General features: G+C 39.5%; 1 protein-coding gene across 2 annotated transcripts; it reads left to right on the top strand.

Annotated features, from left to right (window-relative positions):
- The first annotated feature begins 2,838 nt into the window (after nucleotides 1–2,838).
- On the top strand, nucleotides 2,839–32,424 carry ANXA5 (annexin A5). 2 transcript variants are annotated; one of them, XM_070757654.1, is made up of 13 exons: nucleotides 2,839–3,197; nucleotides 3,602–3,649; nucleotides 12,335–12,419; nucleotides 16,826–16,920; nucleotides 17,976–18,089; nucleotides 22,262–22,352; nucleotides 22,610–22,689; nucleotides 23,310–23,366; nucleotides 24,250–24,343; nucleotides 24,593–24,688; nucleotides 26,801–26,859; nucleotides 29,528–29,650; nucleotides 31,594–32,424. In XM_070757654.1, the coding sequence occupies exons 2-13, from the start codon at nucleotides 3,641–3,643 to the stop codon at nucleotides 31,651–31,653; spliced, it is 963 nt and encodes a 320-aa protein (XP_070613755.1). In that variant the 5' UTR covers nucleotides 2,839–3,197; nucleotides 3,602–3,640; the 3' UTR covers nucleotides 31,654–32,424. The 2 variants fall into 2 exon arrangements, with proteins under 2 accessions (XP_070613755.1, XP_070613756.1); XM_070757655.1 differs by lacking the exon at nucleotides 2,839–3,197 and adding an exon at nucleotides 3,234–3,354.
- The last annotated feature ends 19,262 nt before the right edge of the window (nucleotides 32,425–51,686 follow it).

Raw genomic sequence — 51,686 nt, 5'->3', positions numbered from 1 at the left:
CTGTTTTTGTTTTTTTAAAAAAATATATTTTTATTGGTTTTATAAAATTTGATTACATGAAAACAAACATAGAAACAGTGCACAGTGCATGTGCCCATCACCTGACCGACAGAGAAACCCCCATCACCACCACCACCCATTACGAGGGGTTCTAAATTTGCTAGTTTATATATATATATTTCCTTGGCTCTACTTTGCATTTGTTATTACTACAAGAGTGATTGCAGTTTATTTTTCACATTTACATCACAGATTCTACTCAACATATAACCTTTCACCTTATTCCATCGTACCATCAGCTTCTCCAGTTTATTTTCGTCAAAGTTATTTAATCTTATTTCCATTATTTCAAAATATATGTGATCCACCATGTACCAGTACCAATTCTGTAGTGTCCACTTTATAGACTCTTTCCAACCCAATACCACTACTGCTTGAGCGCTTTCCACTGCCGCAGTTTTTATTTCTTTAAGATCTCCTAGTTCTCTTTGTTTAATTAAAATCGCTATTTCTTTTGTAATTGTCCAATCAATATTTAACATTTTATTAACTTCATTCTGCACTTCCTTCCAAAATTTCTGAATTTCTACACACTCCCAGAACAAATGCATAAAAATTCCTTTCTTTTGGCAACCGTGCCAACAGTTTCCTTTCTCTTTCCCCTGGAAGTGTGCAAGTTGTGCTGGTGTATAATACCATTACAGTAGAACCCCGACTTACGAGACTAATTGGTTCCGGAAGGAGGCTCGTAAGTTGGAACGCTCGTATGACGAAACATTGTTTCCCATAGGAAACAATGTAAAGTCAATTAATCCGTGCAACAACAACAAAAATCGCTGCCGCCGAACGCGGAAGTTAGCGTTCGGCTTCAGGAGACAGCTGCGAAGCGGCGCGCGTGTTTTAAAACGTGGCAGCCGGCCTGGGGGGTTCGGGGGCTTCCCCCCGAGCCCCCCAGGCCGGCTGCCACGTTTTAAAACACGCGCGCCGCTTCGCAGCTGTCTCCTGAAGCCGAACACGGAAGTTAGCGTTCGGCTTCAGGAGACAGCTCCTTGGCGCTCGTATCCCGAATGTGAGCTCGGGAGGCGAACAAAAATGTCGCTCCCCTCCCAGCTCTTATCTCGAGTAGCTCGTAAGTAGAGCTGCTCGTATGTCGAGGTTCCACTGTATTATTATTATAAAATCTATTTTTGTTATTTATGAATTTCTGAAATGGTGCAGAACAACTACACAATTCAAAGCACCTTTGGTCTTAAAGAGTAACTTCAAGAGGATGGAACAATTGGAGGCCATCCCTTGAAACAGTTTACATATTTTTGGAAATGATAAAGTTATTGTGATCCACCAGACTGAAAATTTAACTCCGCACAAACCTGGTGAAATTATAATTTTTAATTATTTATGATGAATAACGAATAGTCAAAATTCAATGCAATGGCCTCATTCTGTTCAAATAAAGTTTGTCCACGTCCTTTGGTTTATTTATACCAGATCTTTTTGGATCTTTCTCCTTTTATATCCATTTACTACAGTGGTTCTCAATTATTTTTTGTTACGCCCCCCCCAAGAAGTAAATGTCTTGCCCTCCCAACTCCCCGCTGAGATAACTGTTTGCAAAATTCAGCATGTTTTCACTGAAAAAAATCAAGTGGCTTATCAGCGTCATTGGGGTGTAATGTGTTTAAGTGACACCTTAATTTGCCCACTGCCAACATTTTTAGACACAGCAAACATACCAGTCTTACATACCGGTCTTTCCTTGTCTCCCACCATAGTCACAGTGAAGCCAAGTGCTACATACGCTTCGTCATATTTTTTCCACCTTAGCTTTCGGGAGACTTATGTTTGTCTCATTATCTCCATCTCTTTCCTTCTTTCTTTGCATTCCTGTTAAATATTTTTCCATGATGTCTCTTAAGGGTTTGTTATATGCACTTCATATCTCCTACTCTGTGCTGTGCAAAAAACCCCTACTCCCTGTGGCAAAAAAAGCACATTCCCTGGGGTCATGCACCCCCATTGCTCCTGCCTCCCCCAGGGAAGGCCACCCCACTAGTATTTTAGAAACACTGATTTAATAGGAAGTGCATCTCTTTTAATTCTAGCTTTGCCAATACAGTTTTCATTGTTTGTAATCTGAAAATATTGTGTGGAATATATCGAGTTGTCGAAGCGTGGAACTCATTACCGGACTCAGTAGTGTCAACCCATAATCCCCCAACATTTCCCCCTTAGATTATCCACGATTGACCTCTCCAGGTTCCTAAGAGGTCAGTAAGGGGCATACATAAGTGCACCAGTGTGCCTTTTGTCCCCTGTCCAATTGTGTCTCCTATATGTCATATATCTTTTCTTCCTTTCATATATTTTCTCCTCTATTTTTATATCTTTTCTTCTATCCTTTTCTTTATATATATATTACTACGTGTCTATTCTCTTCAATATGTATTGTGTATTGGACAAAAATAGATAGCTAGATAGCTAGATAGCTAGATAGCTAGATAGATAGATACATTGTGTGGATACAGCCAGATGTAAGTGTAGCCTAATGTGTGAGGATATGATTTTTACCACGATAAAACAGAAAGCCTGTTTGGGCTATTGAGGTCTCTAAATAGATACTTTTATCACAGGATGGTTACAACTACCCTACTACAACGTCCCTTTGATATTTTAATTGTTCCTCACTCGGTGCCTTCGGGTGGGTGTAAAACAACCGTTCTGCAGAGCAGTGTTTCCCAACCTTGGCAACTTGAAGATATTTGGACTTCAACTCCCAGAATTCCCCAGCCAGCGAACGCTGGCTGGGGAATTCTGGGAGTTGAAGTCCAAATATCTTCAAGTTGCCAAGATTGGGAAACACTGCTGCAGAGGGCCAATAAAGATCCAGAAAGCGCTTCCTCTCACGCATTATTCAGTCCCAGACTTTCGTAACAATTTAAGCCGGGAGGAAAAGGAAAGAGACACTCAACCGCACCCACAGGGCCCGCCGCGCAGAGGAGCAGCGGAGTAATCCGGGGTGGGGCCCCAGGCAGGAAGACCACGATTCACTCCCGACAGGGAACCGCAGGGAAAATCAGCGCTGGGTGTGGCAGGCCGCGAAACCGACGTAGACTTTCCCCGGCTCTCTCCATTCCCGTTGTTTCCAGAGACGCGATCGCATCTCGCAGCTCCGCCGCCTCGTTTTTAAAGGCTTCTCGGTGCGTATCAAGTGCTTTCCGAGCGCAGCTAAGTTTTTTTGGGGGGAAGGCTAGAAAGTAGCGAGAGATCCAACGGAGAGGAAGCCATTTGCGCAGCGCTCTTTTATCGGCCTTTGCATCTCGGAGGCCTCGGCTGAACCCAGCTTGGAGCAACAGGGTGTGGACACGTCACCGGAGAAAATGCCGGGGCGTTTTGCTGGGGCCGAAAGTTGGGGTTCAGCAGAGACCCCCCCGATTTAGACTGGGGTGCCCATTGGAATGCTCCGAAATAGGAGCTGCTCGGAGGAAAACGAAAGAAAGCGATCGGGTTTATTTACTTGTTTCCTGGGTAGCGGTGCTGGTTGGTACTTGCTTGGTCTTGAACTCTCGAAGGGTAACCCTCTGTCCCTTATTTCCTTTCGCAGCTTTGGCTCTTCGCCTAAACCCAAACGATCCCCGAAACCATGGCCAAGGTAAGTCCTGCCTTGCTTTCTCCTCGCTGCGTAATTAAAAAAAAAAACCCAACCCTAACTTTACAACGGGGCTGAAGATATTTTCAAAGAAACCAACGATTTGATGAATATACAATAAATAGTAACGCTACCGCCATTTTGCACGACAATTTTTGGGTGTGCATTTGTACAATGAGACACTTTTGTCCAGAATGATCCCTTAAGCTTTCTGAAGTTCCTGTGCAATAAATGTTATTGATTTTTAAAAATCCAGTTAGCTTGTAAATGCCAAAGGAACGGTTTTGGCCTTAAGAAAAAAAAGTTTAAAAGTTATTCTTAAGGGTCTGACTCGACTCTGGTGGCTCTACTCCTTTCACTTTTTACATTAGTTTCCCCCGAGATGATTGTTTCCAGCTGTGCTGGGACTACAACTTGCAGAATTCCTAGTCAATCCTAGTCAATATAATTTGCCAGATACTCTGAAAATAAATGACTGGGAATAATAATTTTTAAAAAACATCCCTCTTTGGGGATGTGGGAGGGCAGTTTCTTCCTGTCTGTTTTTCTTGTAACTCTATGCTGATTTGATCTGGCCAAATTCATCTAAATATTTAAAGAGGCCCAGCTGGGAACAGGATGAGCTCATGTTTCTCAAATGATTCCACTTCATGCTTTTTTTCCATTTTCTGTTCTTTTACCCAATTTTTTCTTGCACTGCAAATTTTTCAGTGCACTGCAAATTTTTCACTGTGAGTTGGTGTGTCATCTTTTTAGCAGTGAAAAGGTCAACAGATAGCTAAGTTCCATTTCCTTTTTTTTTTTTTTTGGCATTTTGGTATTGGGATGCCTGTATTTTATATTCACGTTTTACAAGTCAAATAGTCTTTTAAAATATTTTTGAATCAGACTAAATCTGAAGTTTACAGAGTTTTCTTGAGGTTTGCACAAAATAATAATGACATGGGAGGAAATGAGATTATTCATAGTATGACTTAAAGTCTTAAATTTAATTTACAAAAGTTAAATGTTCTAAGGGCAGGGATGATGCTATTCAGTCATAGCTCACTTCAGATTGTATGTTTTCTGGGCACTGTGAATTTTTATGTATCTGCATAATGTAGGAATTAGATTATGATTTTGCAAAATACATCACTGAAGACATTTTAAGAAATAATTATAAATAATATTCACAATGTAATTTAAAATGATAAAGCCTGTATATGAAATGGAGCAATGCATAACTCTGCAGAACTCCACCTTTACTATTAGTACCTTCAGATCTTAGTATGTCACATAAAAATTCTAAAGGGGAACCAACCTGTGTTTGAATAATTAGCAATGATTGCTTTATCATTGTTAATTAGGATGCCAATGTACAGGAAGGAGGTCATCTTGCTAAGCAAAATGTATGGGGGTTTTCAGATATGTCTGACAATGTGAAGGAGTTAGAGCTTCAGGGATTCCTTAACTTATGACTGTAATTGAGGGGGTCATTAAGTGAGTCACCATGTGATCTTGCCTGCTTTTATCTTTTTTGTGGCAATCTATAAGTGAATATCATGACTATTAAGTGAACACAGTGGACATTAAATGAACTAATTTCCTTCAATGAGTGTGGGGTGGTTGTTTTTTTTGCTTGAAAGTGAACATAAACACCAGAAATTGTGATTGTGTAACTGCAGAATGCTTTGAATAGCCATAAATGCAAGCTGATTGCCAAGTGCGATCATGTAACTTTGAATGGTGGCTAAGTGACTGGTTGTTAAATGAGGGCTTCTTGTATTAGAGGCTGGACAATGGGAACATATAGAGCAGTGATGGTGAACCTTTTCTTCCTTAGGTGCCGAAATAGAGTTTGTGCATGCTATCACGAATGTGTGAGCGTCCACATGCATAATTCAATGCGAGGCCCTCTGGAGGACTGGAAATGTCCTGTTTCCCAACTTCTGATGGGCCCAGTCAGCTTGTGCTTTGCCCTCCCCAGGCTCCAAAAGCTTCCCTGGAGCCGGGGGGAGGGTAAAAACACCCCCCCAGGTTCTCTGGAAGCCAAAAATGCCCTCCCAGAGCCTCTGTGGGAGCAAAAAATCAGCTGGCTGGCACACACATGCACGTTGGAGCTGAGCTAGAGCAACGGCTCTTGTGCCAGCAGATATGGCTCCACATGCCACCGGGGGCACACGTGCCATGGGTTAGCCATCACTGATATAGAATAGAATAGAATTTTATTGACCAAGGAATTTGCCTTGGTGCATAGAGGATAACTTGTCCGTAGATGAAACAATGAAACAAATAGTTATACAGTAATGGATTGTCTGAAGTCTTGATCCACTTTACAGATCTTAGATTTCTAATACTCAGCATTGGATTGGAATAGAAATAGAGGCCACCTTGACAGTAGTTTCCAGACTTGTTATTTAATAGGTCGAAGTAGAAAGTTTAGATGGATAATATTATAATATTATTTTGGAAACAGAACTCCCTATGAAGCTCAGTACTGCTCCTGGGACGCTGGTGCCATAGAAACCACAGCCCTAATTCTTGAGGGAGATTTGTCAGCAATTAATTGCCACCCTTTTATTTAAATGTATGGGGAACTCTGATAGTAATAGCAATAGCACTTTTTATTTGCATTATCCAAGATCAGTTTATTTCTTTAAAAGTAGCAATTATGTGTAAACATCACCTACCAATGGTTGCGATTGTTAGGAGAAAAAGTGACTCTTCTGTTGCTCTGAATTGAATGTATATTTTAGTAGAAGTCAAACAATTTCCTCTTCCTTCTCCTCTTCTTGATATAGTGTAGTGACTTTAATTGCTTTTAATCTTTGATCCCTTGCATTTTATAATTTTGTATCATTATTCTAGGCAGCCAGCCAAAACAACTTTGCTTAGCAAACTCAATACTGTATCTTGGTTTTATATATTTGACTTTGGTAGAATTGCTATTACATTGTTTTGCTTTTACAGTGATCCCTCGATTAGCACGGTCTCGATTAGTGCGAAACGCTGCAACGCGGTTTTTCAAAAAATATTAATTAAAAAATACTCCACGGTTTTTTTGCTATACCACGGTTTTTCCCACCCGATTACGTCATTCGTCATCACCAAGAGTCACTTCTCTGTCTCTTTCTCTTTCTTTCCTGTCACTATGCTTCAATCATTTTCTCATTTCTCTTTTTTCTCCCCTTTTTTCTATCATTTCTCTCTCTCTTTCTTCCTCTCTCACACTCTCTTCCTCCCTTCTCTCTCCCCCCCTCCACTTGCCCACGAGAAGAAAAAAAGCAACCTCTGCCGGGCAGCTCCCCTTGTGCCCCCGCTTTGTGCCTGCCTCTTTTGGGGATTTCTTTTTCTTTTCTTTTTTGCGCTGGCAGCGGGAGCTGTTGGGGAGGGCTCTGCCGGGAAGGCCTCTCAGCTGCAGAGCCGAATGGGGGCGGAGGCAACAGCGGAGCCCGGCGCTGGGGCCATGCGAGGCTGTTCATCCAGGGGGGCGTGGACTGGCAAGTCGCCCTCCTTTCTCTCTCTTTCTCAAGATCGCTTGCCGCTTGCCTATTGCAGCGAAGGAGGCGAAGCAAGGCTCCAAGCTGCAAAGCGGCAAGCGGCAAGTGATCTTGGAGTTTCCCCTTTGCCTGGGCGGCAGGAAGACCAAGGGAAGGTTCCTTCAGCCGCCCAACACCTGATCCGCTCCGCAGCGCGGCAGCAGCGAGGAGCCGAAGATGGGGTTTCCCCTTTGCCTTTACCCCATCTTCGGCTCCTCGCTGCTTCCGCGCTGCGGAGCAGATCAGCTGTTGGACGGCTGAAGGAACCTTCCCTTGGTCTTCCCCGCCGCCCACACCCAAACTCCACCATCTGCGCATGTGCGGCCATGAAAAAAATGGCGCACATGCGCAGATGGTGGTTTTTACTTCCGCATCCAGTATAACGCGGAAATCGGTTAGCGCGGGAGGTCTTGGAACGTAACCCCCGCGCTAACCGAGAGATCACTGTACTGCAATAAGAAATGGTCCTTTAATTATGAAAGTCTCTGGAAGTCATTAAGAAAGATGTAATATCTTTTGATGATTTTTTTTTAATGTGTAAACTTAATTTGACAAGTTCAGTTAATTATGATACAAAAGCAATTAATTTTTGTAGATTTATGTTCTGAATCTTAATATTTTATATTTTAATGCACATTCAAATGTGCAGTACTTTTCATTTTCTGCCTCCAGCAATACTTCTTAAATGAATGTTAATGGAAATATAAAAGAATGCACTCTTTCAACTAGATTTTGACATTTATAAATGTTTTTATAGTGCACAGATTTAAAAATGCCTGCTGTAAACTAAATGGGGCATTATGTAGGTGTTCCACAAACAGTCATATGGCTATTTTTGAAAGTAGCCTTTTGTCTCTAGTTTTAGTTGCCACTAGGAAGATTTTGGAAAAACAACAACATGCTCCTATTTAGAATTGCTTCCTCAAAGTCTACTTTTCCACACACCAAAGAGCTGTTTCTGTCCATTTTAAAATTTCCTGCCCATTTTTTCTTTATGAAGGGAGAAGGATACAGGATTCCTTCCAATTTGCTTTGCAGTCCAGTAAATAGAGTGAGATTTGTGAAGAAGACGGAAAATATTTCTTTTCCTTATCCAAATATTTATGGAGATTTTCAGTAATTCAGACATCAAATGGAGGGTCTCCATGCATCTCCTACCTTACATTTATTTTGGAAATCCAATATTCAAATAAATTCATCAAAGATAAAATGTGGGGTATGAGAAATTAGTGGGCCGGTAATATAATCAGTTTTAATTGCAGTTAAGATATATGCTTAGTCTTATGTTACATTGTCGTGCCACTTCCTGATGTCTAGAATAATGGCCCTTCTATACTCTATACTATATAGTTACCTGCTTATTTGTAACTGGAGTTTTTTTAACCTTCACTTCCCTTTTCTAACAATACTGTTTTAATAGTAGTTGCAAATAAGACCTTGTGTATGTCAGTCCCAAAAAACTACAAAGGAGGCATAAATAGAATAGAATGAGTAGAATAGAATGTTATTGGCCAAGTGTGATTGGACACACAAGGAATTTGTCTTGGTGCACAAATAATTTAGTTTTAGCAACACATGTATAATCTTAGGCTAGACTCAAAATATATAGACTAGAAAACTAAGAACATGCTGTTTTTGACAAGGTCCTTTAAATCTGGTCAGACTATGGCAGAGGTCTTCAATCTTGGCAACTTTAAGACTTTTGGACTTCAACTCCCATAATTCTCCAGCCAGCTATGCTGGCTGGAGAATTCTGGGAATTGAAGTCCACAAGTCTTAAAGTTGCCAAGTTTGGGGACCCTTGGATTATGGCCTCAGAACTCTGTACAGCTTCAACAGCCCCTTCTTAACCTGTTGGAGTCATCTCTTAAATCGAACTCTACAGTTTCCTGACAATTCTGAGTTAAGAAAAATATATGATCCAAAATAGCTGTACTGTAATTAAAACCAAGTAACCCACCCAAACTTAGCCTGTCTAGATATGTGATATAATCAGGGATGGGTTCCTACCAGTGCGGTCTGGGGAGGGGAGGCACGCTCCAGTAGTGGCGCGCTGATGATGCAATTTTGACAAAACGGCTCCTGTGCTCTCTTTTCTGGTCTGTGCATGCTGCCATATTTATTTTGTAATTTTTCAACTCTCTGAGCATGTGCAGACATAAAATCATCCCTCTGAACATGGGGGAAAGAAAAATTGCACCAGGGGGTGTGTGCAATGTGCACTGGTAGGAGAAGGTAAGAAGAACCTGCCCCTGGATATAATCCACCTATTTTGTGAACCTCAGTCACTTGCCCCAAAAGTTAAATCTAGCCCTTGGTTGTCAAGGTTATCCAACTGGTTCCTGATTTAAATAAATATATCTAACTTAATACTATTTCTGGTTAAATAGAAAATACAGTGGTCCCTTGATTTTCCCGAGGGATATGTTTATTTATTTATTTATTGATTAGATTTGTATGCCGCCCCTCTCCGTAGACTCGTTCCAAGACTGCCTGCAAAAGTCAAATTTCCGCAAAGTAGAGATGCTCCCTTCCTTCCTTCCTTCCTTCCTTCCTTCCTTCCTTCCTTCCTTCCTTCCTTCAGCTCCCTCCTCCATTCCTGGTTTTACTTACCCGCAGGGGCAATGGGGCAGCAAGCTGGGGGCTTTGCTGCGCTTGCTACGAGCATCTCGCATGGCAGCGGGGGCAGCCCTGGTACTCAGAGTTAGGGCAGGGGAAGGGAAAGCTCAAGGCAAGAGGGATCCAGGCCAGGACTCAAAGCCGGGATTCCAGGCCAGTCAGCTGGGAGGTCGGACGCTACTTGTCACTGGTCGAGCTGGTAGCGACAGCAGTACAAGGCTTCGCCCACCCATCCGGATGCCGCCATTTGGGTTCTTTTACCTTCTGCACATGCTGTCGCTACCAGCTCTCCGACCACTGTCAGGTATGCGTGTACCAAGAGCATTTCACCCCTGCCCTGGCTTCCTTTTCAGTAGAAGAGCAGTCAGACATTTTCTGAGTTGGACATTATAGGGAATTGGAAAGAAAGCACACCTAGTTTCTCATTAGCCAAATAAATAATACATGCCTTTCTTGTGCTTGGCAGCTGACTCATTAGCGAAGGAGGTCTCTTGGGAGCTTCCATCTTTGCAACCAAACACTTGTCAGCAATCCCCCAGTTTTAAGAGCTGGAGAGAGAGAAAGAACTGCTAGCTAACTGCTGGAATGAAACTTCATACACTGTATCTCTTCATCCTCAAAGGGAAGAGGGTTAGTCATTCATTCCTCTTGCCTAAGAACTATCGGTTTATTTTAGTTTGTCAGGATAGTTATCCCACTAGGAGATGGTGATTCATTTCAGGATTCAAAAGACATATATTTGTTGCCAAATTATAAATGACTAATATTCACGTGGCAGTTATACATTTTTCTTATCATTAAATTTGGGTGGCTTTCTGTGCCTTTCCCTTTTGCTAATTTTTAACAATACAGTGTTCCCTCGATTTTCGCCGGGGATGCGTTCCGGGACCGCCCGCGAAAGTCGAATTTCCACGAAATAGAGATGCGGAAGTAAATACACCATTTTTGGCTATGAATAGTATTACAAGCCTTCCCTTAACACTCTAAACCCCTAAATTACCATTTCCCATTCCCTTAACAACTATTTATTCACCATTATTACTGGTACTCACCTTTGAATAAGACAATTAGTGATCCTGATATTTATAAACATAATTATTTATTAACAATAATTATTTTTTTGTTATTTGCAAAAAATTATTAGTTTGGTGATGACGTATGACGTCATTGGGCGGGGGAAAAACGTGGTATAGAAAAAAAACCCACAAAGTATTTTTTAATTAATATTTTTTGAAAAAACATGGTATAGGCTATTCGCGAAGTTCGAACCCGCGAAAATCGAGGGAACACTGTATTATGGAATTAATTTGTGAATGTTTAATAATTGAACAAATGATAGCAGAATTTTCTTTTTGGAAATAAAGAATATAACTAGTTTCTGAGAAGTTAAGGGGGAGGAAGTAGTTGGTCCTCTACAGTGAAATGTACTGATATTGAAAACGTTCCCTTTTAGACTGAAATATTGCAATTTCATGCTACCACTTTTCTGTAACAAGATGGGATCTAGAATAATAGGGCTAAGGCGAGAATCCTGTTCTACTTTAACATGTTGTGGGACATGTTGTCCCAGCAACACTTACAATTGGACCTGCTTAATGGGGCTGCTGGGAATTTAAGTTCAGCATTTGGAGTATGTGGGTTGTTTATTACTGATTCCGATAAACAACTGAGAAAATGAAGGTCTATGTTCTTATTTCATGATTCCTGTATGCTAATTGTTAATTATGCCACATATCAAAATAGTTTGTCCAACCTAATACTCTTTATAATTTTTGGAACTATTTGTCAGAATTACTAACTGACTGGTTTCATATAGGGCATTGTGCTCTACATATACAGGCTAGACAGACTATAAATTATATACGTATCAGAATACTATTAGCTGATTTAATTCATATAAAAGTTTTTTTTCAGGATAAAAGCTCTTTACAACTGTTTTCTATATAACTACTATATAAACTAATAGCAGAATATGAATTATTTTTAATATTTATATATTTATTTATTTATTTATTTATTGGATTTGTATGCCGCCCCTCTCCAGAGACTCGGGGTGGCTAACAGCGACATATATTTGTTATATTATTGTTAAACTAATTTCTTATAAACAGCCTTCTGGGAAAATTATTTTTAATGTTCAACACTTGTTTTATCAGTAAACTGTGGAAATGTTTTCTTCTTTCTTGTCTGTAACAAAGTGCCTAAACACATATATAGCAACACATCATTTGTCCCAAACAAGTGATTGTTAGAGATCAGATTCCTAAACCTTTAAATTCTAGTGTACAAGCTTTGCTCAAGATCTGATTTGTAATATTTGAGTTCAAGCTTTTACCATATAAGAAATAAATAAACTCACCCAATATTTTACTCTTGGCATAAATTTGCAAATTATGGCAAATCATATAGATCAATTACCATTAGATTTACAGCACATTATTTTCTAAAGCATCAATATTTAGATTTTCTAACTCATGTTTTTTAATTATCAGTTTTGTAATAAAGATCACTAAAAGGATGCTGCATGAACATAATTTTATTTTCCTTCTAGTATACAAGAGGAACCGTAAAAGACTTCTCTGGATTTGATGCCAGAGCTGATGCTGAAGCTCTTCGCAAGGCAATGAAAGGCTTGGGTAAGAAGACACCAAATAATGCCCCATTGAAACTATTCCCTACATACAGTTACTATTGTGTGAAAAGGCTTGTGAACTCTCCATAATCATCTCTGTCCTTCCTGTCTACTGTGCATTTGGGCTCAAATTTCAGTAGCAGTGAATCTCCATTGTGTAGGCTTTCTAATGATCTACGATCAGGAACTAATTAGTTCAGGGAATGTTAAGAAATAAAGTTAGCTTCCTGTTGCAGTGTGAACATATGTTAGATAGATGAGAGTAAAATAATGTCCAAGGATGTTGGATTGTTTCTCTTTACAGGAATCTGATTGCATGTGAGATAAAATTGAAAATAAACCTTAAAATGTTCTACTGACAGGATCAGAAATATATCAGTGAGGTCTTTTTATGCTTTGTTTTGACATTATTTTCATTGGTATTTGCATAAGCAGGCATTAATAGCAAAAGCACTTAGACTTATATACTGCTTCACAATGCTTTACAGCCCACTCTTAAGTAGTTTGTTAATGACCTTTAAAGTCCTTCATGGCATTGGACCAGAATACCTCCGGGACCGCCTTCTACTGCATGAATCCCAACGGCCGATAAGGTCCCACAGAGTTGGCCTTCTCCAGGTCCCATCGACCAAACAATGTCGTTTGGTGGGCCCCTGGGGAAGAGCCTTCTCTGTGGTGGCCCCGGCTCTCTGGAATCAACTCCCCCCGGAGATTAGAACGGCCCCCACCGTCCTTGTCTTTCACAAGTTACTCAAGACCCACCTATATCGCCAGGCATGGGGGAATTAAGACATCTCCCCCAGGCTTTCTTATATTTTATGTTTGGTATATATGTGTTGTATGGTTTTTAAATTGTTGGGGGGTTTTTAATGTAATTTTATTATTAGATTTGTTCCATTGTTATACTGTTTTTATTATTGTTGTGAGCCGCCCCGAGTCTTCGGAGAGGGGCGGCATACAAATCTAATAAATTGAATTGAATAGTTTACAGAGTCAGCATATATCCCCTTCCCAACAATCTGGCTCCTCATATTTCCAACTTTTGGAAGGATGGATGGCTGAGTCAGCCTTGAGCCAGTCAGGATGACACATTGAGAAAACAGTAATTAGAATGGGAAGGGACCATTTAGGCTATGGAAACAAATCCTTTATATGGTCCAATAATCCAAATTAAAGCATTGCCAATTTCTTCAGTATCTCTTCATAGTCCCCTTGTTGCCACTGTTGCTGTTTGGACATGTTCTAGTCCAGTGATGGCGAACCTATGGCACAGGTGACACGTGGAGACATATCTCCTGGCACAAGAGCCGTTGCCCTCGCTCAGCTCCAACACGCACGTTTGGGACAGCCAGCTGATTTTTTACTCACACAGAGGCTCAGGGAGGGCATTTTTGGCTTCCAGAGAGCCTCTGGGGTATTTGGGGGAGGGTGTTTTTTCCTTCCCCCAGCTCCAGGAAAGCTTTTGGAGCCTGGAGAGGGCAAAACACAAGCTTACTGGGCCCACCAGAATGTAGGAAACAGGCCGTTTCCGGCCTCCAGAGGGCCTCCAGGGGGTGGAGGAAGCTGTTCTTGCCTTCCCCAGGCATTGAATTATGGGCGTGGGTGTCAGAAATAGGCGATATATTACAGCCCTTGTGGACTATAATAAATCATTTCTGGAGGTGATGGATTAAAAAAGAGAATTTGCTATCAAACAAGGTTTCTTTTTATTATAAAAGTAGAAAAAATAAAATATGCCATAGGAGGCAAATAAAATGCGTCTTCACATCATGGCAGCTAACAAAGAACAGAACAGTACAATATGGAGAATCTCAGGAGGACGGATGTGATGCATGAATGATGTGGCAGGATTTTACATCATAATAGGAGGAGTTAATAAAACACACACAGAGTTAACTATTTAATTACTTAATAGCTCTGAATGTCTCTGGGGCTGTCAATACTCAGCGTGACAGTGGGCACTTGTACATGTGCGATAGCGTGTGCGTACTCTCTTTCGGCACCCAAGAAAATAAGGGTTCGCCATCACTATTCTAGTCTTTCTGAATTATTAAATGGCACTGTCTAAAATTTTACATAGATATATAGAAATAGTAATTAGACTTATATATCACTTCATAGTGTTTTACAGCACTCTCTGGCCCATTTACAATGGCAACATATTGCCTAAACAAGTGTTTCTCAACCTTGGTAACTGGAAGATATCTGGACTTCAACTCCCAGAATTCCCCAGCCAGCATTTGCTGGCTGGGGAATTCTGGGAGTTGAAGTCCAGATATCTTCCAGTTGCCAAGGTTGAGAAACACTGGCCTAAACAATCTGGCTCTGCATTTTACCAACCTCAAAAGGATGAAAGGATGAGTCAACTTTGAGCCCCATCAGGATCAAATGCGAGCTTGTGGGCAGAGTCTGCAATACTGCATTCTAACCCCTGTGTCACCAGGGCTCCTTAGATATACTATAATTAGTATATGTAACAATTAGTACTCATATTTGTAACTATTAATCTTTATATTACAACATTATTTCAATTGTACTATGTAGAATGTCTATCAGGATTCTTAATTATTCAGGTTATGGTTGTCCCCAAAGAACTGAAAAAGCTTCTTGGATGAGAAAGAAGGGGGGAAAAAACCCAGTTGCCTTTTGGAAAAATCATCTTTGAGATACTATGTAAAATCTTCTTCAGGACAATAGAATTGTTGTTTCAGTGTTTAGGTTTTTTTTTAACTGGAGTTCCTGAAAAGTTAATGACTATCTCAGTATCTTTAACTTTTAATGATGCAAAAGAAATATTGACTTAACTTTATCTTAACTTTTATTAATGCAAAACAAAGTCTGAAGTCCAGATAGTGAATAGGAAACAGATGTTTTATTCAAACTTGTTGATTTATAATGTCAAGTTCAAGCATCCAGAATCACTTGAGGATAGTCTTCAAAAGAAGCTTTATGGCTTCGTTGCAAGAAAGCTTGCAGATTAACTGCATTTCCTTGGGAATGGTTAGATAAGGCTTTGGGAATTCTAGGGGAGGTCAGACCTGTGCTGCTTCCTGTAGTTCAAGAACTCCAAGCTTGGCCCCCTGTTAATACCTCTCTTCAGTCTAATAGTTTCCACTACATATACAGGTAGTCCCCGACTTACGATGTAAGCCAAGTTTGGTGTAAGTCAGAATATTCTGATTTACACTAATATTCCGATTTACACGGCGGCGGCGGCGGCGGCTTCTAAGCAACCAACAGTCGGCGAAGCCTTCTGCTGAACGTTTGGGCAAGGGGATCTCCGCGGTGGGCGTCCTCGGAGAATACAGCAATGCAGTGCTGAGAAGGACCGGCTTCAAGGGACCAACAGCCGGTCCTTCTCAGTGCTGCGTTGCTGTAGCCTCAGAGGCTTCCCACCGCGGAGATCCCCTCGCCCGCATGGAGGCAGCGGCGGCGGCAGCCTCGGAGGCTGCAGCAACGCATCGCCGAGAAGAACCGGCTGTTGGTCCCTTGAAGCCGGTCCTTCTCGGTGCTGCGTTGCTGTAGCCTCCGAGGCTGCCCACCGCGGAGATCCCCTCGCCCAAATGGAGGCAGCGGTGGCGGCAGCAACACAGCACCAAGAAGAACCAGCTGTTGGTCCCTTGAAGCTGGTCTTTCTTGGCGCTGTGTTGCTGTAGCCTCCGAGGCCGTTCACCGTGGAGAGCCCCTCGCCTGAACAGAGGCGGCGGCGGTGGTGGCAGCCTCGGCGGCTGCAGCAGCACAACACTGAGAAGTCCCTTGAAGCCGCCACCGCCTCTGTTTGGGCGAGGGGATCTCTGCGGGGTCTCTGAAGCCGCCGCCCACCGCGGAGATCCCTTCGCCCGAATGGAGGAGGTGGTGGTGGCTTCGAAACTGTCCCCAGGTCATCGTAACGACGAAACGTCGAATGTTGTGGATGACGTAACCTGGGGACTACCTGTAGTGACTTAGTCTCCAAGAAATATTGAGGCAAATTGTGGTTGAAATGTGGAGGAAACATTTACATGAAAGTGTTTGCTAATCAATAATGCTTGCTTATTCAAATCCAGTTAGCTGTGCAGTCTTGTTCAAAGTTTTATTTTTTATTTTTTTATTTTTAAATGATGGCACATGCACATGCCTCCTAGTGTAAAAGTTGTCACATAGTTAAATTCAATTGACTACCTAATTATGTGGTGTCATTCAGAATTACTTCAAGTTCTACTGCAAATGTTTGCTATTTTTGCTTTTAAGAGATGATTAGGCAGTGGATTTGAAAAGAAGCGTAAGACTTGATAATTATTCTCAATCATCCACAGAAATTTGTTAAAAAACAATGCCTGAAAAAAAGTGATAGGGTGGATATGTACATTAACTCATAAACTATTGCTGTTCTTTCAGTGAGTGATTTTATTTTAACTTGCATAATTTAAGGAACTGATGAAGATCCAATCTTGAAGATTCTAACAGGCAGAAGCAACGCTCAACGCCAGGAAATTGCAGCACAATTTAAAACTCTTTTTGGCCGGGTAAGGAGGTGATTCTACTTGTGCTTTTTCATATTACAGATATTTCACAATGATTAATGTTTTTGGCTGGCTGATTAATTACTTGTTTATTTCTCTTACTCTTCACTCATGTGTGTATGCGCGCTTGTGCACACACATAGTATGCATACATAGAATACACAGAATACACATAACTCTATACATTTATATGGAAATGCACAATAAATAAGGCAAGGTCCAGATCAGTCATGGTGAACCCATGTCACGGGTGCCGCAGGTGGTACATGGAGCCATACCTGCTGGCACGCAAACCATTTATTAATTGATTTATTGTTTTATTGATTGATTGATTGATTGATTTGATTTGTATGCCGCCCCTCTCCGTAGACTCGGGGCGGCTAACAACAATGATAAAAAACAGCATGTAACAATCCAATAATAAAACAAATAAAACCCCTTATTATAAAACCAAACATACACACAAACATACCATGCATAATTTGTAATGGCCTAGGGGGAAGGAATATCTCAACTCCCCCATGCCTGGCGGCATAAGTGAGTCTTGAGTAGTTTACGAAAGACAGGGAGGGTGGGGGCAGTTCTAATCTCCGGGGGGGGGTTGGTTCCAGAGGGCCGGGGCCGCCACAGAGAAGGCTCTTCCCCTGGGGCCCCCCAAATGACATTACCCTAGCTCAGCTCCAATGTGTATGTGCATGCTGGCCAGCTGATTTTTGGCTCACTTGGAGTCTCTTGGAGGGCGTTTTTGGTTTCCGGAATGTCTCCGGGGGGATGGGAGAGAGCATTTTTGCCTCTGGAGCCTGAAGAGGGCAAAAAACAGGCTCACCAAAGGTTGGGAAGTGGGCTGTTTTAGGCCTCCAGAAGGCCTCCGGGTGAGCAGGGGAGACCATTTTTGCTGTCCCCAAACATTGAAATATGGATATGGGCACTCATGTATGCATGATAGAATACACAAATGCACTTTTGGCACCCGAGGGAAAAAAGATTCGCCATCACTGGTCTAGATGGTATTGATATGCATTTCTCATTAATTATTCTTTCTTCCTTCTGTCATTTAGGATTTAGTTGATGACTTTAAATCGGAACTTACAGGCAAACTGGAGACACTCGTGGTTTCCCTGATGCGACCTGAACATATTTATGATGCACATGCAGTAAAACATGCCATTAAGGTAAAATGAACAGCACAACTTTAGATTAAAAAGTTAGTTTATCTAGAATGGAATTTTTCCTTTTAATTCCGAAGTTAACAGCTATGATAATGGATCTGTTTTATTACAATATTAGTTTTCATGGTCATAAAATTTGTTTGTTGGTTTGTTTGACTTCTATGTCGCCCTTTTCAAACGATTTGAAATTTACTTTCAAATTAACAGATTTTAGCATTACTTGTGGGCTTGAATAAGAGTATTGTTATAAAATATATATAATTTTGAGGGAACAATGCACCTTTCAAATTACATTTGTGATTGAATTTCAGTTTATGCTTCTTTGTATCTATTGGGTGATTTTTAAGCAGCTGCTTATAACTGTTTTGTACTAATTAAATATACTGTAGACAAAAAAGTAAGGGGCAGAGGAAATCTATGGGTAGGCCAGGAATCAGCTAAATGCTTACAGAAAAGGCAAACTGTATTTGAAGATAATAGACAACTTTTATCTGGGAGTGAGAGAGAGAGAGAAACACAAACAGATACAGCCAGCATGTAGGACCCACGAAATTGAAAAAAGAAAGAAAAGAGTTTGGAAAAGAGTGACAGTTGCTCAGTGCCCAGAGAATTGATCAAAAAGAGAGAATAAAACAGCAAATAAAACTGAATGGGAAAAAGTATCTTTGGAAGGGAGGATTAGACACATGGACTATATTTACATATTGCTGCAAATCAATGTTTGGTTAAATTTTTAATATTCCCAGTAGCAAAAGTAAAATGTGTGATAAGGAATTGACTAAGCATATAAGTGTATAAATGTACACTGAACGAATCAGCAGTATTGATGCTACCCATTCAGAGGAATAAATTCACAAATAGGAGAAACACTACTCTCCCCATCTCTTAAGAGGGAAGATGCTCATTGGATAGTTGTTATTTGATGGTTGGATAAATTTTTTTTTTGATAAAAGTGGAATGAAATGGTGTATAAGCACACCTGAAAAAAATCATTTCATACGGAAACTTTTTGTTACAATCCCAATTATTAAAGGCTCATAATATCAAGAGACATCTATTTGATTAATTCAACTGAATTCTCTTTGCAAGATAATTATGACTATCACCACATAATATATGCCATCTTCTTTGTTATCTTTTTCCCTACTTAACAGATATTTCAGCCCTCTCTCATAAAATATTCAATCTTCCCTGACCTAATTCTTTTGACTGTCCCTTTTAGATTACATAATGAAATTTTTTGTAATGTGCAAGCCATTGATAATTAATAAATACAGTGTTCCCTCAGTTTTCGCGGGGGATGCGTTCCGAGACCGCCCGCGAAAGTTGAATTTCCGCGAAGTAGAGATGCGGAAGTAAATACACTATTTTTGGCTATGAACAGTATCACAAGCCTTCCGTTAACACTTTAACCCCCTAAATTACCATTTCCTATTCCCTTAGCAACCATTTAGATTATTACTCACCATGTTTATTAAAGTTTATTAAAAATATTTATTAAAGGCGGATGAAAGTTTGGCGATGACATATGACGCCATCGGGCGGGAAAATCCTTGTTATAGGGGAAAAAACCTCAAAGTATTTTTTAATTAATATTTTTGAAAAACCGTGGTATAGACTTTTCACAAAGTTCGAACCCGCGAAAATCGAGGGAACACTGTACTTTTTTTGCTGTCATTCAATTTGAGCATGTGAATCAAAAATATTACTCCATGGAACCCTGTGATAGTAGGTAATTTCGTTACCAATACAAAAATCCCTGTGTAATATTGTAACTAAATATTGATTTTAAATGCTAATATTTGAAAAGAGATAGATACAGTTTAATTTGCTGAGTCAGTGGAAACCCCCCCTGACACTTAGGATCTGATTCAAGTGACAACATCAGTAAGGTGCTGGACAGAAGAAAGAAGATAAGTAGGTTGGGAAATCAGGTTATTTTTTCTTCCTCTTCGCTCCCACGGAAGCAGCAGCTGGGAACTTGGAAAGGAATTTTATGGCAGTCACTCTGTTAGTTATTAAAAATGCACTGTTAATTTCATATTGATTGCACAGTGACTATACCTTTTAAATCTAGACAAGCAGCCATTGACTATTTCTCCCAGACGGTTCAATTGCACTAGGTTTCTCCCCCCCCCCCACTTCTGGGACTAGAACAATACATTTGTCAGGAAGTTTCCATCTGGAGAAATCATGATCCATCTCTTTGTAAGTGTAGGTCCATGATGGCATAGTTTAAGAATAATTCCTGTATGTAGTACTAATCTGAATGTAGCTCTTTGCATTCTATTTGTGTATACATTTTTAAAAGATTTATACAGACTGGAATGCCAAACATGTTCAAATCAGAGGTGCGTTCTCCCGGTTTGGAATGGTTCTATGGAACCCGTAGTAACTTGGCGGCATGGGTTGTTCGAAATAGCAGCGACCTAGGCCTGCCTGGCACTGCCATCTTGTTTTTTGCTTCTGCGCATGCACAGAAGCTGGGGTTGTTTTTAGCACTGCCCATGCACATGTGCATCATGTCAAGGAGCAAACTAGCAGCAAAGAAACTCAGAACCCACCTGTTCTGCTGAGCTCTCGGCACAAGCTCCAAATTAAATGCAAAGGTAGAAAAAGCAGACACACACACGTGAAAAGTCAAGAACACTGTCTTTATCCAAAGAAAAATAGAAGCAAAACACCTTTTTGGTAGTCAAAGGGCTCACCTTCAAAGCAAACAGACTTGAATGCGGTGAAAAAAACAAGAAACAAACACAAATCAATTAACAAGTAGCTGTGAAGATGTCACAGCTACTCTCCTTCAAACGTTTTCAAACTCACACGTTTGACTATGGTTTAAGTTCAGAGTCCTGATATCAAAGCACAGAGAGTCCTTGGAGAATCCGGAGAGTAAAGCCACTTCCACTGTCACGAACGGATAAACTTCCACACTTCTGCAGCCAAAACGCTGCCAATTTAACGGCAGTCCCGATTAGTTGAACCACACCCAACCACAGGTGAAACTCCCTTATCTCCTGAAGTATTTCCGCAGCTGCTCCTTCCTAGTCATTGCCCTGTGTCTGCGTACATCAATGAATGCCTCTTCATCAGAGTCCAGCGAAAATAAGGAGGAGGATGAATTGCTCCCCTAATGGGCTGCCTGCCATGACCCCCTCTGAGGGTCCCATTTCACAGTCACTCCCTGCTTCCAATGAAGCAGTCAGCAGTAAAACAGGCCTCTGACACTGGGAGGATTCACCCACATCCACCCCCACAGTCCTTGGGGCAGGAGCTGGCCCAGAGCCAACCACAACACCGCCCCTGGTTCAGATATACAAAGATGGTTTTACTACTTACTGAAAAAGTATGACAACTAAATGTTCAAATGTTCTAAAACCAGCCCTGGTTTATATTTAATTATAATAACAAAAGTCTATTTTTGTTAAACATTTGTTAATTTATGTAACATTTTATTAATTATAGTAACACAATTCTAATACTGCCAAAAGTTTTTAATTTTTTTCTTATTTATTCCAAGAGTTGGCAGAGGAAAGACAAGCAATCTGAACTTTTCTGAGCTGAAAAAAAATGCTTAGCAAAATCTGTTGGACAAAAGGACTGCCTTACAGGAATTCAATTTTCAGCAATGTGCCTTGCCACATTTCCTGTATGACTCATTTGGAATCTCTATCGTTTGCCCCACCCTTATGGATCATATGGTTAGGCATTCTTGAACATTATGGATTTATTTGAAATACACCACTCAAAAAACTAAAGGGATCACTTAAACAACCCAATATAGCTCCAAGTAAATCAAACTTCTGTGAAATCAAACTGTCCACTTAGGAAGCAACACCGATTGAACATCAGTTTCACATGCTGTTGTGCACATTCAACTTTGTACAGAACAAAGTATTCAATGAGAATATTTCATTCACTCAGATCTTGGATGTGTTATTTGAGTGTTCCCTTTATTTTTTTTGAGCAGTATATATTGGAGTTATGCTACTATTTCTTTACATTGTGGTATTGCAGCATAAAAGTCTACGAGTCTACGGAGAGGGGCGGCATACAAATCTAATAAATAAATGAATAAATAAAAAGCAGAAGTGTAGAAAGAACTGTAAGTCAGATTGTTACTACTGTACTAAGAAAAATAATACGATTTCATGAACTCATTACATTGGTTTCAGGGGGCAGGAACTGATGAACAAGTCTTGACTGAAATTTTTGCATCTCGGACACCTGCTGAAATCCGGAATATAAATCAAGTTTATCAGGAAGGTAATTTTGGGTGTGGAATTGTGTGACATGTTTCTTGAGTGGAAAATTTGTGGACGTTTAGCTCTTTTAGCCAATTTTCTCAATACAATATATTCTGTACAGGAATAAGTGCTTGTGCCATTCTGAAATCTAAAATGACTGGCCTTTGAATGAAGTGTAAACACTTAGTCATGTATAATTCTTAACAACTGGATTTTTAAAAATAATTACATTCAAATTTTGTTTAATAATGCATGTGGATTTTTTTTTTTTTGCAGAATATGGAGCTGATTTAGAAGATCATGTAACATCAGATACCTCTGGCTACTATCAGCGAATGTTGGTAGTTCTTCTACAAGTAAGCTCCTAAGATTGAAATCAAATAAATGGTTCAGAAATTGACCTACTCTTATATTAACTTGTGTTCCTTGGATATTTGGGATTGGATTTTGGAAAAGTACTGCAGGCTACTAGGCTTTGTTGAGGAAGAAGAAAGGAAGGCTAGGTGAATGGATAGAGGTGGTTTGAAAGTCACATGCCTCTCTGGAGCTGCAAGATAACTAACCTGATGTATCTTTCTTTTCCAAATTATGACTAAAGTAAATACCATGGATGCAATGATAAATTTTGTTAATTATCTCTAGTCTTGAGTTCACTTCTATCTTTCTGTCCTTTTGGATATACATCTTCTAGTTCTGCATTTTTAACAGCACTACGGGTATTAGTTTGGGGCGCTTTGCCATAGGATAAATTTGTTCAAGTTAGCATTGTATTGTGTACAGGAATCGCATGGGCTATGTGCATATGTTAGGAAGAAAGGAAGGAAGGAACGAGAGAGAGAGGGAAGGAAGGAAAGAAAGAAAGAAAGAATCCAGATATAGAAGACTTGACCGTAACGTTATAACCACAGATTTTTAAATAATCTAATTATAGTCTTGATTCACAGAGTCATAAATCATTTTCTTGTACTCCAATTAGGGTAATAGAGACCCTGATGGCCAGATTAAAGAAAGCCTAATTGAGGAAGATGCTCAGGTAGGTAAAGATTCATTGTTTCTGTTTCACCTAAAATGGCATAAGAAGACATCAGGACATAAGAAAATAATAAATTTCATGTGATTGAACAAGCTTCATTCTAGCATAGAAAAGATACTGGCATTTTTTTTTCAAATATACATACATGCATATGTACATACAAACATACATTGGGAATCATACTGAAGTGGGCAAAAGAATGAATGCAAAAATACTAGTTATGTTAAAGATGGTTCAAAAGTCCTCTGGTGAACTCATTATCTAACATTGAACACTTATTTAAGACAAGTTGGCGGGCCCCAGGGGAAGAGCCTTCTCTGTGGCGGCCCCGACTCTCTGGAACCAACTCCCCCCCAGAGATTAGAACTGCCCCTACTCTCCCTGCCTTCCGTAAACTCCTTAAAACCCACCTTTGCCGTCAGGCATGGGGGAACTGAAACACCTCCCCCGGGCATGTACAATTTATGCATGGTATGTTTGTGTGTGTGCTTGTTAGTAAATGGGGTTCTTTTAAAACTTTTTTAAATATTTTAAATTTATTTGGATTTGTTACGATTTGTTATATTTTGCTGTGAGCCGACCCGAGACCGCGGAGAAGGACGGCATACAAATCTAAATAATAAATAAATAATAAATAAATAAGTGTTGTCTTTACAACCCTTGGTTTTATGTCAGTGTTTCCCAACCTGGGCAACTTGAAGATATTTGGACTTCAACTCTCAGAATTCTCCAGCCAGCAAATGCTGGCTGGGGAATTCTGGGAGTTGAAGTCCAGATATCTTCAAGTTGCCCAGGTTGGGAAACCCTGTTTTATGTAGAACACAGACCAATCTTTCTATTTCTTTTCATTAATAGCAATGAACTTCCTTTTTTATTCTAACAGGAGCTGTTTAGAGCTGGGGAACTGAAATGGGGAACAGATGAAGAAAAATTTATCACCATTCTGGGAACTCGAAGTGTATCTCATTTAAGGAAGGGTGAGTAGTACTAAGAAGAGCAGTAATGGGTGTTTTTAATAATGACTTAAATAAATATGTAGATGTACACTAAGCTAGAATGTTATTTTTGAATATTTACATTTTCCCCTTTTGTAGACAACTTAATTGTCCTGCCCATAGGTTGAGGATGTTTAAATACGTGTTTTCTAAGCTTGTTTGAAGAAACTAAAAGTCATATGTAATCATCAAAATGTAGATACTATATTTACTTCTCTTTTGTTCTTTCAGTTTTTGACAAATACATGACTATTTCTGGTTTTCAAATTGAAGAAACAATTGATCGCGAAACATCTGGTGCACTTGAAAAGCTGCTTCTGGCAATTGGTAATGTATTGTTGTTGCTTACAACAGTGATAAAAACAATATATAATGACAAATCTAACAGTTAGAATCTAAAATAACAATAATACATTTTAAAAGTCTAAAAAACAAGGAACCCCAATATATAAAAACATACATACAGTCATATCATGCACAAAAACTACATAGGCAGGGGGAGATGTTTCAGTTCCCCCACGCATGACGACAGAGGTGGGTTTTAAGGAGTTTATGAAAGGCAAGGAGGGTGGAGGCAGTTCTAATCTCTGGCGGGAGCTGATTCCAGAGGGTCGGAGCCACCACAGAGAAGGCTCTTCCCCCCGGGTCCCGCCAGATGACATTGTATAGTTCTATTCTTGATGAATCTTAAGCTTGTGTACACTAGGCCTGTGTTATCTATCAACATAGGTTCTATTAGCTAAGTGGGTGGCCTCAAATCACCTCAGGACAGTGTTGTAGGAGAAGTTTCGTGTCAGTTTTTTTTCCTGTAGCTCTGACTAAAGAACTTCCAGGCTGGGTGGTTTATGGATTGCTGACATTATACTCCAAAGCTGCCCTCACTGGAAGACCTTCACACAAGCTACAGAGTTTTTGGACTGTGCAGCTGCATTGCATACATCCGTTCTGTTGCTCTGTGAGTTATATATATGGTACAAAACACCTTATTGCTGAGCAGCTGTAAAATGGATGGTCATACCATACAAGGTGCCACCCACAGTCTGGCTTGATTAGTGGTGTTTGGCTGTGTATGCTCCAGATATGTTTTGGAACAAATGTGCTCCAAAGCACAGCTAATTCCCCCAAGTATTTGATGACCCCTAAGCAGTGCCACCATTTTTGCCTCGAGATTGCTCAAATGAAGCCCCTTTAATTGTGAAGATCTGCTTAGTCACCAGTTATCCAGTCAATGGTGGAGGCTGGTGGCACGGCCATGTTAGCTAGGAACTTTTGGAAGTTCTTAGCTGAGTGACCCATATAAAATGACAAACCAACCTAAAGTTCCCTGAAAAGCTGTGGGTTGGTGATAACCATGTTGCTACAGGTAGCTCTGCCGGCTCTCCTTTTTTTTGGTCATTTACTGTACATGTATACTGTACATCCAAACTAGACTGTATTGTTTTTCTGTGTCATATAATGCAGTATATGTGGGTATATGCATATTAATGGGCTTATGAATGTGTATTGGAGCTGGTGACACTTTGAGAGCTGTATGCAATAAAATTTCATTTTAATGTATGCCAATTAGTGTATATTTAAAATGACAATAAAGTTAGTGTAAATCTAATATCTTCAGACATGGGAAGCTGAACAACAGAAGACGGAGTATGGGGGGAAAGGGAAGGGAGGAGAAGTAATTTGAAAGTATAGCAGCTTGCCAAAAATAAAGATGAAGAATGCTAGTAAGTAAGTCAGAATGTAGTATTCTGTTAAATTGGCACTCCTTATCTCCCAAAAACATATTTAACTGGTTTGTCCCTGCCATGAATTGGAAATGCATTTATATTAAACTTCCTAATAGTACAAAGTATTTATGGTACAATTCCTTTAGGCCCTTCAGTTAAACGAAGAACTAAATTTTGTTTTCTTTAAGAAAATCCAGTGTCAAATATTGCACTATACTTCTGATCAAAGAATTGTTAAGGGTTGTTTCTGTTACATTCCCAGTAGATAATATTGTATGCTAGAAATCGTGGATCAAATAATTTATTGTAAATACTTATTTATTTATTGTATTTACCATATTTATATGCTGCTCATTCCAAAGCGGACTCAGAGCTGCTAACAAGTGGGATAAATACAATAAGAGAAAAATACAATCAAAATACATAATAAAATCAGTAATATAATAAAACAATAAAATAATATCCAAAAAAGAACCATACAAACAAAGCAGTCTGCCGGAAAAGCCAGGCCTTAACGGCTTTCTGGAAGACTGGTAGGGAGGAAAATCTCTGGGTGCAGTTGATTCCATAGGGTTGGAGCTGCCACAGAGAAGGCTCTTCTCTGAAAACTACTTTGCAGTGTTTAGGGGAATAAATGTCATTTGTATAGCTGTTTGTCATCTGATGAAGTAATGTTTAAATATTTTGTGATTCAAATTGACTGTTTTTCTTCTAGTGAAGTGTGTTCGAAGTGTTCCTGCCTATTTTGCTGAATGTCTCTATTATGCAATGAAAGTAAGTATTTATCCTTTTTAAATAAAAGCAAACATCCTCAAGCACTAATATTTAAACAATCTTACATTGACAATATCTAAGTTGCTTTCTTGAACACAAATATTTTCACTTCTTGTTATTCCATGTATGTATATTTATTCAGAAATAAGGCTGATTGGGTCCAATTTCAGCCTATTACTCCCCATTCCTTTCTTCTATTCCTATATCTCTTCTTCTATTCTTTCATTGATATGTTCTATTACTATATCTTCTTTTCTATTATTTCTTAGATATATTTTAGTATGAGTATCTCCTCTATAACCTTCATCATGTATTTTACTATGTGTATATAGATATATACCCACTAAAACCCTCATTGTGTATTGGACAAAATAAATAAATAAATAAAAATAAATTCCAGCCCTTAACAGCCTCCAAACACTGCAAGAGAGAGCATTGTAACTGATATAAGCAGCTCAGTGCCATCAGCATATTGATATCTTATTTATTTATTTATTGGATTTATATGCCGCCACTCTCCAAAGACCCTCTATCTAAGTCTATGGTGGTGGATTATCTCAATGAAAGCATTAGTAAAGGATGATGGTTACAATTACCTAGGCATATTAGAAGCAGATAGCATCTTGAATAGAAAAGTCAAAGAATCAACACAAAAGGAATACATCAGGGGGTTCCTCAAAATATTAAAATCAAAGCTGAATAAACCATTAATATGTGATGCGCTATTCAGCTGGAATCATCAACTGGACTTTGGCTGAACTGGAAAACCTGGACCGGAAAATGCACAAACTTTTGAATATATATCATGCTTTACATCCATAAAGTGATATCAATAGGTTGTACCTGCCAAGAAAAATAGGAGGTAGAGAGCTATTGCAAAATCCATTAAACCGTAGAAGAAGAAAAATGAAGTTTGAATGATTATGTGAACCAAAGTATAGGAAAATTGATGCAGGCTGTGAAAACTGAGAACATTATAAAAACTACAGAAACAAAGGCAGAATATAAGGAAAAACAGATTAAATAGATGGAATACCAAAGCTTTGCATGGACAACATTTGAAAAACATTGGAGGAAAATGTGATGACAACCTTAAAGTGGCTTAAAATGGGAAACAGAAGGTTTAATACTTGCTGCTCATCAACAAGCACTACAAACTGATGCCATGAAAGCGAAGATACAAAAACCCACTGACAATCCAAACTGCTGACTTTTCAGCAACAAAGTTGAAACTGTTTCACAATATGTGAGTGTAGAAAAATCGCACAATTTTTTTTACAAAGCTAGACATGATCAAGTTGCTAAATTAGTCCACTGGTCATTATGTAAAAAATGTTACATATCTGTATCTGAAAAGTAATGGGAGCACGAAGTGGAAAAAATTACTGAAAATGAGACATTGAAAATCTTGTGGGACATGAAGAACTGGAAAAAACTACCAAATATCACGATCTAGCCATCAAAACTACATGGCTATGGATGAAACATGTAAAAGTGATACTCATTGTCATCGGGGGAACTTGGTACTATGTCCAAGAATTTCACAAAACTCATCAATAAATTGCAGCTTCCTGTAATAACACCCCGGAACTGCAAAACACTAGGAGCATCATATATTTTAAGAAGAAACTTGGTTCATACCTAGGATGCTGGCAGCAACCTGCATTAATCATTATAGCACCAGTCAGTGCTATTTGTGACACTTTTTAAAATGTTCAGTGACTGAGTTTCACATTTAATGAATAAAAGATATAATAATAATAGCCTTTATTGTCATTGTACATAATGTATGCAACAAAATTTTATGAGGGTAATTGAAGGCAAACTGCCCTCCCCTAGTGGGTCGACCTCTAGGAAGGCACAGTATGCCATAATTGCCACATGAAAATGAAGCAACGAAGAGAATTTTCTCTCAATGAGACGACCTCGAATGTATCAAGATCTCTCCTTTTATTGTATTTTACTTTTCCTGACATGTGGTACAGAATAACCAATTCGCGAACGCCACATACATTAAGCCATCCTCCAACTACCATTCACTCATGCACTGTATAAGCAACCTCCTTGTGACTTCCCTATAGATAATTAACGGAAGCTCCATTCATTGCCTTTTCCTGGATTGTGTGTTTACTGGTGATTAGCAAAGGAATGAGAGTAAGGCATATATTTCCTTATATGGAAGTTAGCTATAGGTTTTCTTCATGCTGTATATCAAGTTAATTATTTTCCACGTGGTCATGGATTCTGCAGGATGCTTACTCAGCCTGGACTTTGCTTCCTTTCATAGAGGAAGAATTAAGGTTTTATACAGCACCCATTTGGGCTAAAACATCACCCTCCAGCAATATTCCATTCCAAATCTCAGTGCCTAAAAACCTATGATTACAACAGGTAATGACCCTATTCAAGGTTAGGAAAAGAGGTCATTATGTCTAACAGTTTAAGAACCTTTGTTATTAAAGCAATAAAATAAAAAATGAATTGTTCCTCTTTTATACATCATGCTAAGTCATTGTTAATCATGCCAAGTCATTGTTTAGTTTTAATTGTGGTTTGTTCAATAACTGGTTTTGTCTCAGTGGCTCCAGCAGAAAGAATTAAGTAAAATGGAAATTGGTGGAATTACTGCCCAGCGCTCTTAATCGATTGCTTATCTTTGTTTTACTAGGGAGCAGGCACGGATGATGATACATTGATCAGAATTATGGTTTCAAGGAGTGAAAAAGATCTACTTGATATCAGGCAGGCATTCAGAAGGGATTTTGCAAAAAGTTTGCACCATGTAATTCAGGTAAATTTTACCTTAACCATGATTATTAATTCCCATTATTTGTAAACAGAAAATACTGCTGCTTCATGTTATAGTTTTCTTAAAGAGTATGTATATATTACAGGCTGCTAAGCTTTGAGTTGTTTCTGCTTAGAAGAATTTTGTTTTATTATTTATATGTAAAATGTATGTCCCACTCTTCTTCTAGGACAGTGATGGCGAATTTATGGCATGGGTGCCACAGGTGGCACGCGGAGCCATATCTGCTGGCACACGAGCCATTGCCCTAGCTCAGTGTGTATATGTGTGCCAACCAGCTGATTTTTAGCTTGCACAGAGCCTCTGGGAGGGCATTTTTGGCTTCCGAAGAGCCTCCGGGGGCATGGACAAGGGCATTTTTACCCTTCACCGGGTCCAGGGAAACCTTTGGAGCCTATGGAGGGTGAAACACGAGCCCACTGGGCCCATCAGAAGTTGAGAAATACAGTGGTACCTTGTCTTACGAATGCCTCTTCTAACGAACTTTTTGAGATACGAACCTGGTGTTTAAGATTTTTTTTACCTCTTCTTCCGAACTATTTTCACCTTACGAATACAAGCCGCTGCTGTTGTGATGAAGCGGTTTCTTTTTTTTTCTTTTTTGAAGAAAGAAAAGGGAGGGGCGGCTTGGAGAGGGAGAGTTTGCGTTAACAAAGCTAGGAGAACGGAGTGCTTGCAGAGGCACTGAAAGGGAGTCTTTTGAAGAAAGAATAGTGAGGGACGCCCCCTTGCCTTTCTTCCTTCCCACTCACCCTTTAGCCTAGCCTTGCTTCTTCCACCCGCCCCCTTTCGCTGCTCCTCCCTGCCCTCTGTTCACCTCCCTTCTAAAGTTTGGGATTTTCCTGAAGGATTTGCACGCATTATTTGCTTTTACATTGATTCCTGTGGGAAACATTGTTTCATCTTACGAACTTTTCACCTTACGAACCTTGTCCTGGAACCAATTAAGTTTGTAAGACAAGGTATCACTGTATGCTGTTTCAGGCCTCCAGAGGGCCTCCGGGGGATGGGTAAGCTGTTTTCGCCCTCGCTAGGCATTGAATTATGGGTGTGGGCACTCGTGCATGTCCGATAGCACAGACGCACACTCTTTCAGCACCCAAGGGGGAAAAAATCTGTCCATCACTGTTCTAGGAGCTCAAGATTTATATCCACCACAACTCTATGGCATTGAAGGCTGACATAGTGATTGCTTCCAAATCACCTAATTAGCTTCTATGGCTTCTATAGATGAGGGTAACCTTGAATCTGACACACCAATCATTCCCCCTTAGCTTACCTACATACTCATTCTTGTGTAGACATTTTATCAAGGGCAACAGCATGTTTTTTTTGTTAGGACATATCATTGACTACTAATAGTATTTATAGATAGTGTTGATTTTGCAGCTATAGATTTCTGATGAACAAAAATGCTTTATTTAATAGTATGTGTATATCATATGATTAGAGAATACAGTGTTCCCTCGATTTTCGTGGGTTCGAACTTCGCGAAAAGTCTATACCACGGTTTTTCAAAAATATTAATTAAAAAATACTTTGCGGGGTTTTTCCCTATACCACGGTTTTTCCCGCCCGATGATGTCATATGTCATTGCCAAACTTTCATCTGACTTTAATAAATATTTTTTTAATAAACTTTAATAAATAAACATGGTGAGTAATGATCCAAATGGTTGCTAAGGGAATGGGAAATTGTAATTCAGGGGTTTAAAGTGTTATGGGAAGGCTTGTGATACTGTTCATAGCCAAAAATAGTGTTTACTTCCGCATCTCTACTTCGCGGAAATTCAACTTTCGCGGGCAGTCTCAGAACGCATCCCCCGCGAAAATCGAGGGAATACTGTAGTCATACAAATAGCGATACTAGAAAAACAGTCCTTTTTTGAGAATATATGAACTTATTGTTGGTTGATCCTTTATAGAAAGATACATCTGGTGACTACAGGAATGGGCTTCTGCTGCTGTGTGGAGGAGAAGACTAGTGAAATCTACAGTAACACAGAGGACACAATTTCAAATCCTGCCTTGTGCCTTTTCCCAGTTGTATGGCATTTAGATAGATCTGCATTCTTGTTTGTATCCATGCTGGCCTTTTTTATGCCAGAAGCAATGTACTGTCACATATTATGATGCTTCTTTTTGCACTGCCTTGCTTTACGTAGCATTATTTTCTTTACCGGGGAAGTTATGTTGTTTCGTGCATTTATTTTACATAATTGAAATTTAAAATCAGTGGGAAAAATATTGGTTCCAATATTTCATGCGTACATTCCTTATTGAAAAAAAAATGGACAAAAGTGCCTTTAAGTAAATGTGTTTTTATTTTTAAAATCAAAAGGCAGAAATCTGGGGTGCTTCTAAGCAAAAGTTTTTATTATGCAATTAGATCTTACTAAAGTTTCACAGTGGGATCAGGTGACACCCATTTCCTGGAAGAACTGACCCGAGTTTTCCATGGCTGTTTCTGACTGTTTTCCTCGCAGAAGAAGAAAAACTATAATAATTGCACACTGTTTTTTGAGAGAATAGTGTTGATAGCTGACTAAGAACGTTCCTCCATTTCAGCAAAAGTGAGAGTAAAAATACATTCCAAGAAACAAAACCCAGTTTCCTCTTAGCTAAACTTGCACAATATATCTTGCACTTTTTACTCATTTAAAGAACATTTCTGCTAATAGATTTAAAATTGTGAGCTATGCATTAACTGTCCTCATCTAATGTGATTTTGGTACAATTAAAATGTTTATCACCTACTCAATGGCTAAGTTGTCTCTATGGTACTCTGGGGACCAATAAAAGGAATGCAGCTAGGCGCGCTGTGAATACATCGGTTTACTTAAGCTTAAAAAATGTTTTCCACCTTGTTGGATCTTTCTTTAACCATTAGAAATCTTTATTCACAATCTCTGGGTCTTTTTGTAATTTTAGTGTAGGTTTTTTGTATGCTTACATTCTCCTGAAGATTAGAAACATTTTGGAAATGCACCAATATTGAATAATATGCCTTGATATTAGAAACATAGAAACATAGAAGACTGACGGCAGAAAAAGACCTCATGGTCCATCTAGTCTGCCCTTATACTATTTCCTGTATTTTATCTTACAATGGATATATGTTTATCCCAGGCATGTTTAAATTCAGTTACTGTGGATTGACCAACCACGTCTGCTGGAAGTTTGTTCCAAGGATCTACTACTCTTTCAGTAAAATAATATTTTCTCACGTTGCTTTTGATCTTTCCCCCAACTAACTTCAGATTGTGTCCCCTTGTTCTTGTGTTCACTTTCCTATTAAATACACTTCCCTCCTGAACCTTATTTAACCCTTTAACATATTTAAATGTTTCCATCATGTCCCCCCATTTTCCTTCTGTCCTCCAGACTATACAGATTGAGTTCGTTAAGTCTTTCCTGATACGTTTTATGCTTAAGACCTTCCACCATTCTTGTAGCCCGTCTTTGGACCCGTTCAATTTTGTCAATATCTTTTTTTAGGTGAGGTCTCCAGAACTGAACACAGTATTCTAAATGTGGTCTTACCAGCGCTCTATATAAGGGGATCACAATCTCCCTCTTCCTGCTTGTTATACCTCTAGCTATGCAGCCAAGCCTCCTACTTGCTTTTCCTACCGCCCAACCACACTGCTCACCCATTTTGAGACTGTCAGAAATCACTACTAATTACAGAATTAGTAATTACTAATCACTACAGAAATCACTAATCATTATTTCAAGAAAATTATGTAGAACACAAACATACATACTGAGGGTTATGTTAATAAATAATTGATATTCCTGCTTTAATAAACAGTGTAAAATATCTCTGTAAATGCAAAGGAAAAGAAGGGCACTGGTTCACTGTTGTGTTCACATGCCACAAAGCTAAAAAACTACTGCTATGTGAGGATAAAGGATTACTGTTAATAGTACATAGTTTCTCTCCTATTGCCAATATTAATGCTATTATGTTGAAGGATGTGGTGAGAATATTATTATGTGCTTCAATTAGGAATCAACTTTAAATTCAGTTAAGAAAGGGAACATTTTTAACTTCTTCAAGCAGGAGTGACAGTTTCTCATTTTGTGTATAATCCTTATGTGATTTATTTTATTCTTTATCCTAACCTTTTGCCAGATAATGGAAGATGTAATCTTTTATCCTGCCGTTTTCTTGAGCAATAGAATAAAGAAGGACTAGAGACAGACTGATTAGCAAATGCAGAGTAGCCTGAAACACTACATTTGGCTACAAATTAGATGGGAGACTCCTTGTATAACTCTGTTATTATATTTTGCAAAATACAGTGGTACCTCATCTTATGAACGCCTCTTCTAACAACTTTTCAAGATACGAACCCGGTGTTTAAGATTTTTTTGCCTCTTCTTCCGAACTATTTTCATCTTACGAACGCAAGCAGCTGCTGCTGGGATGAAGGGGTTTCTTTCCCCCCCCTTTTTTGAAGAAAGAAAAGGGAGGGGCAGCTTGGAGGAGTAAAGATTTTGCAGACAACAACGTGCTTGCAAAGGAACTGAAAGGGTATCTTTTTAAGAAAGAAAAGGGAGGAGGGAGGGGCAGCTTGGGGGAGGAAAACTTTTGCAGAGAACAACGTGCTTGCAAAGGAACTGAAACGGTGTCTTTTGAAGAAAGAAAAGGGAGGGGCGCCCCCCTTGCCTTTCTTCCTTCTCACTCACCCTTTAGCCTAGCCTTGCTTCTTCCACCCGCCCCCTTTAGCTGCTCCTCCCTGCCCTCTGTTCGCCTCCCTTCTAAAGTTTGGGATTTTCCTGAAGGATTTGCACCCATTATTTGCTTTTACATTGATTCCTATGGGAAACATTGTTTCATCTTACGAACTTTTCACCTTACGAGCCTCCTCCTGGAACCAATTAAGTTCGTATGAGGAGGTACCACTGTAACTTTATCCAAAGACGTTGATATTGAATGAATAATGAAATGGCAACAATATTTATTACTCTATTACAGTGAGAACAATACTGGATGCCCCTGCAATTTAAAAATTAATGATTAAAACTAATTAGGGAGGTAGAAATTGGTAAAACTACCAACCAAGATCCGAAGGTGGAATAAAAACCATTTAAATAAAGGTAAATTTCATAATGCTGATTACTAAAAATACTGATATTGCAGGATAAATTTATTCTTTAATATAATGATATTAAGCCTCAGGAATAGGGTATTATCTGGAGTTAAACAAGCATTCTTATTTAACCTGTGCTACACAAAAAGGGATTTTTGCTTCCTGATCACACAGGCTTGCTGCCTGGGAATTCTGGAAATTGAAGTCCAGATATTTTAAAATAACTAAGATTGAGAAACATTGTACTATGGGATCTAGAAAGCAAGGTAGACTTGAAGAACCGAATAATTTCACCCTACCTCTCATCAGACCTCTGAACCTGCTGATGGTCTCGCTCTGCATCTAAAAATATAATGTGATCCAATGCAGTGGTGGGTTCCAGATTCTTCTACTGCTGATTCGCTCAGGGACGTGCTACGCATGCCTTTCATGTGAACATGCATACGCAATAGTAAAAAAGCTACATGCACAGAAGCAAAAACCAAGATGGCGCCTATGCTGCCAGCAAGAAAACCAGCTTTGCCGTGGCAGGCCTTGGTCGCTCCCTGTTCCAGTGATCCAGTCGACCAAGTTACTAACAGTTCCATAGAACCAGTCTGAACCGGTAGGAACCCACCTCTGATATAGTGTGATTGCAAATCACTTTGTTACATGAAGATATTTAAGAACCCAAAACACTGAAAGGCATACATCCCACTTCATAAAAATGCTGATTCATCGTTTATTTTCTTTGTTCTTCATGAGGCACCAATATTTTTTTTCTTTTAATCAAGTATCTTATCATGTTCAGTCCTATCCACCCCTTCTTCTATCTCTGCTAATTCTCAATTTTAAAGAAAATTAGAAATAATTTTCAGCTACATTCAGCTTTCAGGGGAAAGCTTTCACTATTAGTATTGATATTAGCCCTTCAAAACAGGTCAGGCCAGGAAACATATCCTGCAAAAAGTATTGGAATTTTGTTTTATTGATATCTATAGTCACAGAAGTCATGGAAGTCTGGTATTACTTTCGACCTTTCTTATCCAAAGAAAATGAAAGTGGAATTATTTTAAGCTTCTTAATATCTTTCAGACCACATCAGGGCTGGATAGAGATGGCATTGGTCATGTGTTTTAATGATCTCTAGGAATAGGATGGGGAGTAGTGCATCCATCCTTGCTTTGCTTAACCTCTTGGCAACCATTGATATCATTGACTCTTGTATCCTTGTAAAGCAGCTTTGGGGGAAGGGTTGGGAGTGGGAGGGTTCTGTGTTGTGCTGGCTCACTTTTATGTGGCCGTTCTCAGAATTGATAGGAAGTGAGAGGTCTATCCTTGTCCACTGCTTTGCAGAGTTCCATAGAGCTTGGTACTTTATCTGCTTCTGTTCAATATCTACATGAAGCCAGTTGTTGGGATAACCACCATGGACTATCATTAGACCCGGATTGGTGCAGCAGGTAGAGTGCTGTACTGCAGGGCACTGAAGCTGACTAGATCTGTAGGTCAGCGGTTCAAATCTTATCACTGGCTCAAGGTTTACTTAGCCTTCCATCCTTCCGAGGTGGGTAAAATGAGGACCCGGATTGTGGGGGGCAAAAGGCTGTCTCTGTTAAAAAGTGATATTACTAACATGTTGTAAGCTGCCCTGAGTCTAAGGAGAAGGGCGGCATAAAAATTGAATAAATAAATAAATTAATATGCTGATGGCACTCATCTGTTTCTATCAGTCCATGGTGAGTTAAGCAATACAGTGATCTTTCTCTTGTGTTTGGAGGCTGTTAAGGGCTGCAATGGGGAGGGATGGGCTGAAATTGTACCCTGACACAACCTGGCTTTGGAATTCTTTGGTACATGGAGAATTGCCATCTTTGGTCTTGGATGGGGTGAAAGTTCCTCAAATGGACCCAGTATGTAATTTGGGGGGTCTCTGGGCTTATGACTCTTGCTCAAAGAGCAGGTAGCAGTCTTGACCAGGAGGGCGTTTGCACAACTGTAGGTTGGTTGCCGGTTATGTTATTTCTGGATCAACAATCCCTACTCATGCCCTAGTCACCTCCCGTTTTGACTATTGCAACATGTAATACATGTGGTTGCCCATGAAAAGCATTCAGAAACTCCAATTGATTCAATATGCAGTGGTAGCATAGTTTTGTGTAGACCTAGATATGCACATGAGTAATCTCTCCTGTGGGATCTGCTTTGGCTGCTGATTGTTTCTAGATGCAATTCAAGGTGCTAGTTGTCACCTTTAAGGGCTTTCATTGCTTGGGATCAGGTTATTTGAAAGACTATCTCTTCTCAGTTATATCCAGAAGATCCAGTACAGTGGGGAGCAGGTGGGGGTTGCTGCTACCGCTGCTACCAGTGTGCTGCGTGGGCACCTTCAGTTTCCAAGTGTGCGCACACATGTGTGCATCCCAGTGAGAATTTGCTTATGCGCATGAAGCAAAATCTAACAAGGGGACGCGCAGGTGTCTGAAATTTCAGCGATTTTTCTGCTTTCACACATGCATTGGAGCAAAAAAATTGCCGAAATCTCACACGCATATGTGTCCCCTTGTATCCTGAGTATGTGCAGAAGCAAAATCTTGCTGGGATGCATGCACATAAACCAGAGACCCGAAGCTACGTGCCCAGCTCCAGTTTTACTATTGGTGTGTATCAGTCTGTATCTGTATCAGTAGGAACCCGCTACTGGTGGGGAGGCAGGAATGTTGCAGGGCCTTTCTTAGTACATCTGATGAAACCCAAAAGAACGGTCTTCTCCATGGTGGCTCTGTCCCTTTAGAACATTATTTCTGCAGAGATTAGACTGCCGCCCATTTTCACAATGACCTGAAAACCTTATTTTGTCAATAGGCCTAGGGAACCTAAAGTGGGATGGAGCCTATCAGGAGGTTCATTTGATTGTGTGTTTTCACCAGGTGGTGGGGATTATTATTATTATTTATTATTATTATTATTATTATTATTATTATTATTATTATTATTATTATTATTATTTAGATTTGTATGCCGCCCCTCTCCGTAGACTCCGTAGATTACTTTTATTTATTTCTTATTGTTTTTTTATTGTTTGTAAGCCATCCAGAATCACTGAGAATGAGTGGGTAGCCATATCAATCAATCAATCAATCAACCAACCAACCAACTAAAAAGAAAAAGAAATGTTTCCCAGTCCTTTCTGACTCTAGAGGGCAGCACTCATCTCTATTTCTTAGCCAAAAGAGTCATCATTGTCCAAAGACATTTCTGTGGTCCTTTGACCTGCATGACTATACACTAAAGCACTCAGAAAACTTAACTTCCCATCAAAGTAATACCTATTTATCTATTCACATTTGCATGTTTTCAAATTGCTAGATGGGCAGGAGCTGGGGCAAAATAATGGGAGTTCATCTTGTTGTATAGCCCTCAAACCTGGGCTGTCAGTTTTCCAGCTGACAAGCTCAGCATCTTTAAAACCACATTTTTCCTCCACAGGATTTGTAACATTCTGAGGTATGTTTTGGTTTAAGTGGTTTGTAAGCCAAGATTCATGCTTCAACATGTTTGAGAGCCTAAGCAAAGGTACTTTATTCAATATACTTTGTTACACTATCATAGATTAATGAGAGTGAATATTTATTTGGCCAGCGGCTTTATATTAACAGCTAGATATATGTTGACCAGAAGGTGGTGCTAGTGAGTTATTTATGGGTTTATCAAGTTTTTAGCGATCCAACTTTTACATTTTTTTTCAAGCCAGTGAGATTGTGTTTTCCATTCCACAATCCCAGTTTCCAACCAGTGGACATCAAAAGTGACGAAAATGTGAAAAATAAACTCCAATCACTCTTTTAATAATAACAAATGCAAAGTAGAGCTAAGGAAATAAAGAATATAAATTAGTAAATATTTGAACCCCCCGCTATTGGTGGTGGTGGTATTGTGAGTCGGGTGATGGGCACATGCACTGTGCACTGTTTCATGTTTGTTCATGTAATTATTATGTGCAAAACCAATAAAAATATATTTTAAAAAAACCCAAAACCAGTGGACATCAAGCTCTTTTTTTAGATATACATTTTCATTCTGTCTAAAATAAAAGTATCCAATGCTTTCTGATTTTTTTTAAAAAAGAAGCTTCATTTATTCAATTAATTAATATTTATATTAATTAATAAGAAAGAAAATTCTGAAGAAAAGAAAATTTATAAAGATAAAACGCTAATATACAAAACAATAAAAAGCAGCAAAGCCCACTCCTCTGATACTGGACAAGTTCAGTTTCTTAATTAAACAGATACAGCAGGTGGGAGATCTAGACACCTGAGTTTACTAGAAGAAGCCAAAAAACACAGCTAAAATAATGATTTTGCCAATTGAGCTGAAATTCTGTATTCAAGCCTCCCTGTTGAACCAAAACAAGCCTCTCGTTGTTCAATGCTGGCATAACCCTTGAGAAAACTGTCTTGAGTTCCAGCATAGAAGTGAAATACGCAAGAAAAGGATTTAGGGGTAGTGATTTCTGACAGTCTCCAAATGGGCGAACAGTGCAGTCTGGCGGTAGGGAAAGCAAGTAGGATGCTTGGCTGCATAGCTAGAGGTATAACAAGCAGGAAGAGGGAGATTATGATCCCGCTATATAGAGCGCTGGTGAGACCACATTTGGAGTACAGTGATCCTCCGGGTATCGCGATCCCGATCATTGCGAACGGGCTAAATCGCGATTTTTCAACCCGGAAGTCAAAACACCATCTGCGCATGCGCGCCCTTTTTTTATGGCCACACATGCGTAGATGGCGCCGGGCAGATCAGCTGCTGGGCGGCTTCCCTGGGTCTTCCCCCTCTTGCTGGCGGGAGGGCGAGCGGCGGGCATCAGCGAGGAGTTTCCCCACCGCCCACGCAAACTCCTCGCTGCCGCTCGCCCGCCCACGCCGTTCGCTCGCGCCGCTTCCCAGCTGAGTCCTGAAGCGAATTGGCCTCAGGACTCAGCTGGGAAGTGGCGCGAGCGAACGGCTTGTCCGCCGCCTGCCTGCCCGCGCCCGCCGCTCGCCCACCCACGCCGTTCGCTCCCCCTCTTGCTGGCGGGAGGGCGAGAAGCCCCCCCCAGCACCCGCTCGGCCGCCCTTCGCCGCTCGCCCGCCCTTCGCCCGGCCACCCGCCCTTCGCTCGCTGCTCGCCCGGCCACCCGGGTTCAGGGGGTGCTGGCAAGCCCCCCATGCCGGCGGCGACGTTTTAAAACAGCCGCGCGGCTTCCCAACTGAGTCCCGAAGACAAACGTCAAAGGCGAACTTCCGCGTTTGTCTTCGGGACTCAGGCGCGAGCGAGCGGCTTCTCTGCCGCCCACGCACCCGCGGCTCGCCCGCCCTTTGCCCGCCCACGCCGTTCGCTCGCGCCGCTTCCCAGCTGAGTCCTGAAGCGAATTGGCTTCAGGACTCAGCTGGGAAGCGGCGCGAGCGGGCGAAGGGCGGGCGAGCGGCAGCGAGGAGTTTGCGTGGGCGGTGGGGAAACCCCAGCGCCGCTTCCCAGCTGAGTCCCCTTCCCAGGAACCCCAATCTTCGGCTCCTCGCTAGCGCTGCGGAAGTAAAAACACCATCTGCGCATGCGCAGATGGTGTTTTTACTTCCGCAGCGCTACTTCGCGAAAACCCGATCATTGCTAGGGGTCCTGGAACGGAACCCTCGCAATGATCGGGGGATCACTGTACTGTGTTCAGTTCTGGAGACCTCACCCACAAAAAGATATTGACAAAATTGAACGGGTCCAAAGTCGGGCTACAAGAATGGTGGAAGGTCTTAAGCATAAAACGTATCAGGAAAGACTTAATGAACTCAATCTGTATAGTCTGGACGACAGAAGGAAAAGGGGGGACATAATCGAAACATTTAAATATGTTAAAGGGTTAAATAAGGTCCAGGAGGGAAGTGTTTTTAATAGGAAAGTGAACACAAGAACAAGGGGACGCAATCTGAAGTTAGTTGGGGGAAAGATCAAAAGCAACGTGAGAAAATATTATTTTACTGAAAGAGTAGTAGATCCTTGGAACAAACTTCCAGCAGACGTGGTAGATAAATCCACAGTAACTGAATTTAAACATGCCTGGGATAAACATATATCCATCCTAAGATAAAATACAGAAAATAGTATAAGGGCAGACTAGATGGACCATGAGGTCTTTTTCTGCCATCAGTCTTCTATGTTTCTAATACATAAAATTTGAAAAATACAAAACAAAATATGCTCCTTACTATATTTAAGATGCAGCTGATTGTATGTTTCACAATCAGTTGCATATATATTTTTGTGTATTTTCTTGAAAATAATCTCTTTAGAAACATTTTTAAAAGTATTTATGGTATGGTTTTGAAATGCAGTTACATCTTCCAGAAACCTTGGATAGTTATAAATTTCTTCTCCATTCAAAATAAGTGAAAGGGAAAATGCCACCAGCTGACACAGCTTATAAATTTTGTCAGATCCCCAATCGAGGCATTTGCTGGGAAAGTGACAGGCTAAAATTGAATGCAGCGCCTCTGTAAGCCACAATAGCTGAGCACAAAGAAAACTTGACAGGCTCTGCATGTCATGATGGACTAAGAGAAATACCGAACTCCTTTATCTGTACAACTATAAAGAAGAACAAGGGATTATCATCTTTTTGCATCTTTGTGTTGCTTTACTGTTAGGATTTGGAAATAACAGCATCCGCCAAATAACCTAAATGATCAGTGTTCAGTTCCTACAGTGCCTCTGGCATAACGTATCTTTGGATAAGACAAAAAAAAGAATGGCAAAAACAACAAAATAAATATCTCAGTAAGAGCAATCAGCCCTAACGAAACAAACAAAATGTTTGAAAATTATGATATTAAAATAATGCACTTGGGGAAAAGGAATCCTCAATCTGAGTATTGTATTCTATGTTAGCAAAAACTTCAGAAGAGAAGGATTTAGGGGTAGTGATTTCTGAGTCTCAAAATGGGTGAGCAGTGTGGTCGGGCGGTAGGAAAAGCAAGTAGGATGCTTGGCTGCATAGCTAGAGGTATAACAAGCAGGAAGAGGGAGATTGTGATCCTGCTATATAGAGCGCTGGTGAGACCACATTTGGAATACAGTGTTCAGTTCTGGAGACCTCACCTACAAAAAGATATTGACAAAATTGAACGGGTCCAAAGACAGGTTACAAGAATGGTGGAAGGTCTTAAGCATAAAACGTATCAGGAAAGACTTAATGAACTCAATCTGTATAGTCCGGAGGACAGAAGGAAAAGGGGGGATATGATCGAAACATTTAAATATGTTAAAGTGTTAAATAAGGTTCAGGAGGTAAGTGTTTTTAATAGGAAGTGAACACAAGAGTAAGGGCACACAATCTGAAGTTAGTTGGGGGAAAGATCAAAAGCAATGTGAGAAAATATTATTTTACTGAAAGAGTAGTAGATCCTTGGAACAAACTTCCAGCAGACGTGGTTGGTAAATCCATAGTAACTGAATTTAAACATGCCTGGGATAAATATATATCCATGGTAAGATAAAATACAGGAAATAGTATAAGGGCAGACTAGATGGACCATGAGGTCTTTTTCTGCCGTCAGTCTTCTATGTTTCTATGTTTATGTACAAGGGTCACCCAGAAAGTAATGCACCACATTTTTTTCTTCAACAATTATTTATTAAACACAATGAAATTTACACACAAGAAAGAATGTTTCTTCTACACTCCGTATTTTATCACATAATCTCCGTCCCGTTCTATGGCCTACCACAAGTGAGACACAAGGGTGTGTATGCCCTGTCGGTACCACTCCTTGTTCTGGTCACGAAGCCATTTCTGCACTGTAAGGGCCTCACCCTCTGTGCCCAGCAACTAACTGTACTTCTGTCGACTGCAGATTCTCCATAAACTGTACACAAACATTTGTGAATGTTCCCAACAGTTTCTTTCTCCGCAGCGAGAAATTCAACGACAACACGTTGCCTGTAACATACATCACTTACAGACGAAATTTCGAAATACTGCTGCAGCTACACTGTCTGAAGAAATGCAAAATTTACAAACGCACTTCTGAGAATTCAAATAATGTATATCTAAAGTTTCGCATTCATACTATTACTGTAGGATGAGCGAAAAAAATGTGGTGCATTACTTTCTGGGCGACCCTTGTAGTTAATTCAAATCAAGCACAATTAAATTATATTAAAGTAACCAAACTATATTTACAATCCCCAAGGCATGTTTTTGAGCATCTCTGTTGTCTGGAAAATGAAAGTTGAAAAAATTGACATGTCCTATAAGTACAATAATAGTATGTTTTGGCACTTTGGGTACCATTGCCTGTGCTGATTGAGGATAATGTAAATAGTTCATCACATTTTATAAATCCAAAAAGCATAGGCCTGCCCAAAACTGACCTCTTAAATGCCTTGAGATATTACCTCTGTATATCCAACCCAACACTTAGGAAGCTTGGGGAGGGCTTCCCCACCCTATGGAGTCCAAAAATGGCCCATTTACCACTATCCAGTAGGACTGGAAGGTCCAGCTTCCAGAGGCTTTCCTGGAGGATGAAAACGGCCTCTCCCCCTGCCACAGAGGCCCTCTGGAGGCCGGAAACACCCTTGCAGGCCTTTATGCAAAATGAGCTGCTGGAGACCCCTGGGAAAGGAGGGGGTGTGGCCAGCCAAAGATCAGCTGGCCAGCGTGCACATGGACGCTGGAGATTATTTACAGCAATGGCTCCCATGCCAGTAGATATGGCTCCAGTTGCCATCTGTGTCATGCATACCATCACATCTATAGATCGTTTCAAAAACCATCTGGAATAGGAAAAGTATATAACAACAGTTAGCAGTTCTTTTTTTTAAAAAAAAATCACTGCCAGCGTTCAGAGTCTTGGATAAAATACTATTATTCATTTAAATTGATTTCTATAGTGATCCATCTTACTAATGAGACCCTGGGTGAAAGTAAAGGGAAGAGGGAGAAACTTTGAGGGACAGAACTAAGTTACAAAACTTTCGCCAGACCCATCATAGAATACAGCTCATCTGTTTGTAACCCATACCACATTACTGACATTAACACCCTCGAAAATGTCCAAAGATACTTCACCAGAAGAGCCCTTCACTCCTCTACACGTAACAGAATACCCTATGAAACTAGACTTACAATCCTGGGTCTTGAAAGTTTAGAACTACGACGCCTTAAACATGATCTAAGTATTGCCCACAAGATCATATGCTGCAACATCCTGCCTGTCAAAGACTACTTCAGTTTCAACCACAACAACACAAGAGCACACAACAGATTCAAGCTTAATATTAACTGCTCCAAACTTGACTGTAAAAAATACAACTTTAGTAATCGGGTTGTCGAAGCGTGGAACTCATTACCAGACTCCTTAGTATCATCCCCTAACCCCCAACTTTTTACCCTTAGACTATCTACGGTTGACCTCTCCAGATTCCTAAGAGGTCAGTAAGGGGCATACATAAGCACACTAGAGTGCCTTCCGTCCCCTGTCCTATAGTCTCTCCTATATCTCATATTTCTTCTCTACTATATCCTCTATAACCTTCATTGTGTATTATTGTGTATTGGACAAAATAAATAAATAAAATAAATAAGTCTAGAACAGGAATGCAACATGAGTAAGTGGCTCAAAAAGAAAAAAGAAAGAAAGAAATGAAAGAAAAGAAAAAAAAAGAAAAGCCATCCTCTCTTAGTTCTTGAAAAAATAGAAGAAAGAAGAAAACACATTCAGAGTTGTAAGTTTCTTTACTATAGCTTTAAAATAAAAATAGTACTGCCCTACATTGGATTCCTGTTAGTTACTTGGAAGGGATGACTGCAGCTGATTAAAAAAATGCAATATAAGTACAATTTAAAAGTGCAGCTTACAATCAATTAAAACACAAAGTGGTTGCTATATATATATTTATTAAATGCATATGGCTATTCATCTCTCAAAAACAATTATGGGTGGTAGAGAGTTAAAATAGGATTAAAAAAATAACAAAACAACAAGTAACAATCATAAAAATAAGTTACTTAAGTTAGTAACAGAGCACAGCCATAGGGTCCCACAATTAACAGAGCTAGAAAAAAAGGCTTATTCACATTCTCAAGGCTTGACAGCAGTACTAAGATTTGAATGCCTTGTGAAAGGCTAGTAAGGTCAGGGCATGTCTGATCTCTGGGGTTGGGCAACGATGATGTTTTGGTGGACACCATAGCAAAAATATTCTCTTCCTATGTATGTCTTGAGAGAAATCACTCTCTTGTAACTGGACTCAGAGCATTACTCTCCTGCTGGATTTAATAGTACAGGTAGACACCAATGGGGAGAGATGGATCAATAAGTAACCCAGCATCAAGCCATGAGGACTTTAATTGTACATGGAAGCATACCAGTAGCCATTGCAGCTTGAAGCTCAAAAATATATTATGTATTTAATATAATGTATGTGTTGTGAGCCTCCCCGAGTCTTCGGAGAGGGGCGGCATACAAATCTAAGTAATAAAATAAATAAAATAAATGTATATTTACGTCAGTGGTATGATTCAGTTTTTTAAACAACTGGTTCTGTGTAAACTCACATTTGAATGTCAATCTTTCTTTAAAAGAAGTTGACTTTGTTATTCTCCATTTATATGTCCATACCTTTTCCCAAGTATTTAAGTCTCTTTATTTAAGTTTCTACACCAGCTTATCATATTGTCCTTTAATGTCCATTCTGTATTTTTACAATTAATTAGAAATTTATATATTTTTCCGATTAGCTTCTTTTGGTTTGTTGTTAATAGTTTACCTAAAATGTTATTGTCCTTTCTAACTATATATGTTGTTTTATCTTTCTGAAACCCAGACTTTATCTGTGTATATTGCCACCAATCTATAATAATATCTGTCTCCAGCAAGTCCTGTTTCGTTTTTTAACTTCCACTGGTTATCTACTAAATCTTTGTAATGTCAATCTTTCTAGCTAGCCAAGAAGCCTTGCTGAATGTCAGTCATCTTGATTCCTTGTCATTAAAAGTTTCTTTCCGGTAGCTCTGTGCTGGAAGAACTCAAACAGGGAAGTATTTCCTCCCAACAGCAGTGTAAAAAGCTTAAAACAACCCTTCCCCTCTAAGAAAGTCAAGTGAAGAAGAAAAAAAAGTACCAGCAAAGAAAAAAAAACCCTCCAGAGATAGTAAGTCTAAGCTCACTGCCAAGAATATAATAAGGATTAACTGAGAGACAGTTTCTATAAGCAGGGCAATACAGATTAGGCTATAGAAACAACCCCAGAATGTTGTAATTTCTTACAGGATTAACCCTGTAAGGTGGCAGAAAACAAAAGGCGATTTCTTACAACCGGTTCTCCAAACTGCTTAGAAAGTTAACAACCCAGTTCTAGAGAACCAGTTAACTTCTGATTTATCTGTTTTGTAGCTAAATATACTTTCTTATCTTTATTTATTTATTTAATTTAGTTAGTTTGTCAAACATGTACAAGATAACAAATGCAAGTATAAACATGGACATGAACACATGAGATGAGTACAAATAAATGGGGACAGTAGGACAGGGATGGTAGGCACGCTGATGCACTTATGCATGTTCCCTTACAGAGCTCTTAGGATTGGTGTGACGTCCACGGTAGACAGTGTGTTAAAGCTATGGGGATTTGAGGAATTAACAACAGAATCGGTAGAGCATTCCAGGCACTAACTACTCTATTGCTGAAGTTGTATTTTCTGTAATCAAGTTTGTATCTATTGTGTATTACTGTGATTGAACCTGAAGTAGTCATTGACAGGTAGGAGACAATTGTAGTGGACAATTAATTAATTAATTAATTAATTTATTTATTTATTTATTTATTTATTTATTAGATTTGTATGCCTCCCCTCTCTGCAGACTTGGGGCGGCTCACAACACAATAAAACAGTTCATGACAAATCTAATAATTTACAATTTAAAATATTTTTTAAAAACCCATTATTAATTCCCTCAACACTGTCAGACTTTCTACTAAATCTGCACTTCTATTCTACTAGTTTTTCTCATCATTCCTATCACCAATTTCCTCCCATGTTGACTGTATGACTGTAACTTGTTGCGTATATCCTAAGATTTTTATTAATATTGCTTCTTCATTGCTTATTTGACCCCTATGACAATCATTAAGTGTTGTACCACATGATTCTTGACAAATGTATATTTTATTTTATGTACGTTGAGAGCATATGCACCAAGACAAATTCCTTGTGTGTCCAATCACACTTGGCCAATAAAAATTCTATTCTATTCTATTCTATTAAGCAGACATGCATACAAACATACCATACATAAATTATATAGGCCCGGGGGAGATATCTAAGTTCCCCCATGCCTGACGACAAAGGTGGGTTTGTTTACTATGCTTAGGTCAGACCGTAGGCGGCGAAGTTGAAGATTGTCCAAGGCTAAAATTTTAAGCCTGGTGACATAAAGTATTCTATTGTGAACAGAGGAGTAGGGTATTTTCTCGTGAAATACCTCTGGATGCACTCAATTGTATTAATGTCTGATATACTGTGTGGATTCCAGGCAGACGAGCTGTATTTCAGGATTGGTCTAGCAAAGGTTTGGTATTTCCCTAGTTAGCAGTAAAGTATTGCCAGAGAAAACGCTTCACAGAATTAGGTTAACAACTCTTAATGCCTTTTTGGCAATGCTATTAGAGAGCTCTGGGGCTTAGATAGTTTGAGATATGTACTCCTACATCCTTGACAGAGTGAAGGCCATCTATGAGGTTGTATCCGCCCAACTTGTATTTGGTATTTATACCTTCCTTTATGACTAGTGTAGCACATTATCTTTTATTTTATCTAATTGAAGTGGTGCCCTCAACTTTTAAATTAGAACACTGTCATATTTCTAACAATCATCAACTCTGCTTCACTTGTTTTAAATTCACAATTAAAAAGAAAAACTACCGACGATAAAAATGTCATTTGTGAAGACAGCTTGTAGAGCTTCTAATTATATGCATTAAAGTCAGGGGTTGTGATGTTTAGAGAATTTCATGGATTGATATTTATTTTGTGAACCACCTACCTAAACTGTCAACTGTCAAAAATGTATTTTACTAATGGAATTCTTTTGGTCGCCTCTGTGGCCTTGTTCTCAAAGCAAACTAAGACATAATTAGCTACATTGAACTTTGGCTTAAAATGTTGGAATATAATCCATGTTTTATGAATTAGTGAACTATATGAACTCAGTTAATTCTTTTAGGATTTTTTTAAAGTCATGTTTTACAATCCATAGATCAGTGCACTCTGTGAATTTATTGTTAAGCAGGATCAAATCTCAACATACGGTATCTCTCAGAATTCCAGGCACCGGAATATAAGATGCACTTTAATTTTGGGGAAGGAAAACAAGAAAATAAAGAATTCTGTCTCTGTCTACCAGCATCAGGATTAGTGTGATTCTCCCTTCCACTCAGATTTTGATAATGAGCAGCACAGATCTTTTAATCTGTTCTAACAATAAAAATCAATTTGACTTTCTAAGATTAGAGAAATGTGAAGTGAATAAGAGATTACAAGTAGTCATATATGATTTTATAATCTTCTGTGTTTTTTTATTATCAATAAAACATATTGGAAGCAGATATTTTTCAGAATCCATTTTTGTTGCATAAGGTAAATCTCAGATTTCTGCTACGGAAGTGGTCAGTTTACTTGTATAAGGTGACTAACTTAATTTCCCAATAAAAGCCTCCTCAGGTAGAACTAGGAAAATTTAGAAGAATGAGATTTCACATATTGTTCAGATCTTTAAATCAGACTTTCTGTTTTATCGTGCATCTGTTTTCATGTTTTTCCTGCAAAATTGGGGAAGGAATTTAACTGGAGTGGGTGGGGTGAGGTATGATTTTCAGGGGGGCAGGAGACAGACTTGGCTCCACTCCCAAAATGCCCCTGTCTTCTTACCTATAGTGGTAGGCATTGAAAGCTGGGCTTTCTCACAGCAAGGCCCAATAGAGAGACAGCACGTCAGTCTTCCTGGATCTGCCATTTGGTAAACATGCAACCAGGCTTTCCAGTAAGTCCCTGTGCCTTTGCTGCCTCAATCGTAGCCTGATTCCCGAAGAAGCCCAGGAAACTGCATTGAGAACCTTTTATTTATTTATTTATTTATTTATTTATTTATTTATTTGTTTGTTTGTTTGTTTATTTATTTATTTATTTATTTATTTATTTAGTTAGTTAGTTAGTTAGTTAGTTAGTTAGTTAGTCCAATACACAATGAGGGTTTTAGTGGGTATATATCTACATACACATAGTAAAATACATGATGAAGATTATAGAGTAAAATATAAAATATACTAAAATAGTAAAATATATCTAAGAAAGAATAGAAAAGAAAATATAGGAATAGAACATATCAATGAAAGAATAGAAGAAGAGATATAGGAATGGAAGAAAGGTATAGGAGATATAGGAGAGCAATAGGACAGGGGACGGAAGGCACTCTACTGCACTTGTACTTGCCCCTTACTGACCTCTTAGGAATCTGGATAGGTCAACCGTAGATAATCTAAGGGTAAAGTGTTGGGGGGTTGGGGATGACACTATGGAGTCCGGTAATGAGTTCCACGCTTCGACAACTCGGTTACTGAAGTCATATTTTTTACAGTCAAGTTTGGAGCGGTTAATATTAAGTTTAAATCTGTTGTGTGCTCTTGTGTTGCTGTGGTTGAAGCTGAAGTAGTCACCCCCTCCAATTGCAAAAAATGTGCCTGAAATGTGAGGATTGCAGGGAAAAGGGTTTTCAACTAGCAGATTCTCTTCTGTTTTCATGAAGAGTATAAGACGCACCCAGATTTTCACCCTCTTTTTTGGGGGGAAAGCAGCATCTTATACTCTGAAAAATACGGTAAATGCATCAGAGTTCACATTACATTAGCAGTGAAAAGAAATATAGGGCATATCTTTCTGATATAATTCTTTTCTCTGAATCATTGGGCTCCAAAGCATCCAGAAGTCAATGTAATATTTTTAAAGCAATGTCACATCAAGATAATGTGGAGAGTAATTTGTAGGTACTGACAGCCCTAAAATCAAATTGGTGACCCTCTTGATGTCTTTCTTGCTTATTTATCTGTGTGTCATCTCCATTTGGAAAAAAAGTTTTATAATGATGTGAAAATGGAAAAATTTTCCCAGTCTTCATTTTGATCATCTTTTCCCCTCTTCTCTCAGGTTTTGTTTATAAAAAAAGTTACATGAGACGTAAATTAGATTCACACATCACAAAGTTTAATTTGACATAGTAGGTTTTGGTGATTTGTCAACAATATCCCTCCTTTTACTTGGGTGCATTTTCTGTAATCATCCAGCCATCTCTGTGTCACTAATGGAGTAATGGCTGTTGCCATAAGATTACAGAAATGACCAGAAAACAACTTAAACAAACATGGTATATGCGGTGTGGGAACCAGATAATTGAGAGGTAGCACAAATTTGTAGCAGGATAGTACTGTCCACTTAGAGTGAACCACAGACATATTACGGTTCAAACTCACTTTTGGTTGGATATGGTTGGACCTTCAATTTTGATTTGCAGTTGAAAATACTCCTAGTAAAATATATCTAAGAAAGAATAGAAGAGAAGATATAGGAATAGAACATATCAATGAAAGAATAGAAGAAGAGATATAGGAATGGAAGAAAGGTATAGGAGATATAGGAGAGCAATAGGACAGGGGACGGAAGGCACTGTAGTGCACTTGTACTCGCCCCTTACTGACCTCTTAGGAATCTGGATAGGTCAACCGTAGATAATCTAAGGGTAAAGTGTTGGGGGTTTGAGGATGACACTATGGAGTCCGGTAATGACATTCAGACTAAGACTCACAGATTTCTCAATACACTGAAGAAACAAAGAGGTGAGGACTAACATTCATTCCCAACTGTGGTTGAGAATGCACTTTCAGGAAAGATTTAATTAGCATAGCATGCACACATCAGGAAGCTGCAAGCACTGATAAAGAAGCTGAACTTGATGATATCCTAACAGAAGCATATTTACCAGAACATATATTCAAAATAGATAAAACCAGGTTATTTCTGAAAAATAATGTGTGTGGGGGGGACCTATTTACATAAATGTGCTAAAGCAATATCTGACAGTGAAGCATTTAAGACTAGAGTAACCTTACTATTAGGTAGAAATAATTCCAAATTCAAGCTGAAACCATTTCTGATCCACCAATCAGAGAACCCCCATAGTTTTAAAAACATAAGCAAGCACACACAACTGGCCATTTATAACCAACACATTTTGAAGGTTTGGATAACTCCTCTTTGAGTCTCAGGAGAAGGGCAGCATAGAAATCTAAACAAGGAAGGAAGGAAGGAAGGAAGGAAGGAAGGAAGGAAGGAAGGAAGGAAGGAAGGAAGGAAGGAAGGAAGGAAGGAAGGAAGGAAGGAAGGAAGGAAGGAAGGAAGGAAGGAAGCAAGCAAGCAAGCAAGCAAGCAAGCAAGCAAGCAAGCAAGCAAGCAAGCAAGCAAGCAAGCAAGCAAGCAAGCAAGCAAGCAAGCAAGCAAGCAAGCAAGCAAGCAAGCAAGCAAACGTGTTTGAATTGTTTATTCTCCTGGGACTTCCAAGGGAGGTATGCCAAACTGATGGGTGGGCTACTGTCCAGATGGAGGGGAAACACACTGGGGTAGCGAAAATGGAGCTCCACCTCCGAGCACCCAATTTGTACTGAAAGATGTTGAAAGAAAATTTTGATAGCCCTTCACTGCAAACTGAAAACTACTCTACAAAAGTGATGGTGAAGACCATGGCCAAGAACAAGGAACTAGTTCTTGGGAAGGCCTCTGAATAAGGAAAGGAAGGGAGATGGTCCACATATGCTCCGGGTGGCTGCTCCCTTTGAGATCATAGGACAGCAGTTTCTTT

The sequence above is a fragment of the Erythrolamprus reginae genome, chromosome 7, assembly GCF_031021105.1.
Source record: "Erythrolamprus reginae isolate rEryReg1 chromosome 7, rEryReg1.hap1, whole genome shotgun sequence".
Classification (NCBI taxonomy): Eukaryota; Metazoa; Chordata; class Lepidosauria; order Squamata; family Dipsadidae; genus Erythrolamprus; species Erythrolamprus reginae.
This window is presented reverse-complemented; position numbering and strand designations above follow the sequence as displayed.

Excerpts from the sequence above, each read along its gene's own strand:
- ANXA5 (XM_070757654.1), top strand. Across the intron at positions 12,420-16,825 it reads CAAGGCAATGAAAGGCTTGG|GAACTGATGAAGATCCAATC; the intron begins GTAAGAAGACAC and ends GCATAATTTAAG. Across the intron at positions 22,353-22,609 it reads AAATCAAGTTTATCAGGAAG|AATATGGAGCTGATTTAGAA; the intron begins GTAATTTTGGGT and ends TTTTTTTTGCAG.